We start from the raw sequence: 70,405 nt of genomic DNA, 5'->3' as shown, positions 1-70,405 counted from the left end.
AGGTAGGGATTTTGATGGCTTGAAGTGACGTCACAAGTTTGAGGCTATGGGCGCATTATTATCAAGACCGAGTCATTTATCCGGACGAGCGTAGCGAGTCCGAATATAGTACGAAGTCTTGATGAGAATGTATCCATAACCTCAAACGTGTACCTTCACTTCAAGTTTGTCAGGATCTCTACCTTTGAACATAAAGTATCGAACATAATTTTTTGTCATATCAATGGCGGAAGTTGGATTTGAGAGAACAGTCAAGAATGTTCAATTACTGTTTATTTTATTTAAAGGCACAAGAATTATGTCACACGAGATTAAATAGCGATGGATTAAACGCACGTATATGTTGAAGTTGTTTACAAGATTCAACTGTCGCTAAGATTTTTTTTGCGATTTTTACTCCACCCAGCGGACGTTTCTCGAATTAAAAGATAATTCGACTCATCTATAGCGTATTTTAGCATAGTCGTGCAGAAATGTAGAGACAGATAGAAAGAGAGAAGTTACTTTTCGATACTAGTGCGAGGTAAATTAACTAAACTATAGATTGCCAGAAATCGTATTCTTTGCGCCCTCTGTATGTTACTCGAAAATCCAACTTTCGCGGTTGATATGACAAAACATTGTTTCTTAACTATTTTTCATTAATATATAATATTTTTCAATAATATTTAATATAATATTTTTCATTTATCATAAAAAAATTTTGGATTTTAGTTATTGAATTGTCTAGTGGAGAATACGGCAAAGAGTACGTCGACAAAATGATAAAAACAGTGGAAAAGAAGTTCCCATTCGAGCCAACAATAACGAAGAAAAATTCTAATGAAAAGTATGAATTGATGAGTAAGAAGAGATTAAAAGCTTCCTGGAAGTCACAGTTTACGGTCTTGTTTAAGCGTATGATGGTACAGCACTACCGTGATCGCGTAAGTTTTAAGGGGTATGATTACCATATCTACCACTAATTGGCTCAAGACACAACCGTTTTTCTGAACTAACGCAAAAAAATCATTTCAACAGTTTTTTAAGCAATATACTTTATTTTTAAGATCTTTTAATGTCAAGGCACTTAAAAATCTTAAATGATTTTTTTCTTGATAAAGATCTTTTAGATCACCTTGAATGCATAATATTTTACTTTTTACAAGCTCATAAACAAAATGTTTGTAGATTTTAGAATAAAAAACATATTTTTTGTCATGACCTTGCACAATAGTTTCCGGAGACTGTTTATTCAAGGACAAATCTCCTCTAAAAGATCACATTAAATTATTAATAATTAATAAAAAGGTATTTCTTCACAGAATTACATGTACTTAAAAATATCGCTTCATATATTCTTGGGACTTGTGATTGGCGGATTATTCCTGGGTACTGGGAACGATGGTTCCAAGACACTGTTCAATTTTGGGTTCTGTTTAGCTTGTATTATTGTATTGCTCTACGTGCCAATGCTGCCGATATTATTGCATTGTAAGTTTACTTTAAAATAATTAATTGTCTCTTACCAATGAAACTAAAACTTCCATCTCAAATTTTAAATCCTTACTTAAAATTAACCAAAAATTAAAATACTAAAGTTAACTGACATTAGAAACTTTTTTAGAATTTTATAGCAATTAAATTATTATAAAAAAAAAAAATTTAATAAAAAAAATTCCACGTGTGAAAATTAAAAAAAATTATTAGTGGAAATTTTTGTAAAGTAAGGTAAAAGACCCAAGTATTAATAATAGTCTGGTTGTTTGATACTTGCAATTTTATTCTAACTAAAAAAATAAAATGTTCTCAAAAAAACAATTATCTAGAAATTTATAATTCAAAAATTATATTTATTAATTTATTGAAGTTAATTTGTTTTTTTTTTTAATTAAAATAAAACTGCCAGTGTCAATAACTGGATCTTTTACCTTATTTTTTTTTTTTTTTATTGTAATTTATTTGTTGTAAAAATTAAAAAAAATATCAGCTAACAGCTTATTTCAGTATTTATCTAAAAATTATATAAATATTTACTTTAAGTATCTATTTCTTCCTTAACTCATCAGGAAGAATGACTCAAAATTAACATTAAATAACTTTTAGTTCCATCACAAGTCCAATTGGTAAAACGTGAACATTTCAACAGATGGTACGATCTCAGTCCATACTTTTGCGCTCTGACAGTAGCGACAATTCCTGCTCAGGTTCGTCTACGGTAATCTATTAGACAATTATTCACTAATATGGAAAAATTGCCGGTAAAATCACCGCTCAAAGTCACGGCAGTAATTTTACTTAGTAATTTTTCCTCCGCACTCAAATAATCAATAATTCTTAATTTCTTTATTCTTTCAATTAATAAAAGAGAAATTTAATAATTTTAGTTGATATTGAGTACTATTTACCTGACGATGGTGTACTTTATATCGGGACAGCCAATGGAGCTCTACAGATGCGCGATGTTCTTCAGTACATGCTTCGTTTGCGCGTTTATCGCGGAGAGTATGGGATTCGCGATAGCCAGCACTCTAAGTATTGTCGTAAGTTTAACTCAATTAACAAACTGGATAATTAATTATAACCATAACGCTTATGAAAGCAATAAATAAGTGCCGGGGAATTATACGGGATTAATCTGAGGTAATTGACAGAACGGAATGTTTGTGGGACCTGCGTTAACGGTCCCCCTGATGCTGGTAGCAGTCCAAGGATTAGGAAGTCCCGATCCACTGCCGATTTATCGTACGCTGGTTATGTACTTAAGTTACATAAGATATGGCCTGGAAGCACTTATTATCTCAACTTATGGATACAACCGGGAAAAATTACCGTGTCCTTCTGAAGAAGTTTATTGTCATTACCGTGTGCCGCGTGAATTATTGAGAGCAATGGGTAAAATTTTTAAATTGTCATTATATTTCTTCCCGTTATTTTCTTAAATATTTCTTATTTTATTTCTTCTTTTTCAGGCATGGAACACTGCGTGTTTTGGGTTGATTTTGCAGCCCTTGTTTTTATACTGATTGCATTCAAAGCAATTGCGTTTTACTTACTGAGACAGCGCCTACGGCCTAATAAAACCTTCCGTGCGATACATCTTGTTGGAAGACTTATCAAAAGTCATTTCAGTATTGAATAAATATTGAAATATTATAAAAATTTAGGACGTAGTGTGACAGAAGATTAGTTTTAAGTCAATATTGTAAATTATTTCGATTTTGTAAATGTTTTTTACTGATTTATTGGAAGCAAAATAAACAGGTTAATATTTTTTTTTGTTTAATTATTTACCATACTGAAGAATACAACTTCGGAAAAATTTTACGTTTTTATGGATTCAATTTTTGAATCATGTGAATTTTTTTTTTTTTTCTAAGTAAAAAAAATCTTTTATTCTGGATTTCAAAATTCAATTTTATAATATGTCTATTGATATGAGCAAAAATAATTTATTTCACTGAAAAATTTTAATAGAATTTCATAAATTCAATTAAATTTTTTTCTTAAAATTTTTAAAAAATATTCATTAGTATCAAAGATGAAAATTTATAATATTCCATATAATAAAAACATGTCACATTCCTGATAAAATATGAATTTAAAAACTCTCCAAAAACATCATTAGCCTAGAAATGATGTTGAATGATATCGCAATGAATAAATATAAAACTAATCCACAGATTCGGTAGAATCTAGCGCCAAGTTCCGTTCAAATCTGTTGTAAACGGAGCGCCAGACTACCGAGTGTGTTTACTGTAAGCAGAACGGTATTTCGAGGTTGCAAAACTTTATTTAATTCTACGGTACTTCTCGTTCCTAAATTTTATATTATAACAGTAATTCATACTTTATTTTACTGGTATTGATTAATTATATTCAATTATAACAATTAATCTACTTGAAATTATTAAATTTTATCAAAAGGTTGGCAATAGCCTAATCGGCTCGGTACCTGCATTTCGAAAGAGTGGGACCAGGGTTCGATTCCGGCGCGCACCAATATTTTTCAATGATTATAAACTAAGAATATGTGCGTTTCATTGCCAGCCTCTGTACCGGTCGGGTTTTCTGTGGTTTTCCCGTATAGTTATGGAGGTAAAATGTCATTATAGAAGTACCTCCATACTATTTAAGACCGTAATGCAAATGCAGGTACTGATTATAACGCGTAAGTCGGCCACAGTCGCAGCACATGTGTGTCGGGCATGAAAGAAAAAAATCCCGACATGCAGGGGGGTGGGGACGAAAAAGTGGTTGAGAGTTATAATGACGGGGTTGAGAGATTATATTGCGGAGAAAAAAGTGGAGAGACAATAATTCCCCACCCTCCCTTGTAAAACACTCTACAGTGATACAAGTAAAACCATCCTCAATTATTAAATTTTATCTGCACAAACTATAGCAAGCTCAAAAATTTCGATCCTGACTTTTTTTCGATGTAAAAAGTGACATGCCACAGACTAAATAATTCGAGAATGCATGATAATCCTCCAATAGATGGGAAACTACAGTTAAAAAAATACATTTTACAGCTTGCATCCACACCCGCCAAGGTGCGCTGGAATTATTTTTACATAAACTGTAGCTTCAAGGGGATCGTTTGCTATAAAAAATGCAGCCAACGCGAGATTTAAGTTGGTACCAATTGTAAATTTTTATTATAACTACAAAAAAAACTAAAATCCGAACAAAAACGGTTTCACTGTAAAAAAATCGCGCCAAGTCCACGTTCATGAGACTATTAAGGAAAAAAAAATTTTTTTTTTCTTTACAAAAAGATATAAAATAAAAAAATAAAAAAATCCAAGTAACCGATATGATTGTATATGATTTTCGGAAATTAAAAAAAATTTTGTTGTAAATTTAAAAGTTAAAAAAAAAATTTTAGAACGTACTTGGTGTGCGTCATTGTGTATTTCAATTTTTTTAAAATTCTAGTAAATAGATTTTACGAATTTCATTAAAAGTAAAATATTTTGCAACCACGCACACTAAATACGTTCCAAAATTTTTTTTTTAATTTTTAAATTTACAACAAAATTTTTTTTAATTTCCGAAAATCATATACAATCATATCGGTTACTTGGATTTTTTAATTTTTTTATTTTATATCTTTTTGTAAAGAAAAAAATAAAAATTTTTTTTCCTTAATAGTCTCATGAACGTGGACTTGGCGCGATTTTTTTACATTGAAACTGTTTTTGTTCGGATTTATCTATTACATGAACTCAATCCGTATATCTTTAAATATAAGGGTTACCAATAAAAAATAACCTGCAGTATTATCGAAACCATCAATAAACTTCCATAATTTGACAATTTGGATACTTGTTTGAAAAATTTTTCCACAAAAGGTATTAGTAAGCACAGGACAATTGTCGAACTCAAACAAAAAATTGACAGTATCGAGTCAACAATTTCCGGGGCCTCGTCAATGTCAGGGGCGTCTCATGATCTATTGAAAGAATTCGATGACAGACTATGCAGGCGTTCTAATCTCATGGTTTATGTTCTTCCTGAGGATGATTCTTCGGGATCTGAAGATGGTAATCTGCATGTCAGGATCACTAATTGTTTTTCTGAGCTATTAAGCAAACCAATAGCTAAAACAAAAATTAAATTTAAATGTATCCGGGTGGGTAGATTCTTAATGAATAGTACGACCCCACGTCCGATTAAAATAATTTTTAGTGATCCTGACTCGGTTGAAAGTGTATTACAAGCATTTATCAGATCCAAGGTCCAGAAGGAGCTACCAGTATCAATTCAACACTTAGTAATTGCTCGAGACCAAACGCCGGTGCAAAGGCAGGAATATCTGACCCTGAAAGAAGAGATGAAGCGGCGTACCTCAGCGGGGGAGAAGAATTTGCGGATAGCGACCAGAGGGACTCGACAGATTATTGTTCAGCATGCCCGAACTTCGGTTCTGGACCTGAACAAAAATCATTAACTATTTATCCTTGAGATTATTCTCTACTAGTGATCTATTCAGTGTATTATTAGAATTATTATTTTTTTTTTGTATTTTTTTTAGTAATTTTTTGGATCTGTTACCTGAGAGTTTGAGTGATATTAGCTGTAAGATCGTTAAAACTGGTGATTTCAATACTTATATGTATGTTTATCAGGCACCAAGCTCGTATATTACATGATGCAAGATTTGCACTCTTAAATTACTTTTATAATTTTATTTTTCTTTATTATAATTATAATTATAATTTTGCTTTAATTTGAACAAAACAATCTTGTTACTAACTATCAAATAATTATTTAGACCTGGTGCTGTCAAACTAACTTAGTGGCTGTATAACAGCATCACTTGGCAAATTATCAAATAAATATTATAATATAAATTTATACTATAAATATTTTGTGTTATACATACATTTTTTGTGCTTGAAAAACTGCTTCGAATGCATTTTCGAAAATTAAAATAGAACAACGCATTCAAAAGTTTTAGTTGTTTAAAAATTCACAAAATTATTTTTCGGTATTTTTAAAAAATATCTGAGATTCCTCAGCCAATCAATATGAACCTATAGATTTTCTTTTTGTGCTTTAAAAACTGCGTCGAATACTTTTTAAAAAATGAAAATCGAACGACGCATTCAAAAGTTATAGTTTAATAAATATATTTTGAGCTCAAAGAGCTCAATATATGAAAAACGGTGCTTTAAGCTTAAAAAGCTCAAATATTAACCAAAAAACTCATTCTAAGGCGCTTGAAATCCAAACTTAGCGGGAAATTCTAGGGTTGGCCTGCGCGGTCAACCGATTTCCAGATTTTTTGTCTTATTTTCTGTTTTATTCTTTGTCTTACTTGTTGTCTTACTTTTTGTCTTATTTCATGTCTTTTTTTTTGTCTTATTTTTTGTATTATTTTTTGTCTTACTTTTTGTCTGCAAACGCACCAAGTAATAAATTTATTTATATTTCATTTTACAGCTAAGGGGCCGTTCATAAATTACGTAAGAGGTTTTGAGGGCTAATTTGACCCCCTCTCCCCCTAATGTAAGACATCATAAGATTACGACTCGTCCCCCCTACTCCTTGATAAGAAATTTTCGTAAGAAAAGGTTATATTGATAAAATATAACTCCATTTATTCTGAAAATAGACTTTATTGCAATCATACTATTATAAATATTATTAACTAATTGTAATAATGTTAATCTTATTAACCTATCACAGTTTTGACCAGAATAAGTTCAAAAAACCTAAGGTGTTGAAAGAAATAGTTAATAAATCAAAACTCTAACTATTATGTACCCACGGGCTAACTAACCAGTCTGATATTGATTTAATTACCGGAATGACTGATTCTTTTTGATCTTCTTGAGAATCTTCCAATTTTTCGATATCAATATCTTCATTGTCGTACCATTCTATATCATGAGTATCATTATTGTATGATGTGAGACACAGGCTCTGTCCAGCTCGTCGACGCAATAATTTAATCGGTTGTACATTCTCAGTTCGAGCACACTGATACTTGTGAGCTGACTGACGATGGATTTTCATATTTTTATTTGATGCGAAGTACAATCCACACGTTGGACATGTACGCGCAATTAATTGCGTTTGAACCGTAGGACAATAAAAGTCATACGGTGTGAAAATAAAATCTGGACGGCTAGGAATCTCAATGTTTAGAGATAATTGCACAAATAAAGGACAAAAATTAGCATTTGTTTGATCTTTTGGAAGTGGAATATTTAAAGTTTGCGCTTGTTGAAGAGGATAAGGTGGAGGAATAAATCCATCTGGTAAAATCATTCGCAAATTACTCCTTAATTTCCCACAGCATCTTAATTCTGTGCATTTGCTAATTTGCAATAAATACTGAGATTCTCTTACATGTCGGTAGTACCAATCGGGAGTCCATTCTGCCAGGCTTACATCACCATTATCACGACCAGGTTCTATATATTCAGCAACAACTGATTTATCATCAATAATTAACTTACTCCATATTTCCGCTAAAATATCACCGGCCATTTTGAAGTTTTTGAGTTCAAGTTCATCATCAACTGTACGTCGCTGATCATCAAGATGATTACCAAAAGAATCATAAGGTAAGACAAGTCCAGATAATTGATGACTCAATGGAGCCATTCTACGCTCTACTCGATTAAAACAACTTCGTCCTGGAGCATTGGTGATGATAAATATAGCATCAAGATCGAATTTACGAAAATGAGGAACGGCACGAGAGATAACTTGAGGAAAACGTGGATTTTCATCGGGTCCTCCGTCAACAGTCATGATTACAACTGGTTTTACACCATTACAGTCCGTTTTAGCCAGGGATTGGAATTCTGTTAGCTCCATAAGATGCTCTAAATCTATGCTATGAGTGTGCGCAGATGATGATGAATGTTTTCCTGATCTGATTGCAATGTACGTAGGCCCACTGTATGTTACTGCTTCAGGTCTGCCCATTCCATCAGCAGTTATTTCAATACCAGCATATACTGAAGGTATTAATTTGTGTTTTTCTGCTACAACCCAGTCGTGATCTGGTAGTCGCACTCGATATTCCATATGCATCAAAAAAGGTGCTTGTTTTTCTACAGCAGTTTTACCAATTGGAATGCGTGCTTTGTCATCCTGTGATATGAAGAAAACTTGAGCAGGTCCAAGCATTGAGGCGAGAGACTCGATAGCCCGAATAGATGCAGTACAAAATTTACCATCTGGATGGCTTCTGTGTTCATCATTTGTTGCTCTAGCTAATTTCACCGGGACTGTTACTACGTGTTTTTTTCCTTCAATTGTATTAGAGCATCTAGGTAAAAGACGAAGATACGTAGCACTTCGTGATAAATGAAAACCTGACACCTGTAGTTGTTTAACCAAATCATCTAGAGTTCTACAGCTTCTTACCATTTCAGTTCGGCGTCTCTCATCTGCGCCACCTCCAAAGCTTGCAATTTCTGCTAAAACTTTCAACAGCTCAGGTTGAGTTTCCTCCAAACGAGGGCGACCAACTGTTTCATGCATATTTAATTGTTGTTTTACAACTGGATTCTTGATAACGTCTTTTATTAATGCCTGTCTTTTTTTTCTGAAATTTTTTTGATATTCAGCGTTGCGTTTTTTGGTTCCAAGTATTTTTTTAGCTCCATCAAGGTCTTTTTGCATTTTAGCGATTTCTTGGCTGATCTTTAGCCCTCCAAGACCCGAATCACGGCGTAAAATACTTGTATTTAATTCACTCTCCATCACTGAAATTTTTTTTTCAATTGCATCTTGTGCTGGAGTTGGATGAGATGTTGATTGTGATTTATCAGGAATCGTCTCTTTTGGAATCAGTGTGTGTGCTTTATCGACTTCTCTAATGCATAATGCCATAGAGGAATCTGTCGAGTTTTTGTTCATCAAAGCAAGGGGTCCACTAGATACATTTTGCTGTAAAAAGTAATTTTGATTATAGTTTATAATAAAAAGCAAAATATCCATAACTAATAACTTTGCTTGAGTAGATTTTAACAGATAACAATTACTTAAAAATAATATTAAAACATTGATAATATTTTGAAAAAAATATACAGAAATAAGGTGTCAACTAACCTGTTTAAAAAAAAACTGAGCATGCTGGTTTTTCTTTTTAGCAGCAAGCTGTTTTAAATCATTTATTTTTTGAGATATAAATTTTGTAAAAGCACTTTCATCATTTTTGAAAACTTTTTTGTTGTTTGTCCAGAATAAGTTTGACTCTTGTTGACAAACTTTTGGTGTTTTATCTGGGAAAGCTCCTACCCATGCTTTAAATAATAGTGGATGTAAATATCCAGACATGTTAGATAAAACAATTATTATGTAATTAAATAACTTATATTATGAAGATTTCAAGTAACAGGGAAATCCCCGGTCAACGAGAACAACAATAGAATAATCGAAAGTCTAGAAGTACTGAGAACATATGATTTTTGTAAGATTCAATATCGAGTTAAAGAGATGAAGTACAGATGGTGCTATTCAATAAAGCCATTTTTTAGCGCGAAAGTGGTAGAATTTTCAATTTCAAATATTACGTAATTTTAGATTCTCTGCCCCCCCTACCCATAGTAAGAAGTTATAATATTCAATCAACACCCCCCCTCCCCGAAACGCCTTACATAATTTATGGACGGCCCCTAATTTCAGAGTTCTTTAACATAAATACACGTGTTTTTGCTGCCAAACTTATTTTGTTTTGACATTTAATTTCTAGGCTATGACATGAATTATGCGTGTGAATTTGCTCGCTATTGCTTTATTGCTAGGCATTGTCGTGTGAATTTCGCTCTTTTTTTATTTTTAATTGTTTTGCCCCAACTTCCAGGCCCTGGTGAGTACATACCCAATTCAGAAAGAAAACATACCAAAACCAGAATGTAACCAGAGTGGATACATACTATAATCCGAATAAATACATGCCAAATCATGAATATATCCTGAATGAATACACGGAAAAAAGTAAACAGCCCGTACTCGGATTCCGGTTAATTTTTATAGTTTCAAACAGTACAGCGGACATCGGGGTTGCACAAATGTAAATATTACAAAACTTAATGAAGAAAGTGTAAAAGCTACAATTTATAATTTAATATCGAAAATAAGTGATTAGTAGCTGTCAATATAGTAAATAACGACTCTCTCATCTTAAAAAATTATAGTTTCAAACTATAATAAATATCATTTTCGGATATAATTTATAAAATTCGCTATGTGAATTAACAAACAAATTAACAATAAAAAAAAATCATTGATAAAAAATTTTTTCTTCATTTTGTATTTTTTTTAATTTTTTTTTTCTGATATTTTTTTTTTTTTTAGTTTGTTTCATTTTTATTTTTTTTTTATGTTGAATTTTACATTTTTTTTTTTGAGTTTTTTTAAGGAGGTGGAGGGTGGACAGAAGAATATATGGCGAGGCTTTCGCCTACCTCTGAAGAGGCCGTTTCCTGGGCTCAAAAGAGCTATACACACGCACGTATATCTGTCCTACCCTCACCATAACGAGAGCACAGCCAAGTTCGCGGACAAGGAAAAACCGCTGCTCTCTTGTGTTAATACACATTCATTGAACAGCTGCTAGAGTTGCGTACAGTTGTAAGTGTGTGCAACTCTCATCGACTCCTCTGGCAACTCATTCCCTGTAGGCACATCGAGATGTACCCACAGAATATGAGCAGTATCCAGCGGGGATCACGTGGAGGCGGAGTCGATTGAAGACCATGTTGTTTGTGTAATGTGTTGTGTGTAAAATATGTTTCTACGTATAAGTGTTTGCGTGTGTAGGGTGCCCGGGCACTTGTGTTGTTTGTGGTCATTTTCCCTACGGGTGGACAAGGTTTCACATCACATTCACATTCGCTCATACTAATTAATAAGTTCAACGATTGCCTTATAAATAAGTTTCTAAAAACGCCTATCGCCCTAACCGAGATTCGAACAGTGTACCTAACGCACGCGAGACTATAACCTAACCGCAACGCTGTACGAACGTTGTAGAAGCTTTTCTGTTAAGAGTTTTATTAACCACATGTATTACTGTAGTCTAGTCGAGAAGTTGATTTCTTGCGAAAAATAGTTCTCCTTCTCCTAAAAATATGGTTGATGGCTTAAACGTTCCGGAATGGGGGAAGATTACGATTCGTACGGCGCCAATAGGCCAATCGGCGTCGTGTTGCGCCCTTTTAAAATGGTTAGAATGTGTTTTTATGTGTTTTTTTGCGACTTTTAAGTACTGATATCTCGCAAACTAAGCGAGATATTGACAAATTGTATTCTTTCTTTTCGTTTTCTTTCGCCGAGATCTATAAGAATCCGCTTTCAAATTGTGGCGCCGTACGAATCGTAATTTCCCCCAGAATGGCATCTAGAAAAAGACGTTTTTTGGATTTTTTCTGGAAAAGAAAATTACAATTGTTATTAACAAAAAACCGTTAAAAAATTAGCCGTCCAGCTTTTTGGCAAAATCTCAAAAAGTATAAGTGATAGCTGAAATATTAAAAAATAATCTGAAAGAGCAGAAAATTTTAATTAAAAAGTTCTTGACCCCCGAAATTGTAGCTCCAATGTTTATAATTTTAATTAAGCCTTGAAAATCGGCTTTTGCGCGGCAGTTTCGGCATGCGCGCGCCGCCACTCTAGTGAGCGTAGTTTATAAATAATTTTTTAAGCAATTAAATATTAATTAAAAAATTCGAAAACATTCTAGTGTCATCTAGACACTTCAAACAATATGATTCCGCGGTAATAAAAGTTGTATCACCATTTTTAAAAAAATTATTCAATTGTTTATATGAAAGCTTAGTTCATACAGGGTAAAAACGACTTAAAGGTCGAAAACTGTAACTGCTATAGTTGCAAAGTTACAGCAATTTGTTTGTTGACAAGGATTTAAAATTTAAAAATTTAAAATGATTTAAAAAAAAACGATTTCTTAATCATTTATTTAAACAATCAAAATATTAAAAAAACGATTGTAAACAATAAGATATTGTTTTTAAGAAAAATGTTTTTTTTTTTTTAATCATAATTTTCTTACGCTAACAATATGGTGAAAAAAAAATTTTCAAAAATATTTAGTTGATTCATTTGTTTATAAAAAATTTATAAACAAATGGCATAAAAAAATTTGAAAAATAATCATTTGGTGCCTAACAACAATATAAAATCATTAATAACTTAAAATTAAAAAAAAAAAAAATTATTTAACATACATTATTTAAATTTTTAATTTTTTTTTTACTTCAAAAATTAATAATTAATGAAATAATATTTTTTAAAAATATTTTGAAAAATGGTGATACAACTTTTATTACCGCAGAATCAAAAAAAAAATTAGGAAAACAGTTGACCCTGAAGGCCATCCCGGCAACTTCCCGTTAATTCTATACCTAGGCGCTTAAAATTGCACTTATTACGCGGTTGGCGGCGATCGATGTAGTTTTTCGAGCTCTATAAAAAATTTCTAACAGAAAAATTGATCTGATGAAAAATTTCGGAATTATTACAAAAAAACACTTGTTTCGATTTTTTTCGACAACGATATCTCACAAACGCATCAACCGATTTTGACACACTTGGTGGCGATCGATGCGGGTTTTTAAGGTTAAGAGCTGAATAGTTTTTAAAGTCGATCGGTTCAGCCAATCCGGAGATATTTTGAAAAAATAAAAAAAAAACAACTTTTTTTTCACTTTTTTGCAATTTCTCGAAATCGGACCTCTCTGTCGCGCGCACGCATCCCATGGACTCTATCGACAAACGACAAGCAAAAAAAAATACAAAGACGAGAAAAAATTAGAAGCCCGGTGTGGACTATAGATTAAGAAAAGAAACTCATGAGAGTCGTAAAGGAGACTCTACAGAAGATTTCCAGACCTATAATCGATCGATCCACCCCATGGACACCAAGTAACAGCCCTATAAAAGTCGTTTTTTGACTAAATTTACAGAAATTTGACGTTTCAAAAATCATTCCTCGGTGTCCACTGGAGATTAAGAAAAAAAACTGATGGAAATCATAGAGTAGACTCTATAGAAGATTTCGAGACTTTCTACTCTTTTAGGATCTTTTTTCAAATTTCAGATAACTTCAATATTTTTGAAGTTATAGCTACAAAAGGAAGATTCCCTTTTTTTCTCTTCGTTTTTTGCTTATAACAAATAAAATTTTTAATGGTGGATAAATTAAAAATTACCAACCGGTGACGTTAGCCGAGTCGCCTAAGGCGCATGGCCTATAGAGAACTCGGACTAACTTACCGGCCAGGCGTGGGTTCGAATCCTAAGCTGGTCTCAGAAACCAACTTGGTTGATATTCGGTCCTTGCCACGTAGGTTAAGATTTATACAACCCATAAAGACCCCAACGTACCACTCCCAACAGTTAAAGTCGGCGATATGACCACAGCAATTAAAACCGACTCTAAATAAAAAAAAAAAAAAAAAAAAAAAAATTTACCACTTTCTCAGAATTAAATTTTGAATCTAACGCACCAATCGCCATATTTTTAAGAGCATTGTAACGATTTTTCGCAGAAAACTTACTTTTCGACTGTATAGTTTATATGAACTCACTCAAGTCTTCAGATATAAATCGGTTGCGTAGCATTGCGGATAGTGTATAAGACTGACGAGCGTTAGGACTAGGTTCGGAACCCGGACGTTGCGGTCTCAGAAAAAATTACAAAAAAGATGAAAAAACAAATTACTCCGAGTATCTGAGCGGCCGCTTACTATTGTTAGTATTTGGCTCACATTATTATTATTTCCCCCATCATTCTCCGACAACGGTTTGAGTAGAATGGCGCACGCGCACTTCCTCGGATCCGGACATCGAATCCCCGCAGGCTCATATTTTTTTAAACTTGTTAACTGTATATTTGCATAAAAAAAATTTTGTTTTTAAATTTTTTTTTTATATCGATTTTTTATTGCCAGAAAAGTTTTTATAGGAAAAAAAAATATTTTTTTTTCTAATTTTAACTATTTTCTAATGCAGAAATTCGAAAAACTGAAAATAATTCAAAAAAATTTTTTTGAACTTAGCTGATTTTTTCGCTCATAGAAGACAACACTAGCTATAATTAAAAAAAAAAAAGTAAATCGAATGACTTTTCGCGAAGTTACTGTTATTTGTTTATAAGCGCTTGAGCGGAACTGCGTTTTTTTTTCATCAAAAAATTAATATCTCGTAAACTATTGGTCGTAGTGACATCGGGTTTAGCTCATTTTTTTCTTTATTTCATTCTCTAAACTTCATACGCAGCATGTCTTGACTACTTTTGCGTAGTTTCTGAGATAGTTTAATTAAAACTCAACGCTAAAACGCTATTTTTTATACAAAAAAAAACAACACTTCCCACTTACACACAAATGTTCAGAATATTTTTCTAAGTATTAAAAAAAAAAAAAAAAAAATCAAAAATCGGACCATTTTGTCGAAAAGTTGCCAACAATAGTATATTACACTACAAGGGCAGAAAGTTTGAGATTCCTGCACTGTGCGCCATGATGCCCGAGGCGAAGCGCGCAGTTCAGGGCTCTCAAACTTTCTGCCCGTGTGGTGTATACTATTTTTCTTTATTTTCGGCCGAAAGTACGCTGACTTACAAATCAATTAACGTTACAGTTAAATTTTCTTAGTATGTTGTCGATGCCCGCCCGACATTTGCGGCACGAGCGAAGCGAGTGCGGCTGGTCGGGGGCGGGCATCGACTTCATCTAAATAGACAAAAATAATAGTAACTTTTTAAAATTAAATTAATTCAATTGAATAGTCTTATTTTTATTAATTTTTGATTACTCAAATACATTAAAATCATTAATTTTATCAGAATTTTAATTATTTCGAGTAATTTGTCAACTATTTTTAATTAATTATTGCATATTTTCTTTTTCATCACAACTATTACCAGTACATGAACTATAAGAATTATAAAAATTATTAATAATGAATGAAAAAAAATGATTCAATATTATTTGATCTTCCCATTTGACATGTTCGTCAATAAAAATATTAATGAAAATTTATTATTAAGATATTTCATTTTTGGAGCAAAAGAAAAATTTTCTCAAGACAAGAAAATTTACTTCTGTCAAGAACTTAATTTTTTGGAACAAGAGAGAAATTTTCTCAAAACAAGAAAATTTTCTTGATTTAAATAAATTGTCTTGGATCAAGACACGTATTTCTTGAAGCAAGGGAATTAATTTTGTTGGAATAAGTGAAATTTCTTGTGTCAAGAAAATAATTAGGAAGAAAAATATTTTCTTGGTTCAAGTGAACCTTTCTTTCTGTGTAAATATTTATCTGCAGACTTTTTAGGTAACGTATCTGTTTTATAATTAGATTAGCTTCCGTATCGAAATTCCTTAAAATTTCCTTTTGATGATGATAACGCATTCATTTTTTTAAATTTTTATTATTTTTCACTCGATATAATTTTTTAGATTATAAATTTCAACACACAACGACATAAGAACCCACAAAAGCAATTTTAACACGCTTTTATTAGCTTCATTAAGGTTAGGCCTGAGTGCACAATAAACCGCGTCAGCTCTGGTGAATACTTTTTTTTCGCTGCCTCGTACATCAATTCAGTGCACAACTAGTTTCTTCCAGCGCACTAGAGCAGCGCGCATGCGCGCCCCTACCAAAGCATAAATGTCGGTCTTTCTGATTCCCAACAGAAGTAGCAAGTACGTGCTTTCGGCCGTGAATGAAGAAATAGTATATTACACACCTGTGGCAAGAAAATGAGAAATGTCTCAGAACACATATATGTTGCCCGAGGCGAAGCCGAGGTCGACATATATGTGATCTGAGATATTTATTATTTTCCTGCCATAGGTTTGTATACTATTTTTCTGTCCGACAGAGGCGGAAAGCGGCAATTTCGTTTAGCGCAGCGGGCCGAAAGTTGCCACTTTCCGCCTGGAGGGCAGAAAACTCTTTTTTTAACTTCCTGCTACGAAAATTGAAAATTAAAAAAAATCGGGAAGTTATTGGTTTTATCCCGTTTTTCGAAAATCGAATTTTCATCAGTATGCCTCAACTCTGAAAACTTATAGGTTACAGTATGTATTTACTCTGTAAATGCTCTATTTTCAGCATGTGTTCACTTTGAAAACGCTCTGTTTTCAATATGTGCTCATTTTGGAAACATTCTGTTTTCAACATGTATTCATTATAGTTATACTCTGATTTCAGTATGCATTCACTTTGAATACAATATGGTTTCAATTTGTTTCAATCTGAAAAATCTCTGTTCTCATTATATATCCACTATAGTTCCAGCATAAATCCACTTAGTATACATTTTGGTATCAGAATATATCCACTTTGGTTACAGTCTGGAAACGCGATGGACAAATGTAACAAACACACTCTGGAAACGCTCTGGTATCAGCATGGTTACAGAATAAACCTATTCCCACTCTGTTTCCAGAGTGTTTACAGAATGGAGTCAAATCCGCGAGGGTTATCACTTACGATTTCATCCGGGATTCATGGAGAATTCTTCTGGAATTCAGATTTGTGTCAAAATATTCGTCAGGATTTCCGGCAGATCACCGGAGAAATTCCGTAACTTTTTTATACGGGTAATTTTAATTAATTGAAAAAATAATAAAAATATTGAAAATAAAATTTTGCACTGTAATTAAAAAATTTCACTTATTGTTTAAATAAAATATAATTAATAATTAATCAATAATTAATAATAATAATTGATAATTAAATATAATTAATTTTAATTTTATTTTTTAAATATTGGATATTACATTTTGAAAAACTTCAAAAATTTTCATAGAATTGAATTATTAATTTAATAAAATTCTAAATTTGCAGAAAAAAAAACGAACAAAAATAAGTAAAATAAAATCCTGCGACGAATATGCAGTCAAGAGCAGTAATATAAGCATGGATTTCAACACATTAGTATTGACTCTATCATGGCCACCTACAGTATGTTACAAACATTTGAAAAGTTCTCGAAACGGATCTTGCAAATTTCCACTAAAAAACCAGTGGTCCATCCATGGTCTATGGCCATCGAGAATTGTGAGAAGAGCTCCAGATTTTTGTAACTATACACGCAAATACAATCCAGCTGAAATAGAAACTTTAATACCAGAACTTGAAAAAAAATGGACAAACGTATTGAACCGGAGTGACCCGCACTCCCTTTGGAATCACGAGTGGTCAAAACACGGCACTTGTGCCAGTGCTGTTGATTCGTTGAATACTCAATTCAAGTATTTTAATCAAACGCTTAAGCTTTTTGATAAATATAATATATATCTCCAGTGCTTAGCAAAAATGAAATTGAGTTTTTTTAAGTATGAACGAATTGAATTGTACTATAATCGCGCTGATGAAGTTAGAGGCTACGCTTACCAGGTAAGTATTAATATTATTAATTTATTTTATTTATTTATTTGGTTGGTTATTTATTTGCTTAACTTATATCAGAAGCTATACGTCATGGACCAACTCATGCAGAGGCAATGGAGATGGCCGATTATTGGATCCTAGAAAAGCAGTACGTTCACAATTCCCTGAATAAAAAAAGTATTGAGACAAAGAAAAAAGTATTGGATTGACTGGAAAACCAATACTTTTCAATACTTTTTTCTTTGTCTCAATACTTTTTTTTTATCAAGGGTTAACAATTTAATATTAACCTGTTGAAGACACACGTCGAAAAAATTAAGCTGATGGCACACTCAGCAAAACAGTTCTAATTCGTTTCCTATGTGACGTATTGACTTATAATTGGCACCAACCTTTAATATAACATTTCCTCTAAATATCCTAATAGTTATTTTTCATTTCTACTAATTTAAAAATACTGAAAAATTGTTTAGAAAAAAAAAAATTTACGAAATTGAATTTTTTTTATAAAAAAAGTCGCAGAAATTTTGATTTTCACGATATCGAAAAAAAATTTGACGCCATTTTATTCAGAAAACAATATATTTTAAGAAAAAAAATCAATATTTGATAAAGTTTGAAAAAAATATATTTATTCTGAAGTTTGAAGTAACGAATTTCGTGACGTATCACAACTTGTTGCGTAGATTTCAACCGACAACAGATGGGACACTAAATCTCATTTATAAATCTCCTATAAATTTTAAATTGCCTCTTAGTTCGCCTGGAGTCTACTCCCTGTTTAAAATTTCCAATAGGATCTCATCAAAAGCGACAAAAGCCACTTAGAAACCCATAAATTTTATTGGTTTCTAAGTGGCTTTTGTCACTTTTGATGGGATCTTATTGGAGCTTTTCAACAGGGCTGGACCCTGTGTGTCCTCAACGGGTTAAAAAACAAAATATATAATTTACTTTAAACAATTGTATGCTTACTTGATAATATACTATTTGTCTGACGAAGGCGGAAAGCGGCAACTTAGTTTAGCGCAGCGGGACGAAAGTTGCCACTTTCCGCCCGGAGGGCAAAAAAATATGTTCTAGATGTTATTTTCTCTCGTTGTCTTGATTTTTATAAGAATCTGAACGCCCAGTTTTGTGAAATAAAATAAAATCTGTGATTCTCCATAAGGATCAATGGTAAAAGCAAAAATATGTAGATATTAATATCTTTTTTTCAGGACTTGCTCAGGTTCCAAAAATTTTACTGCTTAATTATGATATTATAAAGTACCAATATGCCAAATTTCATTAAATTCTGAACGTCAATTCTAAAACCGGTAGTACTACCTTAAAGTTTCTGTCTGCTGTGCTGCTATCTTAGATAAAGATAGCTCTGTGAAGTACATAGCGTATTCAATCAGTTTATCATAAAATTGATTTTATAATATATTTTGATAGTCATAATTTATTTATTTAACCGAATCTCATTATAACATCACAATTATTTAAATAATAAAATAAATAATGATTTTAAAATTAGGCAAGAGCAGAGCAGACCAAAACATCGTATAGGGAATATAACAAATTTTTTATTTCAGAATTATTTGAGCGTAAAATGATAAACATCATTTTGCACTTTTCGTGATCATTACCAAAAAAAATTTCTTCTTCAAAGAAAAAATTTTGATCACATTTGACTCTGCAAGTCTAATCAGATCTAATTATATATATATATATATATATATACGATTTATAATTGTTCAGACATGATCAGACATGGTCATTTATGATCAGGTCTGGACATTTTTAATGCTTCAGACATGGACAGGCCTAATCATACATGAACAGGCATAGTCAGGTCTGATAATTTTTATTTCCCGGGTATTTTTTACTTGTAATTGGTAAAAAAAAAAACAAAAATTTTTGAGCCTTGGCTAATTTATGACATTAAAGTTAGCTGGCACTTGAAAATTTTTTAATTTCATTTAACAAACAATTTTATTTCGAAAAATTATTTTTCAAAAATTGCATTTTTAATTTTTTAATATTTCTACAAGTTAATTTTTTTTTCTCAATTTTTTTGCCATAATTTATTTGTTACAAAAATTCATAAAATTATCAAATATGTGCTAAATTAAATGACAAGGCTAATTTTAGAATCATTAAAGTTTTGGGTAAAAGTTAAGGAATAAAAATATATGAACTGTTCTAAGGTAAAAGACCCAGTTATTGACTAACAACTGGCCTAGTCGTTTGACACTTGCAATTTTATTCTAATTAAAAAATTTAATGTTCTCAAAAAACTAATTTTCTTAAAATTTAGAATTCAAAAATTATATTTATCAATTTATTAGAGTTGATTTGTTTTTTTTTAACTAAAGTCAAATTGCAAGTGTCAATAACTAGGCCAGTGTCTCAATAACTGGGTCATAGAGCCCTTGGCGCGTAACCGAGAGATCTGGGTTCGATTCCCAGTCTGGGCTGTCTGATTATTTTTTCAATTACGGAAAAATTTCCACTGAGTAGGTCCCCCCTTTCCCCTATCCGTTCTTTCCCAACTCCCTTAAAATTTGCTTTAATATGGCTTCTACTTTAACTGACACTTCAATTTTTTTTTTCTATTATTATTATTATAATATCTGACAAGATCATTTTCTAAGAAACAGTCGGTAATTTATCAATCTCAAAAAAGTAAAACTGGCATTAGCAAACAGATGTCGGCACAAGCTTGAACGGTAAGGAAAAAAACCGAAGATTTCCGAGTGTCTCCGACGACGACTTTCGCTATGAGACGATTTTATTAAAAATTTATTTATAGTATAAAGTTAATAAATAAATTGTACGTATAATTTTGTTTGATTATTTATTTATTTATACTATTATTTTCTACTCAATATTTTGTGAAGCGATGTATGATATTTTTTTTAACTCAAATAAATTAATTATTAGTTGACTTATTGTGTTTTTCTTATGTCTCATATTATTGAATAATTATAATAATAATATCGAGCATATTGTTATAAAATTTTTATTGTAATTCAATATTGTATTAATTTGAACAAATGATATTTAAATATTACCATATGGTGTGATATATTTTATCTTACATTTTTTTATGATTACATTTTATCTATTTAAAAAAAAAAATATTTGTATCAGTAAACTATCGTTGCGCATGATAATATCTATGTTTTCGAGGAGAAAAAAAATAATTTTTCGATAAAACCACTCGGTTTATGTATAAAAATATCTCTTCTTCCGTGATGAGGTAGTGCATTTAGTTTCGCTTATTAATAATTTAATTTAAACAATTTACATAAATAATTTAAATTATATACTGTGAATTTATTTATTTCAGATATGTGCAAACAATCAAATTAAATGATCATCACTGAGATAATTGTTGATCAACTTATAACAATTCACTCATTTTTTAATAAAAAAGAAAACTGTTAGTTACTTATTACTTTTGGACTGCAATAAATAAGTGGACAAAATGAGCGGAATAATACCAGAAATGGAGCAAATAATAAGCCAACTAGAACGTGGCACATTAGTAACAAAATTTTTCCAGCGTAAAAAACCAGAGAAGAAAACTTTAATGATACGCCGAGAAACACGTCAAGTTATGTGGGCAAAACCTCAATCTCAAGCTCAACGTACTTTTGATGGGTTCATTGAAATACGTGAAATAAAAGACGTAGTCGTTGGAAAAAATTCACGTGAGTTTGATAAATGGCCTGAAGATTCTAAAAGAGTTGAGTATTTTGGGTGCTTTATTATATATTATGGCTCTGAATTTCGTTTGAAGACATTATCAGCCTCAGCACTAAGCGAAAAAGAGTGTGAATTATGGGTAAAAGGCCTACGTTATCTAGTACAAGATACAATAAAAGCACCATACCCTCTGCAAGTTGAACGTTGGTTACGGAAAGAATTTTATTTTATGGAAAATACTGATGAAACGGTAACACTTAAAGATATTAAAAGTTTTATGCCACGTGCTAGTTGTAAAATATCAACAAATAAACTGCGTCAAGTGTTTCAACAAGTCGATACACGAAATCGCACTGCATTAGGATTTGATGATTTTGTTGTTTTGTTTTATAAGTTATTAATTGACTACACGACATTTCCCGATTGGAAAAAATTGTTAAGTTATTCATCCACTGGAAATACATTTAGTTTACAAGATTTTCAAAATTTTTTAACTCACCAACAGCATGATCAACTATTGGGTAATAATAGTCATGATGTATCACATTTTATGACTGATTATTTACAAGATCCACAGCGTCATGTACAGGATCCATACTTTACATCGTTAGAATTTATTAATTTTTTATTTTCCAAGCACAACGATATTTGGAATCATGAGTACGACAATGTGACTCATGATATGACACGACCATTGTCACATTATTGGATAGCATCTTCACACAACACGTAATTATTTATTATTTCGGTAAATATTTACAAGTGGGGTCAACCATTTTCATTTTCATTTTTTTGAACAAAATTTCTATTTGATTTTATTGATATATTTTTTTTAAATGCATAAAAAAATGAACAATTAAAAAAAAAAGTTGATTATCATAATTTTAACAAATTTTCAAAAAAATTTATAAATTTTTTAGAAAATTGTGTTATTCAACCTTTTTTTTTTTAATTGTTTGTTTTTTGTGTACTTTTCAAAAAAAAATATATCAAATAAGTACACCAAACAAAGATAAAATAGAAATTTTATACAAAAACATGAGAGCCAAAATTTTTCCCAACTTTTGAAGGAAAAAAAGCTATCGAAATCTTTATTTTTTTCGTTTACGACATTTTTTATCATAAATGCGCCGTAAAAACAAGCAAAATCAAAAAAATAAAAATTTGAAAATGTTAAGAGGGAACACCACTGTGAGGTCGAAAACAAAGGTGATTTACGGGAATTTTTCAGACAGGGAAAATAAAGAAATTGAGGGATCGGATTTTTTTAATTCCATTAAGGGTACATTAAAGATTATTACCCTAAATTTTTATTAAAAAATATTTAATTATAACAAAGTTATTAACAATCTTGTAGAGCACTAGAAAAAATTTCCCCCTCCTTGGTCGCATCGATAACTCAAAAACGGATCTTCTGAAAATAAAAACTCAAATTGCTCTTTAATCAGTAAGGATGTAATTATCGTTGCACGTACGGAATTTTGATAATTTTAATTTTCAAAAAAATGGCGACTGATCAAAATTCCGTACGTGCAATGATAACTACATCTTTACTGATTAAAAAGCAATTTGAGTTTTTATTTTCAGATGATCCGTTTTTGAGTTATTGATGCGACCATGGAGGAGGAAATTTTTTCTAGTGCTCTACGAAATTGCTAATAACTTTATAATAATTAAATATTTTTTAATAAAAATTTAGGGTAATAATCTTTAATGTACCCTTAATAAAATAGAAAAAATTCTCGAAAATCACCCTTTTTTCGACCGCCACAGTAGTGTTCCTCCTTAATTTTTCACCTAGTTATGGCCCAAAATGGGATTGACCCCACTTGTAAATAATTACCATTATTTCTTCTTACTACTATATTAAATATTTATTTTTGTATTGTTCAGTTTATATAAGAAAAAAATCTATTTTTGCAGATATTTGATGGGCGATCAAATAAGCAGTGAAAGTAGCTGTCAAGCTTATATAAGAGCATTGCGAGCTGGTTGTAGATGCATTGAACTGGATTGTTGGGACGGTCCTGATGGTATGCCATTTATATTTCACGGCCATACCTTGACAACGAAAATTAAATTTTTAGATGTCATCAAGACTATTAAAGAACACGCTTTCGTCACATCTGAGTAAGTTTTTATTCAATTAATTTCTTAATCATAATTATAGTAATACACTGAAAGAAAAATTTCTTTTAAAAAACATGGGCATTCTTATCACAAGAAATTAATTTTTTGAAAATTTTCAACAATTTTATTTCTTAGCTAAAGATATAAATATTTGATAATTATTTACAAGTGGAGCCAACCCTATTTTGGGCCATAACTAGGTGAAAAATTAACATTTTTAACTTTTTTTTATTCTGCTTGTTTTAACGGCGCATTTATGATAAGAAATGTGAAAGAAAAAAATAAAGATTTCGATGGCTTTTTTGCCTTTAAAAGTTGGAAATAATATTGGCTTGCATGTTTTTGGACGAAATTTCTATTGTATCTTTTTTTGATATATTTTTTTTAAATACATAAAAAAATAAATAATTAAAAAAAAAAAAAAGTTGAATATCACAATTTTCTAAAAGATTTATAAATTTTTTTTTAAATTCGTAAAATTTTTTAAAATTGTGATAATCAACTTTTTTTTTTTAAATTGTTCATTTTTTTTATGTATTTTTCAAAAAAAAAATATATCAATAAAATCAAATAGAAATTTCGTTCAAAAAAATGAAAATGAAAATTGTTTACCCCACTTGTTAATATGTACCAAAAACTTTTCTCTCAGTAACTTTCTTGTTGTAAAAAAGTTATCTAGATGTGGGAAAAAAACAATTTTAAATAAACAACTTGAGACTTTCCTTTCAAAATTATTTTTTCCCACATCCAGAAAAATTTTTTTCAACAAGAAAGTTACTGTGATAAAAATTTTTATTCCTTCAGCTAAAAAATAAAATAATAAAATTTTTAACAAATTATGTTCTTGTCAGAAAAATGTTCATTTTTTTTCAAAGAAATTTTTTCTCTCAGTGTATAGTAATAATAAAAAATAACATTATTACATTACACAGATATCCAGTAATTTTATCAATCGAAGACAACTGTACATTACCACAACAACGAAGAATGGCAGCAGCAATGCAAGAAGTATTTGGTGATATGTTATTAACGCAACCAGTTGAAAAAAATGAAACATGTCTTCCATCGCCTTATGCATTACGCGGTAAAATAATTTTAAAACACAAAAAACTACCCGACGGTGTTGACGAATCAACATTTATAGCACGTAATAGTAGTAGTAGTTTTTGTACTAACAGTAATAATAGTAATAGCAATAGTAGTAATAACAGCAGTAGTAACAGTAACGGTGATAGTAATATCAGCAGTATTAATAGTAATAACAGCACTAATCAAACAAACATGAGTTATGAAATGGATTTACGTAATACTATTAAAAATGGTATACTTTATTTACATGATTCGGCTGACGATAAATGGTATCCTCATTTTTTTATATTAACATCAAAGCATCTTTTTTATACCGATACATTTTCACAAACTTCAGAAGTTGAAACTGAGGAAGAAGATGATATAGTCTCGTCATTGAATATAAATCGTCAAGGTTTAGAGGGTGTACCAAATGATGAATTACATTTTGGAGAAAAATGGTTTCATGGTAAATTAGCACGTGGACGTGAAGAAGCTGATGAATTATTACGTCGTTATTCACGTTTAGGTGATGGTACTTTTCTAGTACGTGAGTGTGTAACATTTGTTGGTGATTATTGTTTGTCATTTTGGCGTAAAGGTAAAGTTAATCACTGTCGAATTAAACTTAAACAACAATATGGAAAAACACAATATTATTTAATTGATAGTGTTTGTTTTGATAGTTTATATAGTTTAATAACGCATTATCGTAATAATTCATTGCGTAGTCAACAATTTGTAATAACTTTACGTGAACCAGTACCACAACCGTGTAAGCATGAAGAAAAAGAATGGTGGCATCCTGATTGCACGCGTACTCTTGCTGAAGATATATTAAAACGTGTGCCAACAAATGGTTCATTTTTAGTACGTCCAAGTGATAAAGAATTAAATACTTATGCGATATCATTTCGCGCTGAAAATAAAATAAAACACTGTCGTATTAAATTAGAAGGACGTTTGTACACTGTTGGTTCAATACAATTTGAAAGTTTAGTCGAATTAGTTAATTATTATCAACGTAATCCATTGTATAAAAAAACACGACTCTCTAATTCAATTAGACGTAGCGATGTTGATGAAATCCTTTCGGAATCAGAGTATAATGGTGATAATGGAAATAGTAATGAGAATAATGGTGATGGTAATGGTAATTGTCCTATTTATGGGATACCTGGTTATATTGATCCAGCAACATTTATTTCCAGAGTAACTGTAAAAGCTATTTTTGATTATAAAGCAAGCCGTGATGATGAATTAACATTTGTTAAGCATGCTATTATCACTAATGTACATAAACAAGATGGTGGTTGGTGGCGTGGTGATTATGGTGGAAAAAAACAGCATTGGTTTCCTGAAAATTATGTTGAAGAAATAGAAACTAAAGATAGAAATAATTTTAATAGTAGCGGCAGTTGTAGTAATAATAATATTGATATAACAATCCAATCTGATCCAATGCTTGGTAATTTACAAAAAGGATCATTTGATATTACTGGCGTTGTTGTTAAAGTTGAAACAGCTATTCCTGATAGAGAGGGAATGGTATGGCATCCTATTACAATTAAAAATCAAAATTTGTGCACTGTGTTTCAAGCTGCCACTCAATCTGAAGAAACGGCAGAAGAGTGGATGAAAATTATCAATGAAACAGCTCAGCATGCTAATTTGAGGGAAAATCAAAGCAAAGAAATAGAACGAGCGTGGAGAATTGCTAAAGAAATGTCTAATCTTATTATTTATTTTCGATCTGTACCCTTTGATATTGATCGTATAAACAAAAAAAATTTTGTTTATAATGAAATGAGTAGTTTTCCGGAAACGAAAGCTGAAAAATTAATTTGCCAAACGGAGCATAAATATTTTGTTAAATATCATCAAGTACAATTTAGTCGGGTTTATCCAAAAGGCCAACGTATTGATTCATCAAATTATAATCCGATACCATTGTGGAATGCTGGGTGTCAAATGGTAGCTCTTAATTATCAAACAGGTGATAAATCAATGCAATTGAATCAAGCTAAATTCCGTGAAAATGGTTTTACTGGGTATATTCTTAAACCTGATTTTATGTTTAATGACAATTATAGTGCTTATGATAAAAAAATATTTAAAGATATTGACGGTATGAGAATAAAATTAGTTGTAATTGGAGCTAGACATTTACACAAAGCTGGTAAAAGTAATATTGCTAGTCCATATGTTGAAGTTGAAATAATAGGCGCTGATTATGATAATGGTAATAAATTAACAACTAAAACTATTTCTGACAATGGATTTAATCCAATATGGAATGAATCTTGTGAATTTAATATTGTTAATGTTAATTTTGCGTTTATTAGATTTTTAGTCCAAGATGAAGATGTTTTTGGCGATTGTAATTTTATTGGACAAGCTACTTATCCAGTTAAATGCTTAAGAACTGGTTATCGTAGTGTTCCATTAAAAAATCAGTACAGTGAAGATCTTGAATTAGCTTCATTGTTAGTACATATTACTATTACTAAATTAGTTAATAATTAAATTTATTCTATTGTATGTATAATCATATTCTATTTTGTAATCATACTTTTTTTATATACTAGTTGAATAATTATTAAAAAAAATTAATTTATGTAATTTTTAATATTATAATATCGCTTATTTTTATTACTCATTTTTTTTACAAAGTTTAATGACTATTTTTATGAATTTCAGAAATATAATCTGAAAATTTGTATATGAAATATTTTTCTTTTATGTAGTTGACAGAGAATTATATTTTTATTAAAAATAAAATATTAATAAAAATAATGACTGTACTCAGTAGTAATTTTTTATTCATCACTTGGTAATTTATTTCAATTCATTATAATTCTTAGTTATTGGTTATTTTAATTAATTTAAAAATTTCTATGTTTGTAAAAAATTGCAAAAAAAAATATTCGGTAAAATTGAAAAATTTATTTACTGATACAATACGATTTTTAGCAGAGACTTGGATTTATTTCTTCAATTAATTGTATAACATACAAATTATTGCAAGCTTCTTAAGCTGTTTTAGCTCGAATGGCAGCTCGTTTACCAGTAACAGCCTGTAATTAATTAACAAATATTATTAACATTAAAAAAATTCAATTGGTGTATTCAATAAAAATAATAATAATAATAATAATAATAATAATTACCTGGAAACCAGATTTGATGCTGGCTACAGAACATCTTGATCCACAAGTTTCACATTGCAAGAAGAAAAGTCTCGTATCTTTCTGTAAAATTGTATCAGGCGAACGACAAGTATGACATGTTACATACTCTTTAATGTATCTACGTAAAACATTCTCAATTTGTTTCTGTTGAAATCTTCCTTTAATAATGAGCTGACTATTACCGTCAACAGAACCACTTGTTCCCAATTCAGCTAACAAAAAGTCTAACAAATGTTTCGGTTGTCGATGCAGAGTTTTACAAATCTGTAAGAAAATTTATTAAAATGTAACTAAAAGCCCCTATTATTGACAGTGTCTCCACTATTGACACCCTATTTAATTTTTTATTTAACTAGAATTTGAATTTGCGCGCGCAAGCGCGCGCCTGACTATAGCATTTGCATATATTTTCATGCTTATGATATATTCGACCAATCACGTTACGAATAGTTTGATGCCACATACATTTCATCTCAATTTTATATTAGGAATAGGAATTTCATCTCAATTTTATATTAGGACTAGAATTCAAATTTGCGCGCGCAAGCGCGCGCCTCATATTTATGGTCATGATATATTTATGTGTAGTTTATGTATATTATATTCACTTTCAACCAATCAGAATGAGAATAAATATTTTCGACCAATCACATCACGAATAGATTGGTTTCACATACATTTCATCTCAATTTTATTATGGGACTAGTATACGTTGCGCGCGCAAGCGCGCGTGTGAATTTAGTATGGAATTATCTATATTTTCATACTTATGATATATTTGACCAATCACGTTACGAATAGTTTGTCTTATTGTGTATATTTTTCATATTTTTCATCTAAATTATAAGAGTGGATTATTAAAATTTGTCAATAATCACAATTGTTAATATTTCATGACAATTTTACATATTTTTGAAATTAAAGGGGATAGCCACTGTGAAATTTAAAAAAAAAAAAATTTTTTTTTATTAAATCAAAGTTTATACATTCAAAAATATGTATCTAGAGTTTCATATGAAAATTCCGAATATTTTTCGAGTTATAATCATTTTTGTGTCAAATGACCATTGCACGCGCGGCGCTTCGATAAAAACGCATTTTTTTCGAAACTACTTTTTTTGAACTGGTGAAAACTGTAATTTGCATAAATACGAACCGATTTGCAACTTTTTTTTCCCGTATTCGTCTATTCAGTAGCTATCGTTGCACGTAGGGGATTTTGATTTTTAAGATTCCTTAGGGCTGTTTGAATAAAAAAAAATGAGAAAAAAAACGAAAAAATTTTTAATATGTCGCCATTTTTTTTTAAATCCAAATTTTCAAACCCTCTACGTGCAAAGATAACCACACACATGCAGATTACAACGCTGTTTCGTTTTTTTGTTGTAGATAATCTGTTTTTGAGCTAAAGATCACACCATGGTAGGGGAAATATTTTTGGTGCTCCACAAAAATGCTTATAACTTTGTAACAACATAATATTTTTTAATCAAAATTTAGGAGAATGATCTTTAATGTATATTTTGTAAAATAAAAAAACCCGATCCCCAAATTCCTTTATTATCCCAGTCAAAAAAATTTCCGAAAATCACCTACTTTTTCGATCCTCACAGTGGCCATCCCCCTTAAAAAATAGTAAAATTTAATTTCAAGGTATAAACTATTTACTGCAAAAAAATTTCATTTTTTCAAGTAGGTCAAAACTGCTTATACGTTTGTAATTTCTTAACAATATTGTTAAGAAAGACCTTATTTTCAAATCCAGATTTCTCAATGCTTTTTTTATGTAATTGCATTGTTTAAAATTATTTTAGATTATTTATAGTCTAAATAACCATATAATCATTTATTTATACTTTATCGAGTTAAAATTAATTTTAAAATAGCGGATGTCAATGATGGGGACACAAAAATTAACTTGCGTCAACTAACGACATAGGCCGTAATGTAAGGTAACCTAACTCCCTCAACATACATATCAACGTATTAATGTTTACATACTGTCATGAGATTTTATAAGAATCAAAGTATTTAAGACTAGAAAAAATTGCTAAAAAAAACCTGGTAAAAAATATAGAAAAGCTAGGTCTTAAACGAATTTTAAAATAATAAAAATTATTGATAGTTTTGGATTAGTTAGTAAAAATGATTATTGGTTGTATAAATTTAACTGTAATAAAAGACCTGTTAATAATAGAGTCAATGGTATGTCAATAATCGGCTCTTTGAATTTTTGCGCTGTCAATAATACATTCGACCTATTGGTTTTAAATTGATATAATAATTATTAAATTTATTGCTATTAAAGTTAATTAATTAAATTATATAAGTAAAAACAATGATCAAGGTGTCCTATAAAAAAAAAAATTGACAATATTGATTTGAAACACGATAAAAAAATTCAAATATCGACGGTCTAATTAGCAATTTGTCTAATTCCTTTTTTTTTTTCAAGGGTGATTTTTTAACATTTTGATGTAGTACAATTATAAATTATTTGAATGATTCAAACTAAAATATTATGCCTTTATTAGATATTAATGATATTGAATGGTTTTTTAAAGTGATCATAAATGTTGAACTAATTGTTTTTTTCGTGCAAATGGAAGATTCTCTAAAATGGAGTAAAACAATTTGCTAATTAGAACGTCGATATTCATGATCACTCTCATAGTATCAATAATGGGGGCTTTTACCTTACGAAATTACAATCAAGAGTAAAAAAATTTTTCAAGTATGAATAATTACCTCAGTAAAGTTTGCGAACGATGATTTTTTCGTACCAATACGTACAACTTGTGGTGGTCTCATAACGAATTTCTGTTTTTTACCAGCAACCATATCAGGATTTTTCTCACGCATGATATTGAAAACTCGTAGTAATAATTCATCATAAGTATAATCTCTATCCGATCCTACCCATAGACTTGTATCCTCCACTGTAAAAAAATACATATTTTAGTTAAGTAATTTAAATTTTTAATTTATTATCCAATTAAAAAGTTAGTGAATAAAAAAAAAAACTCAAAAATTGATTTGTAGAAACTAAGTTAAGCATGTGCATTGTATAGAATAAGTTATATATGTATATATTTATGTACATATATGTTTTTTTTTATATGTAAGACAATTAACAATTTTCATCAGCTGTCTTACCATACTCTGCACTTTGCTCAGAATGAGTGCAGCATGTTAACAAATAATATAACGGTAATAATAGTATTTATATTTAATTAGAGAAATGTATATGTATATATATAAATATAAAAAATATACATATACATAGAGTGAAGAATAGATATATACCATTATCTTTTTCATCATTATCCTTTTTGTCTTCTTTTGCTATCAATTCATCGAAATCTTTTTTTTTACTCTTTTTTTTCTTTTTCGTTTTGGAAAAGTCCATATCCAAATCAAGGTTATCATCAGCTGCTACCTCTTCGGTCCTTGATTCCGTTGCATCCTAAATAATTATTTTAAAAATTAAATCATTTTAATTAAATAAAAAATCTTAAGATCTGAAAGTTTAATAAATGAAACTTCACTTCTTTCTTATTATCAGACACTGCATTATCTCCATCGTCTAAATTAAAAGTTTTCTTCTTTTTCTTTTTTTTCTTTCCGAAATTTTCCAAATCCAAGGCATCATCATCCTCGGGCAACTGTTGCTCCGGTTCTTGGTTTTCCTTATCGGTAACACCCTCGTTAGCTTCATTGCCACTACCAGCTTCTCCGCTAGCAGCATCCAAATCGAAGGTAGTCTTCTTCTTCTTCTTTTTTTTCTTGAGAGTAGGATCAAATATCTGCCAACACACCGTCAATTAAGTATACATCACACGAAAAATTCATAATCGGAGCCATTGATAAAAAAAATCAAATAAAATTCAATAAATTACTAAATCAATAAACTTAATTATTTTTGGGTAGTTACATAATAAAAAGTTTATATATTTCAATGAAAGTGAAAATTATTAATAAAATAATGTCAAAAACAAGGTTATAAAAATCAATAGGCACTATAAATCTCAAATCCAATGTTTATATAGCAAAAAAAATAATTGTGTGAAGAAATAATTACTCACCGAATCTTCTTCTTCCATATTTACTAAGATTTGGAATCAAATACTTTGATGATTAATAAACTTATTGAGTTTTATATTTTTAACTAAAAAGCTTGATCCACGATGTCTATTGCATCAGATTCTAAAGACTTGGACTGACTTGTACAATTTGCTATACTAATAATTCGGTGTTTGACACTGTACACTTGTAATTGTTATACCACTAGATAACGCTACCGTCTTCAGCGCGCTAATTTAAAATACTTTTATTACTTTATGTAATATTTTTTGTTAAAAGGGGTATTCAATGTGAAATGGGAAAATGACTAAAATTTAAAAATTTCTCCAATTCATTCTAATTTAGTCCTAATTTATTATTAAAAGTTTATATTTTACTAATTTGTAAAAAAAAAATTTTTTAATCAATAAGAAAATCGATTTTTTTCTCCTAGTAACTTTTCAGTCGTACTAACTTGTATCCGGGTCAAATTTTGTTTTAATAGTTTTAAGAACAAATTCATTTTATGTTTGTTATTAACTAACGTATTTATGATTATAGTTTAAAAAACGATTTTTTTTATGTTCGTTATTAATTAACACCTAAGTTTATCGAGATCGTGTTGTCAGCATGCTAAATCCTTTATTTGTGTTTTTAAACTAGTTTTTTTATAATTATCCTAAATAATTAATATTTAAATATATAAACAATAATGTTTCTAAAGTTGAAATAATATAAAAGTCTTTTTAATAAACAATTTGATGTAGACATTTTGTACTTGTCCCACCAGTCGCAAATGCCTGTCCCACCAGTCGCAATAAAAAAAATTTTTTTAATTGTTTCTACGTAGGTAATCAGTCTAATTCTGCATAATATTGAATGTTTGTAGGATAAATTTTGAATTGAGAGGAAAGTATTTTTTAAAAGTTTAGTGGTCGAACTGAAATTCGACTTTAAGTATACCGCGGTAAGAGAGAAGCATTTTTCGATGTCCCACCAGTCTCACTCTCGGTCACACCAGTCACACTCGGTCAAATGATAATTACGAGAAACTTAAAAAGTAATCGAGGTTTTTGATAAAGGGATTTTGTTAATTAATAATTCTTCTATATTATAAGATAAATTTTACTATAGGGGCATTCCATGAGAAATGAGAAAATGACTAAAAATAAAAAATTTCTCTAATTCATTCTAATTTATTCCTAATTTATTATTAAAAGTTTATATTTTCTAATTTCTAAAAAAAATTTTTTTTAATTCACAAGAAAATCGATTTTTCTCTCTTAGTAACTTTTCAGTCGTACTAACTTTTATCCGGGTCAAATGTTGTTTTAATAATTTTAAGAACAAATTCATTTTATGTTTGTTATTAATTAACATATTTATTATTATTATAGTTTTAAGAACAAATTTTTTTATGTTCGTTATTAATTAACACCTAAGTTTATCAAGATCGTGTTGTCAGCATGTTAAATCCTTTATTTGTTTTTTAATTAGTTTTTTTTAATTATCCCAAATAATTAATAGTTGAATATATAAACAGTAATGTTTATAAGGTTGAAATAATATAAAAGTCTTTTTAATAAACAACTTGATGTGCACATTTTGTACTTGTCCCACCAGTCACAATAAAAACAATTTTTTTAATTGTTTCTACGTAGGTAATCAGTCTAATTCTTCATAATATTGAATGTTTGTAGGATAAATTTTGTATTGAGATGAAAGTATTTTTTAAAAGTTTAGTGGTCAAACTGTAATTGGACTTTAAGTATACCGCGGTAAGAGAGAAGCCATGGTAGGGGAAATTAAATCGACTGAAGCGTTCGCAGTGGTTACTTTCGGAGTTACAGGAGACTATTATTCCTAAAATTGTAAGCAAGTACACGTGGAAGTATTTATTTTGTTTTAATTTTAATAAATTTAAAAAAAAAAAAATGAGACACTAGAGTTATTGTGTCTCAAAAAATACCAGCAGAAATATTTACTGCATTCTGTTTTATTTTTTATCATTATACATACTTGTTGTTGATTCGTTTAACTAAAAAACAAAACTGCAATTATTACACTGATAAAAGGATTTATTAACTATTAATAATTTAATTTATTTGAAGACAATTATTTAATTTATTAAACTTTAATAAATATTTTTTAACATTCAATAAATATTTATTTGGGAGGAAAGTACATTTTTTAATAATTAATAACTATTTATTAATAGTTAACGAATATTTATTAACAGTTAATAAATATTTTGTTGAGTGAATTTGTTTTGCTTGTAATATCATATGATATGAAGATTGCTTATAAACAAAAACCATTTTTATAAATTATTTTCATTAATTATATTACATTATAATAACGTTTATTGTAAAATACCGAATTCTATCACAGCTCATAATTATCTTTTATATTTTTAAATATTAAAAAGGTTCATTTATTTAGTGAATTGAATTATTATCATGTATTCCAGCTATAGGATTATAAAAAGTGTCAACAGAAAATTGCTATTTTTGCTTTTCATTTTAAATAAATATTTGTTTACAGTTAAAAAATATTAATTAACAAACAAATCCTTCTATCGGTGTATAAAATTGTTACATATTTTTTGTAACTTTTTTTTTACAATTATTTATAAAATTTATTTATTTTTATGTTTCTTGCTATTGACATACGTATAAAAACATACTCTGACAGCCTCCCGTAGTTCATATTTTGACTGGCGCTGGAGTCACACTCATAGCGAATACCTTTGGTAAGAGAGAAGGATTTTTCGATGTTCCACCAGTTACACTCAGTCAAATGATAATTACGAGAAACTTAAAAAGTAATCGAGGTTTTTGACAAAGGGATGTTGTTAATTAGATATCTTTCTTCTATATATTATAAGATTAATTTTACTATAGTATAAGTTTCAGTCACATAATTATAGCTTATAATTGATGGAATTCCAGAGTCGAATGTCCCACCAGTCACTATGGAATGCCCCAAAAGAAGAAATTGTATTTTAACACAAAAGAACATTATATATGTTAAGAAGAACAAAAATTAAAACCGTCAATAAATAAATAGAAGAAAAAAAATATTTAATAATTAATTTACAACATCACTAAAATTCCAGGGAAGAAATGGAAAAAAAATTTATAGAAGAAATACATTTTTTTCAACAAATAATATACACTTAAAAAATTCAAGAAGAAATGACTGTAAATTCAGTCAAAGCTTATCTAAATATTTTGTAAAATGTATAATTATAATCATAATTTAATACATAATGGATAACAGGAAAAATACAAAAACCGTGACATACTTATATATGTATATGACATCATTGATAGTAGTAATAGTATAGTAGGAACGTAGACATGCGGACATGCGCGCATGTGAAACCGTGGAGGCGTGTATAATATTCGCACTTGCGGCTCAGTCGACGAATATAGAACGTATATTATATTTCTAATTAACTCTACGCACAATGTTTAATATTTAAATTCTATACATATATTTTATACAAACTTTTAAGTTATATTTTGACAATTGCCGATTTTTATTTTTATTCAACTGGAACTAATGAATCATCAACAAAACATCAGTTACATAAATGTGTGATGAATGATAATATAAAAAAATGCGATAAAACCGTAACCTGGATAATCGTTAGTTGTTATTGAAAAAAAGCTAAATGGGTCTCAATGATTTTAGGATTGTCTTTGACAATCCTTGGAGTACGTATTATCCTGGACAAACGATCACTGGTCGAGTGATCGTTGGCTTGGATGCTGTAAAAAAAGTTCGAGGTAAATTACAATTAAAATTTGTAAAAATTTCTATAACTAATTACAATAATTTAAACTAACAGGTATTACTGTCAAAGTAAAAGGAGAAGCTAATGTTTGCTGGGCGACTGACAGACAAGAATTAAACAACGAAGGAAAGTACGATAATGAAACACAGACAGTTACTGGGCATGAAGAATATTTTAATATGGAGTATTACTTACTCGGATCACCTTCAGGTTTTTTTTTTTTTTTTTTTTAATTAATATCAACATCAGATATCAGAAATTTGATTTGATTCAATTAATAATAAATATTTTGACAGGCTCAGAAATAGAATTACCTATAGGCGAACATTCGTATCCATTTCAATGTCCACTGCCGCCGAATTTACCCAGCAGTTTTGAGCATGACCACGGATATGTTCGTTATACCGTCAAAGCTTCGATAGACCGTCCTTGGAAATTTGATCACCAAGTTAAAATAGCATTTACTGTTGTGTCTAACTTTGATCTCAACAAAGAAGCTAGAGCACTGGTAATTATTGTTCTTTTTTTTTGGAAATTTAAATCTCTTTTTCTTCTTTTCTTCGTGCAATAATAAATAACTAGCAACCTTGCAGTCACTATGTGACTGCCGTGACTTGCGATCTACAAATAAATAAAATTTTGCTTCATTAAATAATGACTTTTGTTAAATTGCACTGTACTTTCTTAACTATTGATGTTTTCAAAGATAATTTTTTAAATATTGACGTTTTTAAAGATATAAGCTCATCCGGATGTTACACTCATCAAGAGCTTTCATTTGAGTACCCAAATGCATTTTTATATATTTTTCATATATACATATATATAATATATTAAAAATTGATGTGGGTACTCAAATAAAAGGTCTTGATGAGTGTAACATCGGGGTGAGCTTATATCTTTAAAAATGTCAATAGTTGACATGATACAATGTAATTTCTTAATTATTGACGTTTTTAAAGATACAAGCTTATCCCGATTTTACACTCATCGAGACCTTTCATTTGAGTACCCACATGGCATTTTTTATATATTTTATATGTATGATATTCGTGAAATATATAAATATATAAATTTTATATGAAAAATTGATGTGGGTATTCAAATGAAAGGTCTCAATGAGTGTAATGTCGGAGTGAGCTTATATCTTTAAAAATGTCAATAGTTCACAAGATACGAGGTCATTTCTTAATTATGTATCTAGAGATAAAGCATTTTCGAATGCAGCCTAAATACTTATCATAATAAATTGACTATCGTTTAGAATGATATGAAACCTTGAAAAGGCACAAATTCAAATCAAGACCTTTGCAATGACACTATATTTAAATAAAAAAACCGATTTTATTATATGACTACCCTGGAAACAAAGTTTTTATTATTCTCTTAATAATATAGATAATTTATAAATATTTTAGGAGCCAGTTAATTTAGAAATGTCAAAAACTTTTTGCTGTCTCTGCTGCGGGTCTCCTCCGCTTAAAGTAAACATCATGATGCCAGTAAAAGGATACGTTCCAGGTCAGGCAATGTTGATCCGCGTGAATGTTGAAAACCAGTCAGGAATAATCGTGGACACGATTAAATTAATTCTGAGAAAGATAGTAACTTTCAAGGCGAATAACCCGCGGTTTGAGACAAAAACGGAGAAAATTGTGATCGCTGAAGTAAGTAAAGGCCCGGTAGAAGGTAATGCTATTTCAGATTATCAACAAACGCTAGATATACCGCCTTTACCGCCCTCGAATCTTACAAACTGTGGGATTATTGATTTAGAGTATAATCTTAAAATTGAAGCTTGTGTTGCTGGATGGTAAGTTATTTTTATTTTTCATCCAGATTTTTTTTTTTCTTGTTAATTTTATAGTAATAACTTTTAAATGTCATGAATAGGTATCACAGAAATCTAAAGCAAAACATGCTAGTATTTATTGGCACAATTCCACTGGCAAGTTACCAAAATTCAGTGATGCCACCCACAAGTCCAAGTAAAGTTCCGATGCCAGGAAATCCGGGTGCAGATCCAACTTACGGTGGGTACCCGAGTGGATATCCTGAGTTTTCCCCTGATAATGGAAACCCAGCACCTCCCTCAGCTCCACCTGATTATAACTCTGACTCTCCCGCTCAGCTACAAACAAACCATAATACATACCCCAATTTGCGTAAGTAAATTTCTCTGAAATAACCTGACATGTGTATGAAATTTATAACAATTGATTGTTATTTAATTATTTGAATTAATTATTATGCAGCTCTTCCGGCTTACGAAGAATATGGTTGGTCAATCCGCAGTCTCAGGGATGCTGGAGAATCTGATCACGTTATGGGTCTTCGAGGACACTATGCGCCGCGTTATCCAGTTTACAAATTTACAAGCTAAAATAATACTCAATTTCAATTGAATATATTTACATGAATTTATGGCCTTGCGAATAATATATATTATATATTAATTTTTGGAGCGCACGCTTTTTATAAATATTTAATAAAAATTATTTCTAAGCATTTATATTTTTTGTAATTTTATTTTAAATATCTGTATAAAATTGTATTAATATTTTGTTTTAATTCTTACGTGTGAAGAAAAAAAATTTTTTTACAATAATTTATTTAAAAAAAAAAAAATGAAAATTAAGTTAGCTGACATTTAAAAATTTTTAGAATTTTTTTTTATTGAAAAAATGATAGCAAAAAAATAAAAATAAATTTTCACTTGTGAAAAACTTTAAAAACTGTAAGTGCAATTTTTAAAAAATAGTTTTTTGTTTTAATTTAATTATTAAAAAAAAATCAAAAAGTTAAAAATGTCGGCTAACTATAAAAATTAAGAGCCGACATTTAAAAATTTGTAGAATTTTTTTTTATTGAAGAAATTATCACAAAAAAATTAAAAAAAAAATTTTAAAAACTACACATGCATGCAATTTTTTAAAAATATTTTTCAGTTATAATTTAATAAATGAAAAAAACAAAATCAAATTAAAAGCGTCGGCCAACTTTAGTATTATCGGCTAACTTTAGTATTATGTTAAAAAAAAATTCTAAAAATTGTCAGATGCCTAGTCTTAATATTATATTTCTTTTTATTTATTCGCGCCAAGTCTCAGAAACTAAACATAGCGCCATAATTTTCCCCTCCAATTTAACAAACTTACAATGAAAGCTTAACCTCACTTATTGCTGCCAGTGCCAGTTACAATTCAGCCATCGTAACGTCTACGTCGTTAGCAATTTTTTTTTTATTTATAAACATTGTTTTTTATTTATATCAATTCATTTCTTTTTAATAAATTTTAATTAAAAATCTACTGATATTAAAAATAACTTCTAAAAATGGAAGAAGATAAAAATACTCTGCTGGCTATGCTCCAGCTACTCAAAAAATATAATTTAAAGGTAAATAAACAATTTTTACCTAACATTAAAAATGTAAAATAATGAAATTTATATGAGTAAACTAATAAAAAATTCATTTATTCAGGAAACCGAAGAACTGTTTCGCAAAGAGGCTAATTTGACAAACGTTCCGGGTGATGAGAAACCACAGACCGACACAGAAGTAAACAGTGTACTTGCGGCTTACAAAAGTGAAGGTGATCCGGTGTTGTACGAAAAAGCTTATGCGGAATTAAAAAAATTTGTTGAAAGCTATTTAGATGTTTATAAGGTATTAATTTATTTTTTACAATTCTAAATTTTGTGACACCGAAATTAACAGATATTTTGCTTTATTTGAATTTTATAAAAAAAAAAATTTCACTTGACTTGTTTACAATTTTTACACGTCGAATTTTTTTTTACTAATTTTTCTTACTGCTACAATTTGTGATAATATAATTTGAAAAAATTATCGGTAAATATTTACAAGTGGGGTCAACCATTTAAATTTTAATTTTTTTCAACGAAATTTCTATTCGATTTTATTTATATATATATTTTTTTTAAAATACATAAAAAAATGAACAATTAAAAAAAAAAAAGTTGATTATCACAATTTTAACAAATTTTCAAAAAAATTTATAAATTTTTTAGAAAATTGTAATATTCAACTTTTTTTTTTTAATTGTTCGTTTTTTTATGTACTTTTCAAAAAAATATATATCAAAAAAAGATAAAATAGAAATTTTATCCAAAAACATGAGAGCCAAAATTTTTTCCAACTTTTAAAGGCAAAAAAGCTATCGAAATCTTTATTTTTTTCTTTTGCAACATTTTTTATCATAAATCCGCCGTAAAAACAAGCAGAATCAGAATAAAAAATTGATGAAAATGTTAGTTTTTCACCTTGTTATGGCCCAAAATGTGTTTGACCTCACTTGTAAATAATTACCAAATTATCCAATGTCTTTAAACTTCAGAATCATAAAATTTTCCATAAATTGTTTGTACCTATTAAATAATGACACTAAAGTTAGCAGACGTCTAAAAATTTTTGAGTTTTTTTTTTTTAATTAAATTACAACTAAAAAGATATTTCTAAAAAATTGCACTTATAGTTTTACATGTGAAATTTTTTTTTAATTTTTTAATTGAAATTTTTTTCATAAAATTTCTAAAAATTTTGAAATGTCAGCTAACTTTATTTTCATATTAAATATTATATATTTTTTTCTCATTAAATTCAGCATGAATTAGCGACAATATTATACCCGGTACTCGTTCACATGTACCTGGAATTAGTTTACAATAATCATTCGGAGCAAGCTAAACAATTGTTGGAGAAATATGGTCCCAGTCTGGATGATCACCATCAGACTGATCTCAAGCGGCTTTCAAATGTCACCAAGCGAGAACAAATGGCTGGGAATGAATTTACTGATACATTCAAGTATATACTATTATTATCATAATAATAATTTATCATTATTTTTGATTGAAAAAGGCTTAAAAATTTATCATTTCATTCAGGTCGAATCAGTTTATCATCAGAATTTCGCGGGATACTTTGTCGATATTAAAACGGCATTTACAAGAGAAGAAACACAGCGTTCTGTTGAACATTATTCAAGAACATTTATACTTTGACATGTACGAAGGAACAGCAAGGAATAAACAACAGATCGAAGCTACTTCAGGTGCTACACTTGGAGAAGCTACCAGACAAGATAACAAAGCAAAAGTCTATTACGGATTATTAAAAGAGCCAGATATTCAATGTGTAGCGCCAGCAGAGGAAGAAGAAGATGAAGGAAATGCCGGCGGTGAAGGCGATAAACCAAAAAAGAAGAAAGCAAAAAAAGATCCTTTGTTTTCGAAAAAAACAAAGTCTGATCCCAATGCTCCGCCTGTTGGTCGTATGTTTCTGCCGAATTTAAAGGACGCAGATAAATTAGAAAAAGTAAAAGCTCTTCGCGAAGCATCAAAGCGCGTAGCTCTAGGACCCGACTCGCTGCCTTCAATATGCTTCTACACTCTGCTGAACGCAGTCCATACTGTAACTTCTGCTGAAATATCAGAGGATTCCAGTTTATTGGCCGTAGGTTTCAGCGACTCGACTCTCAGAGTGTGGAGCCTGGTACCTCAAAAGTTGAAGTCCATGAAATCCGCCGAAGCGCTCGCAGACATTGAGCGGGAAGCTGATGACGTTCTTGTTCGGATGATGGACGAACGAACCGCTGAGACTGTAAAACTTTTGCATGGACACAGTGGGCCCATTTACAGCCTGACCTTTAGTCCAGACCGCAATTTGTTGCTTTCTTGCTCTGATGACGCAACAATACGATTGTGGTCGTTACATACCTGGACGTGTGTAGTGTGTTACAAAGGACACCTCTTTCCCGTATGGTCGGTACGGTTTTCACCCCATGGATATTATTTTGCCACTGGGTCAAATGACAAAACCGCTAGGTTGTGGGTTACTGATTCTCATCAACCATTACGGATTTTTGCTGGACATTATTCTGATGTAGATGTGAGTTATTTTTCAGTTTTAAATAATCTCAACATACACGGAAAAAATAAACTGTAAAATTCACTCGGATTCCGGTTAATTTTTATAGTTTCAAACAGTACAACGGACACCGGGGTGGCATAAATGTAAATATTACAAAACTTAATATAGAAAGTGTAAAAGCCACAATTTGTAATTTAATATCGAAAATGTGATTAGTAGCTGTCACTATAGTAAATAAATCTCTTATCTTAAAAAATTACAGTTTCAAACAGTAAAAATTGCCGTTTCAATATTTGGTCTATACTATGAGAAGAAAGGGATGGTCTCACTATCAGAGAATTTAACGTTTGAAACAGTAAAAATTCTGCTCTTAAAATATATATTTTACCAGTCCAAGCAAATCAATAATTATAGTTTGATTTTTAGCGTTGCGTTTAAAATTTACCATTTTACTTTGTAAATATTGACGTTGCTTGTATTAGAAATTTAGTAACCGTATTTTATACTTTTTATATATCAGGCGATCATTTTTTAGGTACGAAATGATAAATATCAAAGTCTAAATTCTTGATTATTATATTTTAACATTTTCGACTTTCACATCGTGAATATTACTGTTTGACACAGTATTTTCTTTCATGTAGATAATAAATTGTAGTATTTAAATGATAAATATTATGAATTTATTATTAAAATCACGATTTTACTGTTTGAAATGGTAATTTTTTCCAGTTGATCGTCTATATTTTTAAGAGAATAAGAAAAATTTTGTCTCCAGGATAGTCATATAATAAAATCGGTTTTTTTATTTAAATTTAGTGCCATTGCAAAGGTCTTGATTTGAGTTTGTGCCTTTTCAAGGTTTCATATCATTCTCAACGATAGTCAATTTATTATGATAAGCTCACTCCAACATTACACTCATTGAGACCTTTCATTTGAGTACCCACATCAATTTTTCATAAAAAATTTATATATTTATATATTTCACGAATATCGTACATATAAAATATATAAAAAATGCCATGTGGGTACTCAAATGAAAGGTCTCGATGAGTGTAAAATCGGGATAAGCTTATATCTTTAAAAACGTCAATAATTAAGAAATGACATTGCATCATGTCAACTATTGACATTTTTAAAGATATAAGCTCACCCCGATGTTACACTCATCAAGACCTTTCATTTGAGTACCCACATCAATTTTTCATATATTTATCTATATATATATAGGAGATCAAGTTTTTGAACTCACTGATCACGATATCTCTGAAGCTATAAGGCCGATTGACTTGAAATTTGGTAGGAATATTCCTTTCGCCGAGTAGAGGTCAGCTAAGAACGGATTTTACGAAATTCCACCCACAAGGGGGGTTGCGGGGGCGTTAACAATAGAAAATTCCCATTTTTAACCTATAGCTCCTATCGACTTCAAATTTGGTAGGAATCTCCTATATGTGATGTAGAAATGATCTAAGAGCGGATTTTACGACAATCTACTACCAATATGGATTGCGGGGGTGGACGTTAACAATGAAAATTAAAAATTTCCAAGCTATAGGGCCTACAATCTCTAAATTTGATAAGTATCTGCTATATGCGAGGTAGAAATGATCCAAGAGTGGATTTTATGACAATCTACTCCCAATATGGATTGCAGGGGTGGACGTTAACAATGAAAATTAAAAATTTTCGACTTTTAGCTCCCACAGACTCCTAATTTTGTATGAATTTTTTGTAAGTGATGTAAAAATAATTTATGAACGAATTTTACGATATCCTACTTCACAGAGGAGTGCGGGGGTGGGTCTTAACAATGAAAATTTTAAATTTCCGAGCTGTAGCTCCTATAGGCTCCAAATTTGGTAAAAATCTGCTCTATGTGATGTAGAAATGATTCAAGAGTGGATTTAATGACAGCCTACTACCAATACGGATTGCGGGGGTGGGTATTAACGATGAAAATTTTTAATTTTCAAGCTATAGCTCCTACAGACTCCAATTAGGTAGGAATTTTCTCTAAGAGATGTAGAAATAATATACGAACGAATTTTAAGATACCTTACAGGAGTTTGCGGGGGTGGATGTTAACAATTAAAATTTTTAATTTCCAAGCTATAGCTCTTATAGACTCCAAATTTGGTAAGAATCTTCTATGTGATGTAGAAATAATCTAAGAGCGGATTTTACGACGAATCACCCCCAATAAGGATTGCGGGGGTGGGTGTTGACAAAAAAAAATCTTAATTTCCAAAATATAGCTTCTAAAAGGCGTAAATTTGGTAGGAATCTTTTATTTGTCATGTAGAGATCATCTCAAAACGGATTTCAATAAATTCTACTTCCGACAGGGATTGCGGGGGTGGGTGTTAGAATTTCAAATTTCCATTTCCAAACTGTAACTTCTACAAACTTGAAATTAGGTAGGGATCTTTAATTTGTCATGAGATCATCTCAAAACGGATTCCAAAAAATTCTACTTCCGATAGGGATTGCGGGGGTGGGTGTTAAAATCTAAAATTTTAATTTCCAAACTGTAACTCCTGCAGATTCTAAATTTGGTAGGAATCTTCGTGTACGATGTCAAGTTCAGCTGAGAATGGATTTTCTCGAATTCTTACCCTAAAAGGGATGGTGGGGGCGTTAACAATGAAAATTTCTCATTTCCAATCGATAGTTTTTATAGACTCGAAGTTTTGTTGAAATCTTTTATTTATAATGTAGAAATTATCTCGAATAGGTTCTTACGAAATTCCTCCCCCACATAGAAGTGCGGGAGTAATAATTGTCAAAAAATTCATATTCTTTAAATACAGTTCCTACAAATATAAAATTTGATAGAATCTGAAGAGAAACAGGCAAATACCGGGATGGCCTCCAAGGTCAACGGATTTAAATATTTTTCTTTCTTAATAGTGATATTTTCTTACAACAATCGTCTCTTTGGCAGCGGCAAAAAAGTCATTGTAACGTTTCCAAAATTTAACATTACATGTAGCTATTCAGTCAACGGACTAAGAATTTTACATACATTTTTTTTTTGCTGATCACATAACCGATGAACTGTTCTTATTACGGGATCGCGAAAATGTAACAGATTAAAAGCATTGCATTTTCTAAACACATGAGATATAGAAAAAAAATTTGGCTACTCATTTTAAGAAAATTCGTAAAAAAAAAGTACAAATAATTTTCTATGTATAATTGATGTTACGGAAGAAATTTTAATTAACAGCGAAATTCTTCACAATTTAAGCTAGGCAGATTTCAACTTCACTTATGAGACCTGCAATTACTTTAACTAAAACTATCAATGCTCATTTAAAATTTTTTTTCTTCGTGTCAATTAATATTCATTTTTGGAAGAAAGCCACGGGAATGTTATAGTGATTGTACATTGAAAGTTACAATGAATTTTAGCTAGAATAATCATGTGGACAAAATATACAGACCAATTTGATGGAATTTGGAATCTGTGCAAGTAAAAACAATCTTCCAATTAAATTTCAAATCTAGATCTAAAAATACAGTTCTATAAAGCGCCCAGCGGAGCGGGCGGGTAACAGCTATCTATATATATATATGATTTCCACGTATATAGTCACTCATCACGATATCTCTTGAACCATAAGACCTAGAGACTTGAAATTTGGTAGGAATATTTTTTTTATCGAGTAGAAGTCAGCTAAGAACGGATTTAACGAAATTCCACCCACTATAAACTATAGCTCCTATCGACTCCAAATTTAGTAAGAATCTTCTGTAAGAGATCTAGAAATAATCTATGAACGAACTTTACGATATTATACCCCACAGCGGGTTGCGGGGGTGGGTATTAACAATGAAAATTTTTAATTTTCAAGCTATAGCTCCTACAGATTCCAAATTTTATAGGAAATTTCTGTACGTGGTGTAAAAATAATTTATGAACGAATTTTACGATATCCTACCCCAAAGAGGATTGCGGGGGCGTTAACAATAAAAAATTCCCGTTTTCAAACTATAGCTTCAATAGACTCCAAACTGGGTAGGAATTTTCTGTAAGAGATGTAGAAATAATATAGGAACGAATTTTACGATAGCTCACCCCACAGGGGTTTGCGGGGGTGGTTATTTACAATTAAAATTTTTAATTTCAAAGCTATAGCTCCTATAGACTTCAAATTTGATAGGAGTCTTCTATATGTGATATAGAAATGATCTAAGAACGGATTTTACAACGAATCACCTCCAATAAGGATCGCGGGGTGGGTGTTGACAATAAAAAATGTTCATTTCCAAAATATAGCTTCTGAAAACTCTAAATTTGGTACACGGGAAAAAATTTCTGGGAAAATTTACGATACAACTATTGTAAAGCTGGACTATACTTTTATTACTGTTAATTGTCAAATATTTTAGAAAGTTACAATGGATATTCGCTAGAATTATGACATGGATAAAAGGTACAGGCCAATCCGATAGAATTTTGAATCTGTGCAAGTCAGAACAATACTCCAATTGAATTTCAAGTCTAGATCTCAAAATACAATTCTATAAAGTGCCCAGCGGAGCGGGCAGATAACAGCTAGTATATATATATATATATTTGTGCCTATTGAATTTGTGCCTTTTCAAGGTTTCATATCATTTTCACCGATAGTCAATTTATTATGATAAGTATTTAGGCTGCATTCGAAAATGCTCTATCTCTAGATACATAATTAAGAAATTACCTTGTATCTTGTGAACTACTGACATTTTTAAAGATATAAGCTCATCCCGATATTACGCTCAATGAGATCTTTCATTTGAGTACCCACATCAATTTTTCATATATTTATATATATATTATACTAGCTGTTACTCGCCCGCTTCGCTGGGCGCTTTATAGAATTGGATTTTTAGCTCTAGACTTGAAATTTAATTAGCGTATTGTTTTGACTTGCACAGATTTCCAATTCTATCGAATTGGCATGCACCTTTTATCCATGTAATTATTATAGCTAATATTCATTGTAACTTTCATGTGCAATCATTATAACATTCCCGTGTCTTTCTTACAAAAATGAATAATATTGATATGAAAAAAAAATTTTTTAATGAGCATTGAAAGTTTTAGTTAAAGAAATTGCAGGTCTCATAAGTGAAGAAATCTGCCTAGTATATAAACATAACCAACAGAATTAAAAAATTTATTTTAAACAAATGATAATCGAACAGAATAAATTTAGTTACAATAAAAATTCATTATTTCTAAGTCAAAAAAATATAGATTCCGGATAAGTAATCACCAACATATCATATACTAAAACCTTCTCTGAAATACGCTGCATCTTATGGTATAAGTATTATTCCGATCGGTTCAGTAGTTTTCGCAGTATAACCGGACAGAAAAAGGGGCTCTCCATTTATTAGTATAGATATATGTATATATGAGAAATATATCATAAATGCATGTGAGTACTCGAATGAAAGCTCTTGTTGAGTGTAACATCAGGATGAGTTTACATCTTTGAAAATATCGATAATTAAAAATTGACCTTGTGTCTTGTCAATTACTGACATTTTTAAAGATATAAGCTTATCCCGACATTACACTCATCGAGACCTTTAATTTGAGTACCCACATCAATTTTTCATATATTTATATATATTATATATTAGAGTGTGCTAATATCAACTAATTTTTTTTTTTTCAAAAAGTTCTTGAAATTTTGTTAGAAGATACCAAAATAAAAATTCAGTCAAAATTTGAACCCTTAATATCAATATTTAAAGGTCACGAACTGAATTTTTCGATTTTTCATTTAATTAACATGGAAAAACATTTCTAGAAAGTTTGGATTTTTATTTCTCTTGATTGAACCAACTCCATCGAAAGAACAATCAATATTCTTACGGGAAATTGAACGCTGAATAAAAAAAGTCTCTTATCATTTTTTGATAAATTCAATCCTCCGAAAGTTATTCAAGGTTGAAGGTAAGCTTACTGCAAATTTGTGGATTATTTCACTTTTACGGTGAATTTATTACGCCGGCACACATAAAAAAAATTTGTTTGTAATTTTGACCGAACCCACCTACCAACATGTTTTTCAACCCGCTGAATCCAAATTTGGAGTCCGTTTGGCCCGGTCACCGTCTAGATTTGAGTAAAATTCAAAGAAACCAAAAAAAGGCAAACAGTTGCCAATCAAGTATGATTATTATATACTTCAATTCACTGAATCTGAATCTAAACGTTAATTAGCCCGTTGAGCGGTTAAAATTTGAAAAAGATTGCGAAAAACCGAAAAAAATTTCAATAAATCATGAAAAATCGAAATTATCGATGTAAAAAATTTTTTAGATTCAGATTGAGTATGAATTTGAATCTTAAGTTTTTTTTATGCCAGTAACGTGTCAAAATTTAAAAAAATCGGAAAAATTGCAGTTATAAATATGAGAAATAATCTATTAAACACGATTGTTAATGACTTGGGCGTATTTTCATGGATTGAATATGATCTTAGAATTAAAAAATTGACATTTTTAAGTCTTAAAATTTCTAGAAAATAGCATGTAAAGAGAAGGTACAAAACTATATTTTCGAATTTTAGACAGTCATTCGTTTGTATCGAACTCTTTTATCTTCAAATGACCTACGCAGTGAGTTCCTTTTACGTTTTCTGTATTCTTCTGGTACTTCTTTTATTAGCATCCAGCAAAAATCTGTCAGTGGTCGACGTGAGAATCCATGTAGTAGTTTGAGGTTCATTAAGCGACTTAAATTTTTGTAATTTGTCACCAATTCTTCTACTAACGTCCTGTAGTTTTCGCTTTTTTTATTTCCTAAAAAGTTTTGAAACTAACTCAAGCTGCTCTCTCCGTCTCGTTCATTTTTCCTATAAAAATCTTGCATCCTGAAATAGAGTTCGAATTTTGGGTAATAAATTCACCGTAAAAGTGAAATAATCCACAAATTTGCAATAAGCTTAACTTCAACCTTGAATAACTTTCGTAGAATTGAATTTATCAAAAAATAATAAGAGACCTTTTTTATTCAGCGTTCAATTTTCTGTAAGAATATTGATTGTTCGTTCGATGGAGTTGGTTCAATCAAGAGAAATAAAAATCCAAACTTTCTAGAAATGTTTTTCCATGTTAATGAAATGAAAAATCGAAAAATTCAGTTCGTGACCTCTAAATATTGATATTAAGGGTTCAAATTTTGACTGAATTTTTATTTCGGTATCTTCTAACGAAATTTCAAGAACTATTTGAAAAAAAAAAGTTAGTTGATTTTTTTGGCACACCCTAGTATATATTATATTATATGTGTATATGAAAAATATATCAAAAATGCATATGGGTACTTAAATGAAAACTCTTGATGAGTTTAATATCGGGATGAGCTTGTATCTTTAAAAATATCAATATTTAAGAAAGTACAGTGCAATTTAACAAAAGTCATTATTTAATAAAGCAAAATTTTATTTGTTTATAGTTCACAAATCACGACAGTCACACAGTGACTGCAAGGTTGCTAGTTACTTATTATAAATCGACTATTATTTATTACAGTTTACTTTTTTCCGTGTAAATTTATCAATGGTCAATATAATAATTAATTTTTTTTTTTTTAAGGTTGTCCAATTTCATCCAAATTCAAATTACGTCGCAAGTGGGTCCAGTGACATGACTGTCAGATTATGGGACTGTGTAACGGGCGCCCAAGTCCGATTAATGACCGGTCATAAGGCTCCGATTTATGCATTATCATTTTCAACAGAAGGCCGTTTCTTGGCATCGGCTGGTGCTGATAGTCGTGTATTAGTTTGGGATTTAGCGCATGGTCATCTTGTTGGTGCTCTGTCTGGTCATACAAGTACTATTCAATGCTTATCGTTCAGTCGTGATGGCACAATATTAACTTCTGCTTCATTAGATTGTACGATTAGATTGTGGGACTTTACAAAGCTAACTGAAGAAATGGTCCTTGATGATGTCAACGTCGCTCACAATCCTGATGTTAAATCAACCTCAGATTCATACTTACTAAGAACATTCCCCACTAAAAATTCGCCTGTTCTAGCTTTACACTTTACGAGGCGTAATTTATTACTTAGTGTTGGAACGTTCGAAGCACAGTAAATTATTAATTGTCGTGACTAGTTAATTTATAAATTATAAATTAATTCCAAAGTTGAATATTTTTTTTATCAAGTATTGATAGGTGTAAAATTAAGAAAATACATTTTAAAATATTTTATATGGTTATTTATAAGTAATAAATATTATCATGTGTTTATACAGTAACTTTCATTGCAATAACTTTTTTTTTTAATAAAATAAAATAAGAAAAAAAAATTCTTTATGAAAATTTAATTTTTAAGCTAAATTATGTTCCTCAATTATTGAATAAAAAAATTTTTAGGTATTGAAGATAATAACAAGATCAATTAAGAAGTTTAATTTTAATATTAAATTTTTTATGAAGAAAAAAATTTTTTGTAGTATTATTTATATTAAGTAAGATTCAAATGAAATAAAGCGGGTAATGAAAATTAAGTTAGCAGACATTTAAAAATTTTTAGAAGTTTTTTTCATTGAAAAAGTTATTACAAAAAAACAAAAAAAAATTAGATTGTAAAAAACAAAAAAAACTAAAAGTGCCATTTTTATAAAATATTTTTTTGTGTTAATTTAATGAAAATTAATTTAGCAGATATTTTATAATTTTAAGAATTTTTTTAACAATTAAATTATGTCAAAGAAAATGAGAAAAAAAATTGACATTTAGGAAATTAAATAAATAAAAAATGCAACGTTTTAGAAATAATTTTTCGGAGCAAATTTATTTATTTTAGTATAGACCGGATAGCTCAAATGGTAGAGTAATAACTGCTAACTTTAATGTCATGTTAATTTAATCATTGAAAAAAAATCAAAAAATTAAACCGTCGGCTAATTTTAGTATTATAAGCGGGTAAATTATTGATAAAAGCGAAATAATTTAAATAACAAATAATTACTCAAGACTTGCGTAGAGTAACTCTGTTCATATACACCCTATATATATATATATATATATATATATATATATATATATATATATATATATATATATACGTGTATATATCCCTAAACACAAGTAACGAACTAAAACTATAACTATACATTAAAAATGAATTTCAGTAGCACGACCACTGTCAATCGTGACACTGAGGAAACAAACACCACCAACAGCGGACCTAAAAAACTCAGACAGAAATGGGGAAAGGACTAAGGATACCTCCGAGATAAAAACAAGAACAAACTTGCAAACAGTAGTAAAAAAATGAAAGTGAAATGTCTGTGTCTCCTACTAAGACTTAATAATTTTTATTAGTCTAGATATCCTAGATATCTGGGCGTTGTCTGTCTTTAAAATAATAATAAAAGATCCTTACATATATATTTATTTATTTATTTGTTTGCTCTGACAAATAAATAAATAAGGAATTATGGACGACAATTATATCAGACTCGGTAAGTATTTTTAATCATTTTATAATTTTAGGTTAAATAATATTGTTAAATAATTATTATGTATTTAATTTCTTCTTTCAGAAAATTATGAAATGCTCAAAGCATTGTACGATTTTAAAGCAACTTTTGCCAAAACACTGAGCTTCCGTGAAAATGATCATTTTATATTACATCAAACTAATACCAAACAACGAAATTGGTGGCAAGTTGTTAACAATACCGGTCAGCTGGGTTATATTCCATCAAATTATGTAACTACGGTCAAGGTAAATTAATTCCTTGTTTTTTTATTACGTTTAATAATTTATTAGTTTATTCGTGTTTAATTTTTAGTCATAGTTTATCGGGGTGACCTTGTCATATAGGAAGCTGAGAACATGCGTGTTTCGGACATTTATAATTTCGGAATGTCAATTTTCGAAAAAACCATTTTTTTATGAAAAATCAGAAATATTATTCCAAAAAGTTTAAACAAAGAGAATTAGTAAATTCCTAATTATTTTTTAAACAATTAAGTAACTACCAAGAAGAATAATTTCTTAAAGTTTCATGACATTAAAGTTAGCAGTCACTTGACAATTTTTTAATTTTATTGAACAAAAAAATTTGTTCTAAACAATTATTTTTAAAAAATTGCATTTTTTATTTTTTTAAATTTTTACATGTCAATGTTTTTTCTGCCATAATTTATTTGTTATAAAATACTTAGAATTATTAAATATGTGCTAAATTAATTTTCATAAAATTTCTATAAGCAAATTTTTTCCTTTTTTTTTAACAATTTATTTGTTAAAATTTCAAAACTATCAAATGTATATTAAACTGAATATTATTATCGAAAAATAGAATAAAAAAGAATTTTTTTTTTCCAGAAAATCAAGTGTCAAAACTTTTATTTTTTTATATTATGACTATCCATCGTATTTCAACATTAGAAAAATTTTCAATATTACTTTAACAAAGAAACAATAATTTTCTTGATTAATATTTATAAGTGGGGTCAACCATTTTAATTTTCATTTTTTTTAACGAAATTTCTAGTTGATTTTATTGAGAGATTTTTTTTTAAATACATAAAAAAATGAACAATTAAAAAAAAAAGTTGATTATCACAATTTTAACAAATTTATAAATTTTTTAGAAAATTGTGATATTCAATTTTTATTTTTTTAAATTGTTCGTTTTTTTGTCCTTAAAAAAAAATATATATATATCAAAAACACCAAAAAAAGATAAAATAGAAATTTTATCCAAAAATATGAGAGCCAAAATTTTTTCCAACTTTTGAAGGCAAAAAAGCTATCAAAATCTTTATTTTTTTCTTATAAGACATTTTTTATTATAAATGTGCCGTAAAAACAAGCAGAATAAAAAAAATTTGAAAATGTTAATTTTTCACTTAGTTATGGTCCAAAATGGAGTTGATCTCAATTGTGAATAATTACCATTTTCTTAATTAAAAAAAATCTCTGGATAGAATTAAAAAAATGTTCACCTTCATCGATGAATGAATAGTTTAATCAAACTCAATTACAACTTAACTCATAATTTTTTTTCTTAAATTTCTCAAGAAAAAAAATACTAATTGTTCATCTATTTCAGGTTCAACCCCAGTTCATGATAGACTTCTTGGAAGAATGTATCGACAAACTGCGCAGCGAATTCGTAAAACCAGGAGCGCCATTACCCATAGACAAGCAAGACTTAGTGCAGCGTCTTGTAGAAAAGAAGCGACAAGCTGAAGTGAGTCGGAAGCCAAAAAAGCCAGCACCATTGCCTCCAACTTTCAGCAGCACTTCTCCCATAAAAGAAATCCCAGTAACCATCACGCCAACCACGACCATCACAACAACACCTTCATCTTCCTCTTCAAAACCCGAGAACTCAACAACACCAAGCGCTTCGTACGCCAGTGCCAAGTCATTTCTTCCCGAAGAGCTGCAAAAAATTCCGGATTTCAACCGCCGAAACTCGAATTCCGAACGTCGATCATCTTTTCCTCGGCAGTTGTCTTCAGAACTTCGAGAGACTTTGCCTAGACCAGAGCACAGCGTTCCAAAGTCAATAGAACCTCCCAGAGCAGAACCTCCTCGAGTTCCTGACTCGGAAAAGCCGAACCCGAATCGTCAGTCGCGAACTTCGCCGAATAACACCAGCTTTGAAATAGATGCACGTGCTGCTTACAAGTTATTGGACGAAGTAAGAAAAAACACACAGCTTAGCTACGAAATGTCCAAGTTAGCAGTTACTGTGGTGGTTTCTGGCCTCCAGCAACTTCTTCCTGGCTCAGTGTCTCATTATTTTGATACCGTGCTGAGTCAATTGCATATGCCGCTGTTAAACTCGAAGATGCGAATCGAGGACACCTACGATTCAACACGCCTCAAAATCATTTTTGATGAACTGACTTCTTGCAAAGAAGACTCCCAGCAGCGAAGCTGGATGCTTTACGAAGACGAGTCGATAATCGTCGAGTATATCAAGGAGTTGACGTCCATTCTAACCAACGCTGATGCCAGTGTTTCAAGACATGCTTTGAGACAAGATCAGTACAACGGAATAATGACTCTGATCGAGTACTACCAGATGGAAGCCAGATGGACCATCAGGCAATTGTTGCTCCAGTCTTTTGGGGTGATGTGTAGTTTAGATCCAGTGGTGGTGGGAATCATGCTGAACAGTATTCTTCCTATGGAACTCGCGAGGGACATGACTAGCAATCCCAGGAATGTCCCCAAGTTGAACTACTCTTCGCTGCTGATGACTATGATCTTCTCGATGGCTGAACCCATGCCTATTACCCACCTGGAGTATCTGGGTGTTGAGTTCATTGCGTTTTTGCTAGATGGTATTGAGGATCCGCCTGATACTGACCTGGAAGACCAGATTCCTGATTTGTTCACTAACCTGATCCTGGCTTATAATTTGCAGTTTAATTTTAATGCGACAAGCAATAGTAATGCCAATGTCAATGAGAATATTTTCATGATGGCGCTGAGAGAAAGGACTAATGCGAAAATTTTTACCCAGAAGATACTGTTTTTGTTGAACCGTGAAGAGGATCCGGTGAGGATCTTTGATCATCAGCCGGCTCCGATGCACTCGGTGTTGAAGCTGTTTATTGATATTTTTTCTATTGAGGTCACTGCGACTTTGTTTTATACTAATGATATCAAGGTGTTGATTGATATTGTACTCAGACAGCTGTTTGACATTCCACCAGGAGATAAGGTAATTTTTATACTGTTTTTTTTATTGGCCAGGGAGATTATGTAGAAGTAGGGATCTACTTCTTTTTAGCCATAATCGAAAAAGAAAGACATTAAAAAATTTTTTATGAAAATGAAAAAAATTGGTAATGTCTAGAAATCGAAACTACGTCCTTATTGTCATAAAATGCGCTAAAACAGCGAAAATGATGTAAGGTAAAGTACCCAGTACTTGAACACTTATGAAAACGGGACCAGTACTTGAAACAGACTTTTCGAATTGTTGTAATGGGGCATTCCATGCAAAATGGGAAAATGACTAAAATTTTAAAATTTCTCTAATTCATTCTAATTTATTGCTAATTTATTATTAAAAGTTTATATTTTACTAATTTGTGAAAAAATTTTTTTTAATCAATAAGAAAATCGATTTTTTTCTCCTATTAACTTTTCAGCCTTACTAACTTGTATCCGGGTCAAATATTGTTTTAATAGTTTTAAGAACAAATTCATTTCATGTTTGTTATTAACTAACATATTTATTATTATAGTTTTAAGAACAAATTTTTTTATGTTCGTTATTAATTAACACCTAAGTTTATCAAGATCGTGTTGTCAGCATGCTAAATCCTTCATTTGTATTTTTTAATTAGTTTTTTTTTTAATGATCCTAAATAATTTATAGTTAAATATATAAATATATAAATAATAATGTTTCTAAGGTTGAAATAATATAAAAGTCTTTTTAATAAACAACTTCATGTACACATTTTGTACTTGTCCCGCCAGTCACAAATGCCTGTCCCACCAGTCACAATAAAAAAATTTTTTTTAAATTGTTTCTACGTAGGTAATCAGTCTAATTCTTCAGAATATTGAATGTTTGAAGGATAAATTTTGTATTAAGAGGGAAGTATTTTTTAAAAGTTTGGTGGTCAAACTGAAATTCGACTTTAAGTATAACGCGGTAAGAGAGAAGGATTTTTCGAAACTTAAAAAGTAATCGAGGTTTTTGACAAAGGGATATTGTTAATTAGTTATTCTTTTATATTATAAGATAAATTTTACTATAGTATAAGTTTCAGTTACATAATTATAGCTTATATTTGATTTAATTCCAGAGTCAAATGTCCCACCAGTCACGTTGGAATGCCCCTAATACAAAATCCGTATATTTATTATGAGTAATATGCGCATGTTATAATTATTCAATGATAAAGTAAATGATTTCTGTATGTTTTTTCAATTATAAATCAAAACAATTATATTTTTGTTATCTTAAAAGTTGACATGTCTAGAATAGCCGATAGATGCTATTTTTTTCATGAGAAAGGTACTCAACCGTAAACTGAACAATCAGTAAAAAAAAACGGTATATCATCATTTTAAGTAAAAAAAATTGTACCATCTAATGAAATAGTCTTTTCTAAATAACATATATTTTTTGCAAAGACATAAACTATAATTATTGTATTAAGTTTTAGCGTTCAATTATACCTCCAAATTTTCAAAGTGATACCCAGAATTTGAACAGGCTGGGGCCGTATAATTTTAACAACACTATAACCACTAATAGGTTTATAGACTAGTGATCAGCATTGTGATTTGTATTAATTACTGAACGTTTTAAATTGAGTTTTTTTTATTTATAATTGGATATTTGCTTTGTCATTCATAAAAAATGTAATTAAAAAATTAAATACAAATATTTCTCATTTTTAAATGAACATATTTAATATTCATAGTTTTATTTTTCATATTATTCAATAATATGTTATAATTCTTTTGATACTTCAATAAAACGTTAAAAATTTTTGCTGTGCCTATTGCCATATATTTTGTTAGTTCAACTACTGCTCCCGGAGTGTTCAACTACTTCGGCTTATCAGAATTGATTGTTCAACTACTATTTCTTTCTTAGTTTATCTTAAAAAACGTTGTCAAAATATAAATATTCAATTATCAGCGTTATTTTACGCTTCAATCAATTCAAAATTGTTTATATTTTCATGAAAATCATTAATTTGAACTAATAATTACATCTTTATGTATTAAAAGTAGGGTCAAATACGTTTAACTTTGAAACTTATGCCACTACTGGGTACTTAATCTAAGTCCAAGGAAAAAAAATTTTTTTGAATTTCAGTTTTGCTTTAAAATATTTAGTTTTTTAATTTTATGAAAAAGTAATTAAATAAAAGCGGGACTTCACTAATTTTCAGTGATTTAAAAATCGAATGAAGATTTTATTAATTTTCCTAATAGAAGCTGGTTTGATTTTCAAACATGAATTGCATGACGATTTTTGGATTAATAAAGTCCTTCAATTAAAATTTTGACCGAAATTTTGATCGAAAGAACGATTTAAAAAAAATTTTTTTAATCTGAAGAATCTCTATAAAATTTTTTTTTAAATAGAATTTTTTTTTATCATTATTCTGTCTAAAAGAAAACCGTGTTGAAAAATAAAAACATAAATAAATCAATTTTTTATGATTGAAAATTAGTGTAGCCTCTTTTCGATATAATTATCCAAAAATTTTACAAAAGAAATATTAATAACTAATTCTAAATTTCATTTTTTTATTATAGCGACGACTTTACTTAGAACTATGCAGACGTGTTTTACGAACGACCGGTTACGACGATCATCGACATCGCTCAGAAGACCTGCTGAAATGCTTCACGCGAATATTCTGCGAAGAAGGCCCCGAGAGTCAAGGTGATCAGAAACTGATACGTGAAATTAGTAATGAATTTCCTAGTCTATTTAAAATGTGACATATATTGTCTTCCTCCTTGTACAAGGAGGTCGAGGACGATGATTTGCAAACGCTTGTATAAATATAAGGTACAATTATTATTTTTCTTTCAATTTAATTAGTTAAATTTGTTTAACAGCACGTCATTTAGTTGAACTTACTTTTTGCGTTTAAGCAAAAAAAAAAAAAATATAAAAATTGTAAATAAAGAAAATACTATTAAGTTTAATTCTAAACTAGCGACGCTTGTGAATTTATCTAGTGAATAAAATTCACTTAAATTTATTGATTAAGTAGTAAAAAATATTAAATTGAATGAAAAAAGTACTATACAGAAAATGGAAAAATTATATGCTTCACGTAACTCATACCGGCCATTGCGAATACAATTTTTTTTTTATCGTACAAAGTCATAACTCATATTTCATAAATCGAAAATCATAAATTCATAATCAAAGTCATGTATTTAATTAACTAGTCCGTTTAATTAAATAGTTAATTAAAGTTATGATTAATAGTTATGTCAATTATATTAGGAATAAAAATTGTGATCATAAACATCAAATAGTTTTAAGTTATAAATAAATAAAGTAATGAAATAAAAATTAGGAAATAAATATTAATTTATTATTATCATTATTATTATTATTATTTTAATAAATATTTTATTTTTTATTAACAATTTATTTTTATCTTCTAGAGTGTTGTAAAAATAAATACGTATGAAAGGTAATGCCAAAACAATTAATAAATTATTAATTATTTCTTCTTTAATTTATGTAGTTTAACGGTTTGTAAATAATTGCAAAAAAGCAGCGGCTGATTTATTCTCCGGTCATCATTTCCATGAATTCTGAAGAAATAAAATAATAAAATCATTTATTAGTATAAAACTTGGAAGAATAATCAATGAAGATAACTTGACAGACACTTGACAGTTTAATTGTTAACAAGTAAATCATAGGAAGAAATTTTTGAAAAAAGAAATCTATATGGAGGAATTTTTTAAAACTATGAATGTAAATTTTTTTTTTTTTAACGAAAGAATTATCAGATGAAAATGTTATTGTCTTAAGTTATTTTTAAGTTTTTAAGAAGATGATATTTTCATTTATTTATTCATGTTGATAGGTGTTGTTGACAATGCCAAGTTCTTGGTAATGAACTTGAAATGTCATAAATGAATTATTTCGCAATTTTGGAGGGTAGAATGTTAAATGTAAATTGCTTAGTTCAATACTTTCTTTAAATTATAATATAATAGAACAATTAAAAAATACATACCATCAAAGTCAACAGTTCCAGAGCCATCAGAGTCAATTTCTTCAATCATGATATCTAGTTCTTCATCAGTCAGTTGGTCATCCAGCTCCCTCAAAATTTCACGTAAACATGTTGTTGGTATGTACCCATTTCCTAAAAAGAAAAAATCATAAATTTTAGCACTTAATATGAAATATTTGGAATAATAAATGAAAACAGGTGAAGCTTCATTTATTTAAAGTAAATGGAACATTTAACTAATTAATCAGCCAGACAGATTGGATAATAATCGTGAGCGTTGAACTCAATAATGCTTTTAAAACTTGGGAGTAAAATATAAATAAAATTGTTGCGCAACCCATTTAAGAAAATTAACGCTAACAGTTAAATCCAATTAAATTAATTATTATTTTCTTCCGGATAATACAGATTTAATTGAAAATAGTCATTTTTTAATGTCAAATTAATTCTTTTCAACTGAGAGTTTTTTTGAGGTATATTTCTGGAGCAAGAATCTATTTCCGTCTACGTTTAATCTTTCATTTCATTCCAGTACATCCATTTCTTATATTATACATCATGCTGCCTTAACTTGATTCTTTTTTTGGCTCGGTTTCAAATTTCTTCCTCCGAAAAACTCTTATGTATTTTATTTTAATGTTTGAACACATGTTTCGTTTTTTTTTTTTTTTTTTTTTTTTTTTTAACACATTTAACCCATAGGCTTTTTAAAAATCATTTCTTCAATTAATTTTTAACTATTTCTTCAAATAATTATTTTTAATCATATTATATAAACTTTAATAGTAAAAAAAAAATTGAATAATTAAAATTGTACCTTCTTTGTCATATAGTCGGAAAGCTTCACGAAGTTCTTTCTCTAAAGCTTCAGCATCTTCTTCAACGATAAATTTAGCTGCAAGTGTAACGAATTCATCAAATTCCAACCTCCCGGACTCTAAAAGAAAAAAAAAAATTAGCTATCAACTAATTTTTTTTTCTTAACATTCTTCAGTTTTAAAATAATTACTGTCGGCATCAACTTCGTCGATCAATTCATCGAGGATTTTTTTGTTAAACGGCTGCCCCATTAATCTCAAGATGTCGGCTACCATATCAGTGGGGATGCTTCCACTCTTGTCCCTGTCGAAGCTGTCAAAAGCTTTGCGTAAAACTAAACCAAACAAATTTAAAATTATTTATTATTAAATTATTATTAATAAAGCAGAAATCAATAAAATTAAGTTAAAGTGAAAAGTGATTTGAGTGAATGCCAAGCAATAATTTATGTATAATTTTAACTCTGTTAAATAACAAATTGTTTATCCGATTCGCTAAAAAACAACTTGATATTTTAGATTTTATATATATAATATTCTACTATGTACGCGTTTAACTCAGCTAGAATTAGTATAGAGATTAGAACTTATAAGTTATTTTTAGACTGATGTTAATGTCCGCGTTTTATTTTTAAATTTAATTAAATTTAAACTTTAGTTTTTTATGATTTGCAAATAATTATTTTAGAAAATTTCTTAAAATTTCAAGTTAAAATTTAATAAATAATTAAAAATTTTTTTACTCACCTGCAATTTGTTCCGCTGGCAACTCGTCAGCCTAATTATTTAATAAAGAAGAAAACAAATTAATTGGTAAAAATTTTAATACTATTTCACATTATCTAAACTTTATTGCCAATTAGTGGAATTTTAAAAAGAAGAAATAGAATAGTCATGCGTAGAATTTACAACATAAATTTGATTTAAAAAATTTTGAATAACTTAATTTATTTATTTATTAATAATTAAATATGACAGTCGTTACATTGGTAAACTCTCACAGTATTTATTTTTAATAAAACAGATTTATAAAAATACCGCGCTAACCAATTGTTCACGTTGTTAAAGAATATCAATAAGAATTAGTTAACAATTAAAGATTCTTTTAATTTTAAAAGAAGAAATATATAAAGCAATTTAGATTTAGAGGGCGACGAAGATTGTTAATAAAAAAATAGTAAATAAATAAAATTAATAAGTAGAGAGTAGCGAAGATAACGTGTGTGTTTACCAAACCGACGACTTACAAGATCATCATCAATAGAACATACCATCTTGATATTAAAAATTAATAATTAATATTTAATAACGAGTAAACAATTAATGTATTGGTTTATTTAACGAATGTAGATAGAAGGTACTTTGGCCTGGATGTTTTAGAGACTGGCCGGATGAGAGACCCGAACTCCGTAATATTCAAAACCGCGGATATAGCGGTTGCGTATGTAATGACGGCTCGAAACCCGATGTAATTCTAAGCTCCAGCCAATCCCAGTTGACTTCAAGCTCAAAAGCGGTAGCACGGGTTCTTAAAATTGATTTTTAACTCATATATATACATATAGATCTATATAGTTTTCTACTATACTATATTCTTCTTCTTCTTTTTCTTCTTCTTCTTCTTCTTCTTCTTCTTCTTCTTCTTCTTCTTCTTCTTCCTCTTCCTCTTATGCTGCTTCTGTTTCTTCGCCGACTGTTACTGCTACTTAGTTTGTGGGCTATTTTCAGACACGAGGGATAAAGAAACGAAAAATAAATATAATAGTATAATACAGAAAAACATTTAGCATATATTAAAAATTAAATCGGTCTTTAAAGTTCAATAACAATAACAATATTATATTTTTTGTTTGTTGAAAAACAACTGGAAAGATATTTATATGTAAATTTGATGATATTTTGTTGGGGTAATAAATGTTACTTTTATTAGTTTTATGTAGTTTATTGATTTTTTTAGGGAATTAAATTGATTTTTATGATGTTTTGTATTGTCAATATTTTTTATTTTGATTTTATAAAAACTTTTTGTTTTAAATTTTATAAAACTTATCGAAGTGATTTAAATTACGATTGAAAAGATATCAAATTAAAAAAATTCTATTTTATGATTTTTGAAAATAGTTTTTCTCAATTGTTTGATTTTCAATAATATTCAAGAAGAAAGATGTAATTATCCGAAAAAAAATTAATTATACAATAAAATAATAACTTTTATAATTATTATTATTATCATCTATATCATTAAGAAAATAAGCAAAATTTTGTGGCCAAACTTGTGGCAAAACTGATAAAAAAATTAACTTGATTCAAGAGCAAAAATCTTGAATCAAGAATAAAATATTGAAGAGAATGATTTTTTTGTCAAGAGAATAAATTTTTGAGTAAAGAAATTATTCTTGATTTGAAGGGGGGGGGGGGGGGGGTTAAAGCAAAAAAGAAGCATATTTTTATGATTTTTTTGCGGTAATATGAGTGATATAATTTTATTAAATTTAATTACATATTATTGTACAACTATTGAAGTATGTCAGAAAAAATTTTCAATGAAAAATATTAATACATAAGCCCGTGACGTTGAATCTCCAGAGGCGCCTCGAAAAAAAGGGGTTTTACGGTGAACATTATAACTCGTTACCGGATCATATGAAACAAAAAAATTGATATGCGTTTTGAAGGGGATATATTTCTCGAGTTAATCAGAAAGAGGTTTTTTTTTTTTTTTTCTATTTTTTACAGTACTTGAAAGTGGAAAATGTGATTTTAGCTAAAAAAATCGCGGTTAATTTGTTATTAAAAAATAGACAAAAATGAAAAAAAAAAAAAACTCTTCCTGATTGCCTCGATAAATTCATCCCCCTTAAAACGCATATCAATTTTTTTGATTCAGATGATCCGGTAACGAGTTACAATGTTCACCGCAAAACCCCCCTTTTTTTTTTCAAGGCGCCTTTGGAAATTCAACGTCACCGGCTTATGTATCAATATTTTTCATTGAAAATTTTTTCTGACATACTTCAATAGTTGTACAATAATATGTAATTAAATTTAATAAAATTATATCACTCATATCACCGCAAAAAAAATCACAAAAATATGCTTTTTTTTCGCCTTTAAAATCCCCCCCCCCCCCCCCCTTAAGTAAATTTTTCTTGTCTTAAGAATTTATTCTCTTGACTCAAGAAAATCATTTTCTTCAAAACGGTATTCTTGGTACAAGATTTTGACTTTTCAGTCAAGTTAATTTTTTTTATCAGTAAATCATTCTTACCAATAGTCAATTTCTGATGATAAGTATTTAGGCAGCATTCGAAAATGCTCTACCTCTAGATGCATGATTGAAAAACTACCTTTTATCTCGTGAACTATTGACATTTTTAAAGATATAAGCTCATCCCAATGTTACACTCATCAAGACCTTTCATTTAAGTACCCACATCATTTTTTCATATATTTATATATATTACATATGTGTATATATGAAAAATATATCAAAATGCATGTGGGTACTAAAATGAAAGCTCTTGATGAGTGTAACATCGGGATGAGCTTATATCTTTAAAAACGTCAATAGTTAAAAAAGTACAGTGTAATTTAACAAAAGTCATTATTTAATAAAGCAAAATTTTATTTGTTTATAATTCACAAGTCACGGCAGTCACATAGTGACTACGAGGTTGTTAGTTATTATTATAATTATGATTGTTATTATTATTATTATTATTATTATTATTATTATTATTATCAATATCTTAAAAGTAAATGTAAGTCGTAAAAGATATAAATAAATGTTAAAAGTAATATTTTTTACCTACTGGGAATCCCGTCATGATTGGGAGAGTTCTTGTAAAAATTATTTGGCTAGAACTATAAGCTATAAACATGTCATATACATACGAAACGTACCTTTCAACTTGTCTAAAAACACCTAACACATGTATAAATTGTATACAATTATTCTCGGTATTTTTTGTTGATTGACGAAATCGTTGGCAATACAACAGCATTATATATTATAATAATAGTAACATAAAACATAATTCATATTACTTACATTATTTATCCAAATAATAAATCATCTTCAAGATTTATCAACAAAAATTAACAAAAGTGACAATTATGAACCTAATCCAACTGCGACATTATTTACATTCGTAATTCGGTGCTAGTAAATGAAATAATTGTTTATAAACAATTTAGATATTTATTATCAAAAATTACAAATTTAATTGCAAATATTACTTTAAATAAATTTAAATATATTTCTTTACTGAGATCCAGTAGACAGGAGAGCTAGCAGCGCACTTGTTCCACCGACAGACAAGATGTAGTTGAATGCAGGTGTAAATGTCTTCAAGATGTAGAAAGACGTGAAGATGACAACCGCCAAGAAAAGAGCGTTGTTGTAGAATAATGAAAAAGTGGTAGCTTCGTAATCGGCAACTTCATTTTTCTTCCACAGTATTCTTTCGTCTTTTTCTTTCTTGCTCATTTTCTTGTCTTCTGCGAGGGTTTTGGTCATGTCACGGGTTACTGCATCTTCTCTTTTTACTGCAATCTAAATTTTATTTTTTATTAGTAATTGTAATCTATATTATTAAGAGAATAAGATTAAAAAAAAATTTTGTATCCAGGATAGTCATATGATAAAATCGGTTTTTTTTTTAGTGAAATTTAGTGTTACTGCAAAGGTTTTTACTTGAATTTGTGCCTTTTCAAGGTTTCATATCATTCTCACCAATAGTCAATTTATTATGATAAGTATTTAGGCTTCATTCGAAAATACTTTATCTCTAGATATATAATTAAGAAATGACCTTGTATCTTGTGAAATATTGACATTTTTTAAGATATAAGCTCATCCCGACTCTCATCGAGACCTTTCATTTGAGTACCCACATCAATTTTTCATATATTTATATATATTATATATATTAGGGTGGCGCAAAAAAACCGACTATTTTTTTTTTTGAGTCTCGAGTGAAAAAATGTTAATTTTTGATGTTTTAAGAGCCCTCACCAAAGGACAGCTTAAAAAAAAATTTTTAAAAGGTCACTTCAAATTTTTTAAAATTTCAAAAATCGTCAAAAATCGGATTTTTTTTTTTTTTAATTTTTTTTTCTCGTTACGATATAATTTATAGACAGAAAAAAATAAGTTTCTGAAAATTTCAGTTCAAAATTTAAATTTTGAGAGTTCGCTCATAATTTTTTTCAATTTATTAGTGCATTAGTTTAGATTTTTTCGAGCGATCTTTTACTATTCAAATTAAAATTCCATGCATTTTTTTTTTTATTTAGTACAATAATAGATAAAAATACATCACGAGATGAACTAAAAATCAAGCACAACATAGAAAATATAATTTTTTTTTAATTTAACAATTTTATTTAATCAACTGCCAGGCGTGGGTTCGAATCCCAAGCTGGTCTTAGAAACCAGCTTGGTCGAGATTTGAGCTTGCTGTGTAAGTTAAGATTTTTACAAACCAAAAAGACCCCAACGTACCACTCCCAACAGTTAAAGTCGGCGATATGACTAATTAAAGAAAAAAAAAAAATTATGAGCGACCTTTCAAAATTTAAATTTTGAACTGAAACTTTCAGAAACTTATTTTTTTTTTATCTATGAAATTATACCGTATCGAGAAAAAAAATTTAAAAAAAAAAATTCGATTTTTGATGATTTTCGAAATTTAATAAAATTTGGAGCGACCTCTTAAAATTTTTTTTTTGAGCTGTCCTTTGGTGAGGGCTCTTAAAACATCAAAAACAAACATTTTTTCACTCAAGACTTAGAAAAAAAAATAGTCGGTTTTTTTGGTCCACCCTAATGTATATATGAAAAATATGTCAAAATGCATGTGGGTACTCAAATGAAAGCTCTTGATGAGTGTAGCATCAGGATGAGCTTATATCTTTAAAAACGTCAATAGTTAAAAAAGTACAGTGCAATTTAACAAATATCTTGTAAACCATTGACATTTTTAAAGATATAAGCTCACTCCGATATTGCACTCATCGAGACCTTTCATTTGAGTACCCACATCAATTTTTCATATATTTTATATATATATATATATATTTAATGAAAAATATATAAAAATGCATGTGTTTTAACAAATGTCATTATTTAATAAAGAAAAATTTTATTTTTCTATAGTTAACAACTCACGGCAGTCACATAGGTTGCTAGTTAGTTATTAATTAATATTAAAACTAATAATTGAAAAGGAATTGCAATTAAATATTTCTGTATCTGTTTAGAAAACTACAAAAGCGTTAGATGTTTATTAACTTCAGTATTATTTCTATCATTATTTCATTAATTAGAAATAATTACTATAGAAGATTGAAGACTACAATTGTCATTTAGTTAAAAAATATTAATAAATTGAATTATTATTTTGAAAGTCGTGCACCTGACTATTTTTTAGGCTTATTAAAAAATTAATCACTATCGAGAAAATAAAAAAAAATTGCATAAGTTTTGAAAATTTTCTACTGAAGAAATTTTTTTAATCTTTTTTTTTGATAATTGATCTGACTATAATTACTCCGAAAATTGTCGAATATTGATATTCAATTATTTAAGAAGAAAAGTTTAAAAAATTGTCCAATATTAATTTCAGTATGATAAGAATAAAATAATTTATCAAAAAAATAAATTACCTTGTGCTTCAAGATAAATTTAGTATTTTTGTAAGCCAATGACATTAAATATGTGCTAATTAATGTAACTAATACAAATGAAATGGCATTTGAGTATAAATCAATCAGATGAATTCTCCAAAACAGCCCTGTAACAAAAATTATATTATTAATTAATAATTAATATTTATTTACAAACAATATGTTGAGTTGAGATGAAGTTAGGTTACTTCAAAATCTCAACTTGAAATAAAAAGAAGCAATTTAATAAATTATGGTGACAAGGAAGAAATGATAAAATGAGAAATACGAAATTTCTTCCTTTGAATTAGATAAATAATTAATTAATTAAATAAAAGTACTCACATATAGGAATTGCCGATACTATAAAAGCATTGCCATAGAATAACGCTGATGATTTGGTAGATACATTGCGAGAAAAATCTTGGAGCAAAAGTTCTTCTTCTTTAGTAAAAGCTTTTGATTTGCTAGTCATTTTTGCTTTGTTATTCTTTGAGTAATTAGACAAAAAATTACGGTGGTTTTTAGTTATAAAACTGGAGTAAATAGATTATTTTTTCGACAGTCCGAGATTTACTTTTGTTACTTGAGTTTTCAGTCAGTGGCTAGCAATTGACGCATGCGTGGTTTCGATTGCAATGTGAGTGTGTGGAGTGACGTTTGACAACGTGGACGCAGAAACGTCATTCTTAAACGTGGCAGCACTTTCGGAGGATGTTTTTTTATTTGCTTTGAGAAACGGATATATTATTCGGCGGGAATTGTTTGAATTTTGTTTTTATTCTATACCTGAGGAATTTTAATGATAATAAAAACAATAATTATTTTATGACAAATAACGTTTTTGCGATGTTAAGAATATCATTTGAGAAGAAAAGTACGTATGATACTTTTGATTAAAAGAAGAATATAATTAAAAAATCTATTAAATTTAATTAATTTTTAATAATAAAAGAATTAGTTAAAAGAGAATTAATATCAATTTTCAAACTTTAAGTATATACCTATACATTTAAAACAAAATTTTGAGTTAAGGGGCAAGGCCACTGTGATGGATTAAAAAAAATTTTTAACTTCCCGCTAAGAAAATCTCAGATTTTCAAAAATCGAGAAGTTATTGGTTTTACCCCGTTTTACAAAAATCGAGTTTTCATAAGATCTCGACGTTTGAAGATCACAGTAAGCTTTCCTGACTATCCCCGCGAGGGTGTCACTATGTCTGTATATATATGTCGGAGATAATATCGAGCTGGGTTTTCCTAGAGATAGGGAAATTCCCAATATTTTAGTTTGTCTGTTAGTTTTAAGCAAAATTGTAAAGCATAGAATATTTAATAATTATTTATAACTTAAGCCGATTATAATTTTTATGGTTATGGCAATGGGCTTGAGTCCAGAGTGACAATGGTCACCAAACGAAGCCGAGGTCACAGGATAGAAGTAAAAAGTATACAGTTAAAGATATCGACAGACAATGAGGGCTGTCGAAAGGGTACTTAGGGTACTGAGACGAGTAGTGCTCGTTGAGCATTGATCAAGTAAAGACATCGAATATATCCTGCTGACCCCGGATTCGTTCTCGGTCTCATTCCCCAGCGCTTTTACCTTGTATATTAATTATATTTGGATAATTAATCGTAGTATTGTTTATACAAGTTAGCGTATATTTTAATTATTCTAAATTAATAAATAATTGAATAAACGAATCCAATAGACTGTACTAACGCCCCTAATAATGCTTTTTCCGACATATATATATATATATATATATATATATATATATATATATATATATATATATATATATATGTGTATGTGTGTGTGTGTTTTTTTTTTTTTTTTTTTGTAGGGGGGGGAATCCTTTTTACGGATTCTAGGCATAGCTGTTTGGCCTGGATATGTGGCGACTCGACGCAGCGTCATACTAACTCGACACTAACGCCCCTACCCACTAAACCCTAAACCCCTTTTCCTTCTTTCCTCTAATCCCTCATGGAAACCGCCGTCAGGCATTACTTCGTGAAGGGAGGATCTAGCTACTGCTCTTCCTTCTGGTGGCTAAGGTGTTAACTATCTTCCTTCTATCTTCTGCTATTTGCTCTTTTTCTTTCGGTGGAACACAAGTCTTTAAGGACTTCTGTTGCAAACGTGTTGGTAGCGTTCCAGGCAGCTTCTGATGACAACATTGCTTCTACTAGTGAATCTGGTTGCATTCTCTGGTTCAGGATCCTCTCCAGTTCTTCACGCTGTGGATCGAAACGAGGACATACAAAGAAGACGTGCTCCGCGTCTTCAGCAGCTCCTGGGCAGGACGGGCACTCCGAAGAGTCATCGTGCTTAAAGCGGTGTAGATACTCTCGAAAACACCCATGTCCCGACAACATCTGCGTAAGATAGTAATTGACCTCACCGTGATTCCGGTTAAGCCAAATGTCGATCCGAGGTATGAGACGGTGCGTCCACCTACCCTTCTCTGCAGCATCCCATTGTAGTTGCCATCGGCCTATGCTCTTCTGCCGTTCTTCAATTCTAAGTTCTTCCGGGCTCAGTGCAGTTGACCTTTTTCGTTGGTAAAGGGCCCGTCTTTCCTCTGCTAGAACTCTAAGAGGTAGGGTTCCAGCAATGACGCACACTGCTTTTTCTGATATAGTGCGGAAGGCACTAGCTACTCGTAGGGCACTCAGTCGGTATATTGGTCCAGCTTTTCTCCATGATTCTTGGGTTTCCAGTGCATCAGCCCAAATGGATATTCCGTAAGTGAGCACTGATGTGACTACTGATGACAATAGTAGCCTCCTACTCTGCATTGGGCCTCCGATGTTAGGCATCAGCCGTGCGAGACTAGCCCTCACTACTGACGCTTTGGCACTGACATGTTCCACCTGCTGTTTGAAGTTGAGTCGTGCATCCAGCATCACTCCCAGATAACGGATAAATGGTTGTGATGTGATTTCTTGTTCTCCGACTCTCAACTTGATGGTTTCTACCGTTTTTCTGCTGGTGATGAGCACTGCCTCGGTTTTATGCTTGGCTAGTTGCAAGTTCATCATGTCCATCCACAAATTGACTCGTCTGAATGTAATATCAAATGCCATTTCTATCTCTTCGAGGTGCTTTGCGACAATCACGACAGCTACGTCATCCGCATATGCTACAAGTTTGACTCCCGTAGGCAATGCTATTCTCAGGAGGCCATCATACATGATGTTCCATAGCAGAGGACCTAAGACTGATCCCTGTGGCACTCCTCCGGAGATTTCGTACACTTCTGTACCATTCGTCGTGTCATATTTCAGGAGCCTGTTCGTGAAGTAGCTTGCTACTATTCTGCGAAGGTATCCTGGTATGTTTTTTTCTTCTAGAGCCCGCATAACGCAGTCCCAGTTAGCGGAGTTGAAGGCATTCTTGATGTCCAAAGCAGCCACCAAGCAGTATTTCTTCTTTCCACCTTTCCATCTCGTTCCGGCGATTGCATCCTTGGCTATATCAACAACCAATTTGATAGCATCCAGAGTTGACCGTCCTTTTCGGAAACCAAACTGGTTCTCTGCTAGGAGTGGATCGACTAAAGCCTCTATTCTCTGATGAATTATGCGCTCGAATATCTTGCCGGCCGTGTCTAACATGCAGAGTGGTCGGTAGGATGACGGTTCTTCCGGCGGCTTTTTCCCCTTCGGAAGTAACACTAGCCGTTGCTGTTTCCACTTCTGGGGAAAAGTCCCTTCCTTCAGGCATGTATCGTAAACGTCCAGGAATAATGTTGGTGCTGCCCTAAGGATTGATTTCAGGGCAATATTAGGAATTCCGTCCAATCCCGGCGCCTTATTATTCCCTACTCGATTTCTTGCCTCTATCAACTCGTCCAACGTGATAGTTGGGATGTCTTCAGAATTGAGCTGCTCCAACTTGTAGGTGAATACCAGCTGTTGGGGAAACAACGTAGTAACAATCTTCTCTAGGAGTTGTGGACACGTAGGTGATGGCATTGGTTGGCATTTCAAGTGGGTCATAACCACCTTATACGGTCTGCCCCATGGATCTTTCTCGACTTCTGCGACCAGTTCCTTCCAGCAACGTCTTTTGCTTTCTTTGATGGCTTTGTTCAGTTCTCGACGGGCCTTTTTATACTCTGCCAACAGCTCTGCGGAGTTAGATCGTCTGTAGCCATGCTGAGACTTTCTTCTTTTTTTAAGACACTTTGAGCGTAGAATGCTAATGTGATCGTTCCACCAGTGCACTGAAGGTCTTGAATTTATGCGACGTTTCCGAGACATACTAGCGTTGCAAGCCTGGGTGACTCTTCTCATTATGTCCTTGGTCTTCTCTTCAGCAGTTTCTACGATGATCGGATTGCAGTCTAAGGCTACTACTAAAGCAGTGGGGTCGAGAGACTTAACTTTCCACCCAACCGCGCTAGCGCTTCTGTTGTCTCTTGTTAGTTTC

At 30.1% G+C, this 70,405-nt stretch overlaps 9 protein-coding genes across 15 annotated transcripts in view; 6 read left to right on the top strand and 3 right to left on the bottom strand.

Annotated features, from left to right (window-relative positions):
* Positions 1-3,253, top strand: part of LOC123270889 (ATP-binding cassette sub-family G member 1-like) — a 23,693-nt gene extending 20,440 nt beyond the window's left edge. For both annotated transcript variants that reach the window (XM_044737043.1, XM_044737042.1), the window contains exons 7-12: positions 715-926; positions 1,305-1,473; positions 2,086-2,186; positions 2,367-2,522; positions 2,634-2,874; positions 2,952-3,253. In XM_044737043.1, coding sequence (XP_044592978.1) covers positions 715-926; positions 1,305-1,473; positions 2,086-2,186; positions 2,367-2,522; positions 2,634-2,874; positions 2,952-3,121 — 1,049 coding nt within the window. In that variant the 3' untranslated portion in view covers positions 3,122-3,253. The remainder of the gene's footprint in view (positions 1-714; positions 927-1,304; positions 1,474-2,085; positions 2,187-2,366; positions 2,523-2,633; positions 2,875-2,951) is intronic.
* Positions 3,254-16,994: 13,741 nt separating this feature from the next.
* Positions 16,995-18,163, top strand: LOC123270040 (ribonuclease T2-like). The gene is made up of 4 exons (XM_044735980.1): positions 16,995-17,087; positions 17,335-17,886; positions 17,949-18,057; positions 18,150-18,163. The coding sequence occupies exons 1-4, from the start codon at positions 16,995-16,997 to the stop codon at positions 18,161-18,163; spliced, it is 768 nt and encodes a 255-aa protein (XP_044591915.1).
* A 2,454-nt stretch (positions 18,164-20,617) lies between these two features.
* LOC123270370 (1-phosphatidylinositol 4,5-bisphosphate phosphodiesterase gamma-1) lies at positions 20,618-27,380 on the top strand. Of its 2 annotated transcripts, none has more exons than XM_044736387.1 (4): positions 20,618-20,701; positions 21,221-22,308; positions 23,503-23,709; positions 24,642-27,380. In XM_044736387.1, the coding sequence occupies exons 2-4, from the start codon at positions 21,359-21,361 to the stop codon at positions 27,301-27,303; spliced, it is 3,819 nt and encodes a 1,272-aa protein (XP_044592322.1). In that variant the 5' UTR covers positions 20,618-20,701; positions 21,221-21,358; the 3' UTR covers positions 27,304-27,380. The 2 variants fall into 2 exon arrangements, with proteins under 2 accessions (XP_044592322.1, XP_044592321.1); XM_044736386.1 differs by lacking the exon at positions 20,618-20,701 and adding an exon at positions 20,868-21,130.
* Positions 27,381-27,703: 323 nt separating this feature from the next.
* LOC123270400 (eukaryotic translation initiation factor 2 subunit 2) lies at positions 27,704-32,214 on the bottom strand. Of its 2 annotated transcripts, XM_044736432.1 has the most exons (7): positions 32,054-32,214; positions 31,517-31,774; positions 31,275-31,434; positions 31,125-31,157; positions 30,717-30,907; positions 27,948-28,232; positions 27,704-27,854 (listed from the first exon to the last, which is right to left on the bottom strand). In XM_044736432.1, the coding sequence occupies exons 1-7, from the start codon at positions 32,069-32,071 to the stop codon at positions 27,810-27,812; spliced, it is 990 nt and encodes a 329-aa protein (XP_044592367.1). In that variant the 5' UTR covers positions 32,072-32,214; the 3' UTR covers positions 27,704-27,809. The 2 variants fall into 2 exon arrangements, with proteins under 2 accessions (XP_044592367.1, XP_044592368.1); XM_044736433.1 differs by lacking the exon at positions 31,125-31,157 and having other exon boundaries at positions 32,054-32,213.
* Positions 32,215-35,399: 3,185 nt separating this feature from the next.
* Positions 35,400-38,342, top strand: LOC123270399 (arrestin domain-containing protein 17). Its single transcript, XM_044736431.1, has 6 exons — positions 35,400-35,824; positions 35,887-36,042; positions 36,129-36,340; positions 37,251-37,645; positions 37,726-37,997; positions 38,088-38,342. Exons 1-6 carry the CDS (start codon positions 35,710-35,712, stop codon positions 38,213-38,215), a joined length of 1,278 nt encoding a protein of 425 aa, XP_044592366.1. The 5' UTR covers positions 35,400-35,709; the 3' UTR covers positions 38,216-38,342.
* Positions 38,343-39,049: 707 nt separating this feature from the next.
* Positions 39,050-49,894, top strand: LOC123270398 (transcription initiation factor TFIID subunit 5-like). Its single transcript, XM_044736429.1, has 5 exons — positions 39,050-39,231; positions 39,317-39,502; positions 40,461-40,663; positions 40,744-41,746; positions 49,337-49,894. The coding sequence occupies exons 1-5, from the start codon at positions 39,169-39,171 to the stop codon at positions 49,841-49,843; spliced, it is 1,962 nt and encodes a 653-aa protein (XP_044592364.1). The 5' UTR covers positions 39,050-39,168; the 3' UTR covers positions 49,844-49,894.
* A 993-nt stretch (positions 49,895-50,887) lies between these two features.
* Positions 50,888-57,397, top strand: LOC123270397 (NCK-interacting protein with SH3 domain). Its single transcript, XM_044736428.1, has 4 exons — positions 50,888-51,220; positions 51,302-51,486; positions 52,823-54,451; positions 57,022-57,397. Exons 1-4 carry the CDS (start codon positions 51,196-51,198, stop codon positions 57,208-57,210), a joined length of 2,028 nt encoding a protein of 675 aa, XP_044592363.1. The 5' UTR covers positions 50,888-51,195; the 3' UTR covers positions 57,211-57,397.
* A 563-nt stretch (positions 57,398-57,960) lies between these two features.
* Positions 57,961-60,790, bottom strand: LOC123270391 (troponin C, isoallergen Bla g 6.0301). Of its 2 annotated transcripts, none has more exons than XM_044736423.1 (6): positions 60,541-60,790; positions 60,041-60,071; positions 59,485-59,628; positions 59,293-59,412; positions 58,476-58,607; positions 57,961-58,044 (listed from the first exon to the last, which is right to left on the bottom strand). In XM_044736423.1, the coding sequence occupies exons 1-6, from the start codon at positions 60,565-60,567 to the stop codon at positions 58,016-58,018; spliced, it is 483 nt and encodes a 160-aa protein (XP_044592358.1). In that variant the 5' UTR covers positions 60,568-60,790; the 3' UTR covers positions 57,961-58,015. The 2 variants fall into 2 exon arrangements, with proteins under 2 accessions (XP_044592358.1, XP_044592359.1); XM_044736424.1 differs by having other exon boundaries at positions 60,565-60,788.
* A 131-nt stretch (positions 60,791-60,921) lies between these two features.
* On the bottom strand, positions 60,922-66,627 carry LOC123270390 (translocon-associated protein subunit gamma). Of its 3 annotated transcripts, none has more exons than XR_006510587.1 (5): positions 66,308-66,627; positions 65,963-66,090; positions 63,533-63,848; positions 63,197-63,455; positions 60,922-61,011 (listed from the first exon to the last, which is right to left on the bottom strand). XR_006510587.1 is itself a non-coding variant. In XM_044736422.1 (3 exons), exons 1-3 carry the CDS (start codon positions 66,435-66,437, stop codon positions 63,558-63,560), a joined length of 549 nt encoding a protein of 182 aa, XP_044592357.1. In that variant the 5' UTR covers positions 66,438-66,627; the 3' UTR covers positions 63,521-63,557. The 3 variants fall into 3 exon arrangements, 1 of the variants encoding a protein (XP_044592357.1); XR_006510588.1 differs by having other exon boundaries at positions 63,345-63,455; XM_044736422.1 differs by lacking the exons at positions 60,922-61,011; positions 63,197-63,455 and having other exon boundaries at positions 63,521-63,848.
* Positions 66,628-70,405: the final 3,778 nt, after the last annotated feature.

The sequence above is a fragment of the Cotesia glomerata genome, linkage group LG8, assembly GCF_020080835.1.
Source record: "Cotesia glomerata isolate CgM1 linkage group LG8, MPM_Cglom_v2.3, whole genome shotgun sequence".
In the NCBI taxonomy this organism is placed as follows: Eukaryota; Metazoa; Arthropoda; class Insecta; order Hymenoptera; family Braconidae; genus Cotesia; species Cotesia glomerata.
The sequence above is the reverse complement of the archived record's forward strand: the minus strand, read 5'-3'. Positions and strand labels throughout refer to the sequence as shown.

Coding starts and splice junctions, on each gene's coding strand:
- LOC123270040 (XM_044735980.1), top strand. CDS start 16,995: ATGGAGAATTCTTCTGGAATTCAGATTTGTGTCAAAATATTCGTCAGG. Junction 17,088..17,334: donor TCCGTAACTTTTTTATACGG/GTAATTTTAATT, acceptor CTAAATTTGCAG/AAAAAAAAACGAACAAAAAT. Junction 17,887..17,948: donor TTAGAGGCTACGCTTACCAG/GTAAGTATTAAT, acceptor TTATTTGCTTAA/CTTATATCAGAAGCTATACG.
- LOC123270370 (XM_044736387.1), top strand. CDS start 21,359: ATGAGCGGAATAATACCAGAAATGGAGCAAATAATAAGCCAACTAGAA. Junction 22,309..23,502: donor ATAGCATCTTCACACAACAC/GTAATTATTTAT, acceptor CTATTTTTGCAG/ATATTTGATGGGCGATCAAA. Junction 23,710..24,641: donor CACGCTTTCGTCACATCTGA/GTAAGTTTTTAT, acceptor TACATTACACAG/ATATCCAGTAATTTTATCAA.
- LOC123270400 (XM_044736432.1), bottom strand. Junction 31,435..31,516: donor TGTCTGATAATAAGAAAGAA/GTGAAGTTTCAT, acceptor ATAATTATTTAG/GATGCAACGGAATCAAGGAC. Junction 31,158..31,274: donor TAATGATGAAAAAGATAATG/GTATATATCTAT, acceptor ATTTGTTAACAT/GCTGCACTCATTCTGAGCAA.
- LOC123270399 (XM_044736431.1), top strand. CDS start 35,710: ATGGGTCTCAATGATTTTAGGATTGTCTTTGACAATCCTTGGAGTACG. Junction 36,043..36,128: donor CTTACTCGGATCACCTTCAG/GTTTTTTTTTTT, acceptor ATATTTTGACAG/GCTCAGAAATAGAATTACCT. Junction 36,341..37,250: donor ACAAAGAAGCTAGAGCACTG/GTAATTATTGTT, acceptor TAAATATTTTAG/GAGCCAGTTAATTTAGAAAT.
- LOC123270398 (XM_044736429.1), top strand. CDS start 39,169: ATGGAAGAAGATAAAAATACTCTGCTGGCTATGCTCCAGCTACTCAAA. Junction 40,664..40,743: donor GAATTTACTGATACATTCAA/GTATATACTATT, acceptor CATTTCATTCAG/GTCGAATCAGTTTATCATCA. Junction 41,747..49,336: donor GACATTATTCTGATGTAGAT/GTGAGTTATTTT, acceptor TTTTTTTTTAAG/GTTGTCCAATTTCATCCAAA.
- LOC123270397 (XM_044736428.1), top strand. CDS start 51,196: ATGGACGACAATTATATCAGACTCG. Junction 51,221..51,301: donor CGACAATTATATCAGACTCG/GTAAGTATTTTT, acceptor TTCTTCTTTCAG/AAAATTATGAAATGCTCAAA. Junction 51,487..52,822: donor ATTATGTAACTACGGTCAAG/GTAAATTAATTC, acceptor CATCTATTTCAG/GTTCAACCCCAGTTCATGAT.
- LOC123270391 (XM_044736423.1), bottom strand. CDS start 60,567: ATGGTATGTTCTATTGATGATGATCTT. Junction 60,072..60,540: donor GTTCTATTGATGATGATCTT/GTAAGTCGTCGG, acceptor TTAAATAATTAG/GCTGACGAGTTGCCAGCGGA. Junction 58,045..58,475: donor TGGAACTGTTGACTTTGATG/GTATGTATTTTT, acceptor TTATTTCTTCAG/AATTCATGGAAATGATGACC.
- LOC123270390 (XM_044736422.1), bottom strand. CDS start 66,437: ATGACTAGCAAATCAAAAGCTTTTACTAAAGAAGAAGAACTTTTGCTC. Junction 66,091..66,307: donor AGTATCGGCAATTCCTATAT/GTGAGTACTTTT, acceptor TTTTTGTTACAG/GGCTGTTTTGGAGAATTCAT. Junction 63,849..65,962: donor AATTTATCTTGAAGCACAAG/GTAATTTATTTT, acceptor AATAAAATTTAG/ATTGCAGTAAAAAGAGAAGA.